General features: G+C 37.4%; 3 protein-coding genes and 1 pseudogene across 6 annotated transcripts; 1 reads left to right on the top strand and 3 right to left on the bottom strand.

Annotated features, from left to right (window-relative positions):
• Window positions 1–28,591: 28,591 nt before the first annotated feature.
• Window positions 28,592–28,710, bottom strand: LOC120587807 (uncharacterized; annotated as a pseudogene).
• A 3,014-nt stretch (window positions 28,711–31,724) lies between these two features.
• Window positions 31,725–39,332, bottom strand: MAIP1 (matrix AAA peptidase interacting protein 1). Of its 3 annotated transcripts, XM_039844353.1 has the most exons (6): window positions 39,194–39,332; window positions 38,547–39,029; window positions 35,500–35,571; window positions 34,952–35,078; window positions 33,599–33,746; window positions 31,725–32,123 (listed from the first exon to the last, which is right to left on the bottom strand). In XM_039844353.1, the coding sequence occupies exons 2-6, from the start codon at window positions 38,994–38,996 to the stop codon at window positions 32,045–32,047; spliced, it is 876 nt and encodes a 291-aa protein (XP_039700287.1). In that variant the 5' UTR covers window positions 38,997–39,029; window positions 39,194–39,332; the 3' UTR covers window positions 31,725–32,044. The 3 variants fall into 3 exon arrangements, with proteins under 3 accessions (XP_039700287.1, XP_039700286.1, XP_039700288.1); XM_039844352.1 differs by lacking the exon at window positions 39,194–39,332 and having other exon boundaries at window positions 38,547–39,143; XM_039844354.1 differs by lacking the exons at window positions 31,725–32,123; window positions 33,599–33,746; window positions 39,194–39,332 and adding an exon at window positions 32,168–33,561 and having other exon boundaries at window positions 38,547–39,143.
• Window positions 39,236–58,161, top strand: TYW5 (tRNA-yW synthesizing protein 5). Of its 2 annotated transcripts, XM_039844350.1 has the most exons (8): window positions 39,236–39,399; window positions 43,772–43,926; window positions 47,623–47,692; window positions 50,061–50,105; window positions 50,932–51,069; window positions 51,934–52,021; window positions 52,388–52,504; window positions 54,589–58,161. In XM_039844350.1, exons 1-8 carry the CDS (start codon window positions 39,322–39,324, stop codon window positions 54,843–54,845), a joined length of 948 nt encoding a protein of 315 aa, XP_039700284.1. In that variant the 5' UTR covers window positions 39,236–39,321; the 3' UTR covers window positions 54,846–58,161. The 2 variants fall into 2 exon arrangements, with proteins under 2 accessions (XP_039700284.1, XP_039700285.1); XM_039844351.1 differs by lacking the exon at window positions 50,932–51,069.
• Window positions 58,162–58,802: 641 nt separating this feature from the next.
• CUNH2orf69 (chromosome unknown C2orf69 homolog) lies at window positions 58,803–70,255 on the bottom strand. The gene is made up of 2 exons (XM_039844349.1): window positions 69,783–70,255; window positions 58,803–61,631 (listed from the first exon to the last, which is right to left on the bottom strand). Exons 1-2 carry the CDS (start codon window positions 70,110–70,112, stop codon window positions 60,804–60,806), a joined length of 1,158 nt encoding a protein of 385 aa, XP_039700283.1. The 5' UTR covers window positions 70,113–70,255; the 3' UTR covers window positions 58,803–60,803.
• Window positions 70,256–72,089: the final 1,834 nt, after the last annotated feature.

Raw genomic sequence — 72,089 nt, 5'->3', positions numbered from 1 at the left:
ATCACAAACCATCAATCTCCTCTGAGGATTCATTCAAGTTCCCCTTTTTGGAAGAGACACCAAAAGGCCCAGAAGGAAGCCGTAACTTGGTGAAGGTTAGCATCAGTGGAGGTGATATGACCAAAACATGGATCAAGGACAGGAAAGAAGAGGTTAGCCAGGATTGGAGGTAAATGCTCAGAGCCAGAGTTGCCTTGTCCAAGCACCAGATTGGCTCATCCTTTCTGAACACTGTAAGACAGGAGTCCCCAACCCCCTGGCCATGGACAAGTACCGGTCCATGGCCTGTTAGGAACCGGGCTGCACAGCAAGAGGTGAGCGGCCTGTGAGCAAGAGAAGCTTCATCTGTATCTGCAACTGCTCTCCAGTGCTAGCATTGCCACCTCAGCTCCACTTCAGATCATCAGACCCTAAATTCTCGCAGGAGCACCGATCCCTGGTGCCGAAAAGGTTGGGGACCGCAGCTGTAAGAGACAAGTGGCTGGCTGGGAATCACAGTTCCTCCTGGTCTGGGGCAAGAGTTGCACCAACCCCCAAAACCAAGCCTGAGTCTGGAGGAGGATGACGAAGCACAGGACAGTTGCTTCTACACATCTGGAACCCAAGGCCATTGACTGAAATATCTAAGAAAGACATAAGACATGGGTAAATTCTGAAACACGTTGAAATGAAAATTAAGAAGAAAAAAATCTTTCTAAACTATCAAAAAGAAAGTCGCATTATTTACTAGTGTGCTAAGAAAACCTGTCAGAGTCTCTTCTAGCTTCTAAGCATTTCCAATGTTAAATCTATCTTTTTGTTTACTGTAACCCTGGGTATGAATTCACAGAATGGGTAGCCTCTCTCATATTTAAACTGTGCCACTTAAGCTTTTGAAAGATATGTTTGCATTAAGGTAGTGCCTCTAAACCTTATCAGACCCAATGTCTCCTTTTAGAGAAAGAATTTTATAACACCTTTTCTATCTTGAGATTAAAATCACAAATAATATATCTTACCTTTACACATAATTTTTTTAAAAAATCAATGTAATGCCATAGCTGCAATTTTAAGGAGAAATAAAAGGAAAGTAATTTATAATAAAATAGTATGTATTTCAATTCATAGAAGCTCAGACATGACTGTATTAGAAGAGAGGATGAAGAAGCCAGATGTTTGCACCTATACGTAGAATTACTATAGTTGAAATAGCTAAAAACGCCAACCAATATAGGTGCCATGTTGGCAACTCCCATGCCCAAGCAGTACTGCTGTCGGTGATACAATTTTCTGAAGTGGCTAACAACTCTTAAGTTCCCAACAAAGCAAAGAATAATCTTCCCTCCACTTGCATGGTAGTTGCAGTCATGGGACGTTCAGTAGATATTTAAACTGTACCCCAAATAATCTGTTTTTATATGAAAACAGAGTTAGGCTTTATGTTTAGGTAATTATAAATAGGTTTTCCACATACATTGATGTCTTCTGAAACATTTAGGAGCCATATAGATCAGGTATCGATTATTCACCATATAAGACTGTCCTGTATGTTGAAGAATGTACAGGGTCTCTGACACTTACCTAATGAATGGCAATTGCACCCCTCAAACATTGAGACAATTAGAAATTCTCCTCCGTATTTCTAAACTGCCATGAGGGAAAGGTATTTCTGAGAGCCACCATATTAGGGCATCTTAGCATAAAATACCATTTATAATATGAGGATTAATTAATTAGCTCTTTTGTGATCTCGTCATACTTTTAATGAGTAAAGATTTCAAGCATATAAGGCTGAAATCTGGGGACAGGGAGAGAGAGGGACAACTTGAGAGTCCCTCAAATAATTTAAGTCAACAGCAAATAAGAATGTTATAAAAATTAGACATTTGATCTAGAGAACTAATAACTATATTGTTGAAAACTAAAATTATAGACTCACCTATACAAGCCAAACCTGCCAGATTTTAATCAAAAGACTAGGATGGAAAGTGTTCACCTATTTTAGGTAGCCACCTGAGGGATCTAACATGGCATCAGATCCTAATCTGTCCTGTGCTTCGGACCTTGTAGAATACTTTGTATCTGCAGGTTAAACCTTTGATATTAACTCTCTGCGACCTTTGTATAATCTAAGTGTTAAGCCCTGTGAGGGCAGAGATCTTTTCTAATGTATCTTGTTTCCTCATAGAAACTGGTATAAGATGACAGATTGGCAAGTACTTCCAGGGAGCGAGACAGAACAGTGGGTGAGAATTACTCCCAGGGAGCAGATCCAGGTCCTGGTCAAGAGCATTCGCTGTTTCCAGAGAAGAGGGATCTGGTAGCATATGTCCAGCTGCACTTCAGAATTGCTGTGGCCGGTGACTGGTCTGTACCTCCCATTCTTCTCCTTCATAAATGAGAGTGTTTAGGGTACCCTTTCTCTGTCCTGCTGTTGATGTAGGGTGTATGAGAGTAGAGAAGGGGACAGAGATAATTGTATTTTTAGTTCATAAGTCTCCATATCAAGAGGAAATACACTGGAGAAGTACGTATGAAGCACCTCATCTGCATATTGATCATGAAATCCTGGACTTCAAGTCTGATGTCATAATGACATTAGACTTTTTAGGGACGTGTGAAGACCACAATAGATTCTCAAAAAAGAGTCCCAATTTCTTCGTATCTTCTCCCATTAACACTTGGTCCTGTGACCAGCTTTTGACAATGAGACATTAGCAAACATGATGCAAAGGGAAACTCGAAATGCGCTTGCACATTGGGGTTCAGAATTGTTGCTTGGAAAGAATGTGAGCAAGTTTGAACTAGCCTCCTAAGGTTCAAGATGTGAAAATAGGCCACAGCCATTCAGCCCATTCACAAGCTGACTGCAAACACGTGGGTGAGACTGATTGTCTGTGTGAGCCCAGCTCAGATGGCCAACTTACAGAATCAGAGCTAATCAGTGATTGTCGTTTTAATCCACCAAGCATTGGAGATGGTTTGTTACATAGCACAGCTTAACTGGTACAGTCACTCTATACGGCACCTGGAGATAGGAACCTCAGCACCATAAACAACAGGTGTGAAGTTCCCTGGTCAGCACTACAGGAGACTTTATTATCTGCCTCACTGGAGACATCAAAGACGCCCGCTTATCAAAAGGAACACTGGACACTCTGATTACTGACTTGTTTTATATATCCAACTTTTACACATAAATTTTTCCATCTTTCTATGTTACCAGATCCTGAAACGTACCAGAAAAAAACTTTATAGTTTACTATACCTGCCCGGCAGTTTTAGGCAGTTTCTCTAACTTTAATTTTATCTTTGGCTTCTGAAACCTTATCTAATGGATCACTTGTGCTCCCTAAAACTTTGGGGTTTTATCATATTACCAGTTCTTAGTTGACCCCTATGAATTTCTTATTATCCCGGCTTACTGCAAGGTATGTGTGGTTAAATATTCACCAAACAGATAAAAAATCTCACAAATAGACCTGCCCAAATACAGTTCACAGGCTCTTTTAGAAACGAAATGCTGGTTTCCTTTTGGCAGTTCTGTTTCTTAATTAAATTGGGACAATGTGAGATGAAAAGATACTAAACTCAGAGTTAAAGGCTTGGCTTCCTGTCTAGAGCCTTCCCTCTATGGGCTATGAGATCTTGGAGTTGCTTAATCTCATCAAGCTCATTTTCCCATCTGATGAAACATGCCCTGCCTACCTGCACAGGGAACAAGGCAACGCTTTTGAAGGGATTTTAAAAACTGTGAAGTGGTCTGCACATGTCAGCGTTATCGGGTGTTGTCTGGCCCACAGAGGCCTTGCTTTTACTTGTTTCCTCTAATGATAAAATTTCACCTATACACAGTAATATCTTAGTGAGGTAGCAACAGCAATGCTTGCCAGGGAAAAGAGGAAGCTGTCTCAAGCACCACGATGCAGAACCCTCCAGGCGGTGCTGTACCGACTGCTGAGAAGACAGGGCTTGGGCCCTCCCTGGGGGCCGTCCCCACCCTCTCTGTTCAGAACTCCCTTCTCACCGCTGTAGATGTGGAGGTCTTTGTAGTGTGTTTTGCATTGATTTGTTAGATTAGATCATTAGACCATTTCTATGCCTGCAGGATGTACTTCTACCAAAAAGGGTTTCTACACTCCTTTTATATAGACTTCTCAATGTTTGTAGGACCTGGGACAAGAGGACAAATGGAAATCCACATGTTCTATGTATAAATATGTTTAAAGTATCAAGGAAGCTAATAAAGTGGTTAAGTAAAATATATCCTCAAATCTTGACAACAAATATACCTTCACACTGTTGACCTTAAAAAACAAAAGAGCCAGTTATTTTACCTGCAAAATGGGTTTATTTAGGAATAGCAGAGGAACTGCAATTCTGCACGAGAGAAGTATGGCAAACTGTAGGCGAGTCTGAGGAACAGAGGACAGAGGCTTGCTCTTATAGGGAAAAAAGAGAAAGTTGAGAGGGGCCGTTTCCAAGAATCAGAGTGATAATGGCTTCTCATTGGCTGGGATGTAACCAAGATACCAAAACCAAAGGCAACCAGCTAAAGAGGTTCCAGTGATGATCAAGGTGTTTTGCTGGATGAGAAGAAATTCTCTGTCTGCCTAGGAGCCCCATTTATGTCTAGGAAAATAGCAGAGAAGGTTTATCTGAGATCTATTTTAAATAGCTGATAGATTTTTTTTTTTTTTTTTTTTTTTTTTTTTTTTTTTTTTTTTTTTTTTTTTTTTTTTTTTTTTTTTTTTTTTTTTTTTTTTTTTTTTTTTTTTTTTTTTTTTTTTTTTTCTTCCCTCCTTCTTTTTCCTTCCTTCCTTCCTTCCTTCCTTTTTCCTTCTTCCTTTTCCTTTTAAATGAGGTATCCTTCATTTATTTTCAGCAAAACTGACCTTGAAGGCTGGTTTCAAATTTTTAATTCCTCAGACTTCTCGGAGTTCCTTCCCAGGACACGGCTGCATCAGGCCCACCCTTTCTCTTCTATCCTGCACTGTGAGGGTCTCAAAATCACACATGTGGGCACCCTGGTCTCCATGCCCAAGCTCCACCCACACTTCCCATGAAAGTCAGCATTTTTGGCCACTGGTCAGGCTGCAGGATGCACTGAGAGTACAGTCCACACTCTGAGAGATCTAAGCAGAGGTTTGCAAGGCCATTTGGGCAGGGACTTCCAGGGTCCTGGACATCTGGAGTGTGGTCTGGAAGGGGAGGCATGCACTCTATGTACCCTTTATTTTTCAGATTCCTCAGCCTTTAGTTGTTTGAATACCTGAGACTTTTAGCTCTCAGATGCACAAATTCCCTCTCTCCATCTTCAAAAGCAAGCCACGGCCAGAGAAGAGATTGTATTGGCAACCAGGGGTGACATTTAATATGTTCTCAAATGAACATGGCATGAATACCATCCAATCATTCACCCATTCTACTGGTAACAGTAGACACGGACAATGAGTGATTGCTATGGCCATAGTTCTGCCTGGAACTAGCATTGCTCAATCTGATATTTTCCTTAGATTCTCTCTTTCTCTGCTATACCGACAAAGTCCATGCAATTGATGTTCTGCTTCAGGCAGCTTGCTGGGACCGGAATCCTTCCCTGACCCCCAGTGTCCTTGACTGGGGCCCTGACACCCTTCCAAGTTCCTCCCAGCTCCTTTTCCCAGGGGCTGGATGCCTCAGTAAATAAAATTACCTAAATACATAGTGCCACTATCTGTCTGACTATAGTAAAACTTGCTGCCTATATCCCCACTGCTCCTCACCATCCACTAGCATGGGTCCCATTGAGCTTGATCTGCAGTTATTCTTCCCTTCAAGCCCTGGACACTGGACAGCTGTAGGGCTAGCTACCTCTTGGTCAGCAAGATGCAAACACAGAGTGATAGAAGCAAGCAGTGTCCTGTGCATCTGGCCTCCCCTTCCTTGTTTCCAGCCTTGATAGTGCCTGGCTTCAGCCTTTGTGACCAAGAGCTTCTTTCCATCCCATCCCTCCAACCCAGAATTTCTGGATCCAGCATTTACTGCTTCACTTTCTTTCTACTCATGGTCGTCAAACTTGGTTTGCTCTTTCTGCTCCCTACTTCTAGCAGAAGCTGTCCCCTGACTCCATTTTGACCTGTGCTCTAGCACTCCCTCTTGCTTATTCAATTGGAGGATCTGACTAGTCACCTCCTACTCCTAGATCAGTTGGTATTCTTGATGCTCTCCCTGGGGCGGCAAGCCCTTATGTCCCAGGCAGTGTCACAGGTGAAAGTACAAATGGAGGTCCATTTATAGCATGTCTAAATATTTTAAAGTTACACATTAAACCAACCAACTGCTAAGTAAAACATGTTCTATTCTCCTACCTTCACAAATATATCTTCATAATGTCCTTGAAGTCCCGATTGAAAATTTAATTTATTGGGCTCCTCAGAGTTTTATGCCAGAACGTGAAGGCAGGTAAGAATTAGGCCCCAATTCTTGGCCCCAACCTGCCACACAACTCCATTTTCTGTTTGACCTGGATTTCCTCCACACTGGGGGTTGGGGTGTGAAGTCCCAGTGACCCTGGACTTCTTGCCCTTTGGGGACTGGCATGGCTGGGAAGGGTGCCACAAGAAGTCCCAGTGACCCTGGACTTCTTGCCCTGTGGGGACTGGCACGGCTGAGAAGGGTGGGAATGGGACCTCTTGGAGCCCGAGGTCCAGCACGGGAGCTCCTCTCTCTCAAGTCTAAGGGCTGATGAAAGAGAGAGAGAATGAAGAAACTTGGTTTTAGATGTGTCCCATTGGAGGAGCTGGTGAGAACCCCACTTGGAGATGTCCTGCAGAACTTTAGAAATGTGGATGTAAAGTTTGATCAAAGAATCGCAAACAGTAGAAACATGAACATCACTGAGCTAAAAGACATGAAACTAAGGGGGATTTCCCACACTAGCTGACAGATGGTAGAAAGTTGTTAAAGAGCTTTGCAGTGCCCCTGAAATCACTATTTCTAGCAATGCAGGGTGGTTGCCCTTCCCACTCTCTTGATAAGGCTATTTTAGTGAGATATGTTATTTTCCAGGGGCCATTAAGGGCATTAGAAGGTATTTTAAAATAAATTAGTTTTGACTACAAGTGCCAAAAAATGTCAGTGGTTCATATAGTGGCAGTCCAGGCAGAAACAATCTTAGGGGCCCAGGCTTCCCCCATCTGTCATTCAGAATAACAGTTTCCACCTCATAGTTCAAGATGTTTGCTCAAGCTCCGGTCATCACAACCATGTTCCAGCCAGCAGGGAAGAAGAAAAATAAAGTATATAAGGTTATTTAATATCCCTTTAAGGCTATATCTTAGAAGTCATACAGGGCAGTTTTTCTTTCATCTCATTGTCCAGAACTTAAACATAGCCACTTCAAACTGCAAGGCTAGGAATACAGAATTTATTCCAGTCAACCAAGATCCTCTGCCCCTTAAAAGTTAGGGGTTCTATTACTAAAGGAAGAAGTTGATAATGGAAACTTAGGAACAATTAGCTGACTCCGTTACAGGTTGGAAGAGAAGAGAGAACAGGAAGAGTTGCCTTAGAAACAGCCTCTCTTTGCTTCTGACACACTGAAAAGTGCTCCGCACTTTTCATCCTGGAGCTTCTGCTTCTGTTTAGGAGGGTGTGACAGAAGCCTCCCCAGCTCCCTAACCCCATTTCTTTTCAAGTGAAGCCGGCAGCAGCAGGCTACTATCTAGATACTGGGTGAGAGTCACGTCTTAATTTGTCCTTGCACTGCTCATCAAAGGCTATTTCTCTCTTTGAATGAGCTAGAGCTGTAGCCGTTATTATGCCCGGAAAGGCTGTGAAGTCTCCACGCATCAGCAGTTTTGGTAGTTGACTCTGCCTGATCAGATGTAGAGCAAATCATAAACTATTCAACATGTAAACACTGAGAATGTGCTCTGCATGGGTAACTCACATGAAGTTTGCTTGGCTTAATGGGTCCTGGGAAGGCTTTAACCTCGGCTGTGAGGGGAGGGGCAGTTCTAAATCCTCTCAACCCAACGCCGCAGAGTTGGGGAAGAAGAAGGTTGTTGAAATAGGGGAGACAGAGAACAAAGTCTGGAGCACAGAATCTGTTTTTCATAGATAAGTCTTCCCTACAAAAGTCTGTCCTCTTCCTTCTCAACCAGCTCCTCGAAGTTAAGGACTTCCTGGGACCCCGCTGAGGAAAGTCCTCTGGACACCGTCACATAGCAGTCTAGGGAAGAAAAGTTGGTGATGCAAATCCCTTGAGCACCAGCAAGGCAGCCACTCAGGCTGAATCCTAGCTCTAACTTGTCTCTCCTAGTAACTCTTTTATCAGGACAACTCTCATCGATCTATCCTTTCCACCAGTTACCACTCACCGAAGGCCCAGGAGAGCAGAGCACTGTTCTGGCAAAATGCATGGGGTTTATAGCCAGGTAGATCCTGGTTAAAATTCCAGGTCTGGTATTACCTAATGATGTAGTCTCGAACATAGTAACTTTCTGAACCTCAATTTGCCTATCTATAAAATGGAGGGAAGGAAGATATACCTCACAGAATTGCTGTAAAGCTTAAGTCAGATAGCATGCATTAGATTTTAGATTAGTTCTGGCCCATGCAAGTACACAAGCTATAATTTCCTCCCACCTTTCCTTCTTCCCTACTGGAAACACTGAAGCATAGGGAGGCCCTGCCTAGGGAGACCTGCTGTATCTAATACTCCTTGCCCATCTCCAGTGCTCTCGGTGACAAATATCCCCTCTGTTGATATTCCAGACTCACTGATTGAGCCTTATCCTCATCCAATTCTTTTCTTACCACCTACAGAATGTCCTTTCTCAAGCAGTTGCCTGGCCTCCAACATATTCTCTCTGCCGCATCAAGTCTTTCTGCCCTACAGAGATATGTGGAGGAAGTCTTTCATTTCTCATACCACAAAAAACTACTTGTTGGCTAAGCAGTACCTCAACCCAGATAACCTGCGTCTGGCCAGTCTAGCGTATCAGCAAATCTACAACTGTGAAAATATGCGGTCCTACTGACTGAATGGCCTCTGATTCCCAGGCCCTCTAAAATACCCCATAGTGACTAAACTCTCCTCTTGGATTAGAGCAGGATGCGGGACTAAATGTAAAGACTGGTGCCCCCAAATCTTCCTTCTTGGCTGTTGAATCTGTTTGCAGTTCAAACCCCCTTATTCTCTCCTCATCTGTCTCTTGGCCGGTAACAATTTGCAGTGGCCAGAGGAGTCTAGCCACACTGAGTTCAGTTAACATTGGAGGCTTTAGAGTGGCAGAAATAAAAGAACTTGCTTCTGACCTTGACTTGCTTCCTCAGTAAGACAAACTTGGTGAGACCTGCATCTGCCTTATCTTTTTCCTCCTCCTGCCACAGTGCAAGGAGCTCTCTAAAGCCAGCCCTGGGCTCAGATCCCAGTCCCTTTGCTGTCTCCTTCAGTGATCCCCTCTCTCCTCTTCATTATCAATGCTTCCCTCTGGCCCGGATCATTCCCAACACCACACAAACATTATCATCACCCATTTAATACACACCCAATACAAAACAGAGACCCTCTCCTCACCCTACATCACCCTCCAACCACTATCTTTCTTAGAACCTCTCAGAAGATCTGTCAGTACTCTGTCTTCTCCACTTCCTTACTCTCATTCCCTCCACAACACAGTCGAATCTGGCTTCCACCCCCTTCTCTCTGTTCTTACCAGGACCTCCATGTTGACAATCTAGGGGAATAATTTCTGTCTTCAACTTATGTGAGTTAACATCAGCTTTCAGTGAGGTTGACCACTGCCTTTCTTTTAACATTTTTCTCTCTTGGTGTCCATAACACCTTTTCCTAGTTTTCATTCCTCCTCACTAATCATCCTCTTTCTGGCTCCTTTGTTAGCACACCTTCTATCTAACCAAGAAGTACCTGACTGGACACTTCTATCCAGTATCTGAATACTGGAGTTGCTTACTGATCAGCCCAGGGCCTTATTTTCTTATTTTTTTGCACCTAGGTATGTCTTATCCATTCTTATGGGTTTAGATCTCTTTCAATACCATTTACGTGTTGATTATTCTTCAATTCATAAATTTTCCTCAGACTTCTGAAATCCAGATTCAGCTCACTCCTAGAATTCTCCATTGGGTGTCTTATAGGTATTTTTAAAGGGCCAAAATGGAACTTTTGATTCCTTTAAACCTTTCCTTTTTCTTCAACCTTCCTCAACCAAGAAAAAGAAATAATAATTCTACCACTTAGTTGCTCAAGCCAGCGACCCTCCACAATGGAATGGATCTTTGTCTGTTTTCATTGCCGATGTATCCCTAACAACTAGAACAGTGAATGACACATAGTAGGCACTCAATATTTATTTGTCGAATGACTAATTTTCTTAATATTTCTCGTACCACCCTATCCGATCCATCAGCAAATCTGATTAATAAAACTTCCAAACCATACCCTGATTTGGTCATACTTATTTACCTCATGGCCACCATTCTGATTGTCTTACCTGGATGTCTGAAATCAACTTTCTTTTTGTCTTATTGTTTCCACTTTGCTCCTTACCAATCTGTTCTCTTTACAACATCAGATGATGTCACTCCTTTGCTTAAAATCCATCAGAGGCTTCCCACTGAGCATAAAAAGAAATAAAAATTCCATTCTTTGGCCTATAAAGCCTTGAATGGCCATTGTCTAACTCATCAACCTAATTTCATAACCCTTTAAAACTTTCTCATTAAGTTTTAATCATTTATCTTCTATGAGTTCCTGGAAATGTCCAATCTCTTTTTCCTCAGAGCTTTTGCACTAACTGTTCCTTTTGCTTAGAGTGTTCTTCCCTTTTCTCTGTGTATGGAAGGTCTTTTCTTAGCCTTCAGGTTTTAGATTAAATGTCACTTTCTCAAGAGATCTCATTGACTATCTTAAGTAAAATAGTCCATCTTAATATTTTCCATTATAGTACTCCCATTATGAATATTGAATAGAAATGATTATTATTTGACCACTTGTTTGGTTAAAGACTTATCATCTCTTCTTACCTTTCCCCCTACTGATATAAACTTTATAAAGTCAGGGGCCTTACTATCCTGTTCACCATCATATGCCACTTGATCTAGTACATAACATTTTCTCTATATTTATTGAATAATGAATGAATTACTCAGGTGTGCTTCAGCTGTCAAGTTCCATGTGCCTTCTTGACATATCTGGTCCTACCGTCACAATCATTTGAATGTTAAGTAACTCAGAAAGCAGCCGAGGTACCCATTCTTTCAGATTTACATATAATAGAGAGGAACTAACTCCCTTTCCTACAAAAGTCCAATGCCTGCCTTAGGGTACTTGTGAATTCCTAGTGTCTTATGTTCTCAAGAGCACTTCTGGTTTTAATTTGCTGCTCCTGTAGATTCTCAATCTCATTTACATCTCCTCTCATGTAGCTGTTTTTAGCTTTCTGCTCCAACATGACTCAGATAAGAAATTGGACTTTTTCTTTATCATTGGCCCCAAACACCATGCAACGAGGCATTTGAAAATGGAGCAGACTTTCTTAAATTATTGGAGCCTTGGTCGAGATGGAGAGAGGCAGCCAGGGAAGCAACAGAGTGTTTACACAACAGCACAAGAAACAAACAGCTTTAAATTTCAACACTAAACATTCCTGTCCTTGTAAGTCCTTTAGTCATACCACTACCACTCTGCCATCGGTGATTTTTTACTGGTTGACCTTTCTTGGCCCCTCTTCTTCTTTCCCTTGCTCTTTCTCTCATTTCTATTGGAGAGCTGCTTTATGCTCACATCCTGGACTTTCAAATGGTGGGGCAGGGGAGGTAGCTGAGAATGGGAGGGGATAAAAGGAACATGTGCCTTTTGAACAAACAGAAGGCAATCTACTTCCAGAGAAACAGTCCAGTCCCTTAGAAACAGAGTGGTTTCAGGTTGTTGCAGTTTTAAAAAGTACTTTTTTTTACTCCACTTTACTTATATGTTCTGTACACTAATTAAGAGAAGTATACTTCCATATGTGCCTACATTAATAGTAATATATGGAGAGAGATAGAGATAGAGATATTTGGGCCAATTGTTTTGATTATTTTCCAAAGAACTCCTGTGGACAGACCAGAATCCAGTAGAGTTGATTCTCGAGGAGTCCTGACTTTGAAGTCTGAGCAAAGATTTCTCTTGATTGAGTCTGTAGCCACCCATCCCTACTCTCTTTGTACTGATACCTATTACACCTTGGCTCAGGTAGACCAAGTAACCAAGCCTGGCAGAGTGAACTGTAGAAAGGATTTAAAGACATTTACACTGTTCCAGGTAACATTGAAGCCAAAGAAGAATAAGAATCTTCATTTGGGCGTAAAGTGTGGAACACCAGTGAGGGAGGTCTGACTTGATTTCCAAAGAACAACTTTGAGCACACAGGAAACCTTACACATCTCGGAAACAATAAAGAAAATAATAAAAGGACTATGTTCCCCTGGTGAAAGAGATTGAAACCATTTCCTCTAGATGAACATGTTTGGAAAGGTCATGTTTCGATTACCCAAGAAACGTAAGAGCTGACTCCCCAGAGCTCAGGGCTCTGCGATTGAAGTAGCTTCTCTTTTGCTCTCAGTACAAGCTGTTGTATTCTAAACCATTGAGGCCAAGAAAATCTGGTCTCTGAATACAGAAAAATTTATACTTTAGAGGGAGCTCTGACTATCTTTTGATAATTATCAAAAGATAATTATCAAAAGAAAGCCATTGATGGCTTTCTTAAATTATGGGGAATGGGATTATAAACAGACTGATCTGCATTAATTTTTCTGTGGCTTAGGACTGAGATACAAGGCAAGTGTTCTAGAAAGAATAGAGCTAGGACTGTCCCACTACCACAGCAAGATGGAGAATCGAGAGGTTGTTGTTCTTCCTGTGGGTTTCCTCTTCAGAACAATGTCAGATAGGACCAATCTTTGCCCCCAGTTTACTGTCTCTCCCAAGATGACTCCTTTGTAAGCTAAGTTTTTGAAGGAAGCTGGGGCCTGTCCACCGGGTGCCAGCCACAATCTCTCTGATGAGAGCTGCATTCTTGTTCTCTGCATGGCTTTTACTACCAACTCTTCTATCACACCCTTCTTTGCTTCTTGCCTTCTTGAGTACTACCTCCTTAGGTTGGGTCAGTGAAGGACGTTTGGTCATAGTAAATGACTAAACGAATTCCTGCTTCTCTTCTTCTCCACCTTCAGGCAAATCTCACTTGGGAGATTCAGAAGTGAGAATTGAGGGGGCTTCTAGACTGACATTTAGTCAGTGACCCAAAGTCCTTTTATCCCCTTCACTGAGTAGTTTTGTAGTAAAAGCAACCTCCTAAATTCAATCTATAAGCAAGATATTTAGTTAGATCTCTCCAAACCGCCTCCTTCTCTCCATCTCCACTGCTACCAGTCTAGCCCAAACCCAGACTACCGCCACAGCCAATTCCAGCCTCTTGCTTATCTTCTCTCTTCTCCCCGCTTTTCACACCAGCCAGAATGATCTTTTAACATATAATCAGATGATATCACTGTCCTGTTAAAGCTCCCAATGCATTGGAAGCTTCGGAGTTTCCTTAAGTTTGGAAGAGGGACTGTTGTGTATCATCTACATAATATCGTGGAAACAGCAACTAAAGAGCGAGGGGAATAAGGGCTGATGGAGATTATGGAGTTAGGAGAGACCCCGAATCACTTTGAATAAAATCCACTGTTTTCCATGGCTTGAAAAGATCTGCATGGGGTAGCCTTTCTCTTTCTCCCTGCCCTTGGATAGTCCCCCTTTTCCTTTGCTCACTGTGAGATGGCTACACCAATCCCTCCTGCACACCGAGCTTCTTCTGGCCTAGGATTCTTCTCCCATGTTCTCCCTTCTATCTCTGCTTATACATTCCTGGATCTTCATTGGCCAGAATGTTACCTCCTCAGAGAAGTCTTCTCTGACCTCCTATCTAAATTAAGAACCAGTTTCCATTTCCCCTTCTCCCCTCCCTCCTATTATTTTGTATCCCCATACTCGGTTTTCTTCATAATATTTTTCTCAATTTCGTCAGTCTCCCTGACTAGACTATAAGTTTAAAGATTGAAAAAAAACCCCACATGTATTGATTTTGTTCATTGCCCCAGCACCTAGCACGGTGCCTGTGCTCAAAAATAGTTGTGAGTGAATGAATGAAATGTATACTAGCTGGCTATAATTTTCTTTTCTGCTCAAAAGAATAATGTGTAACTAAATTAAGAAGGTAGCAAGGATTAATAGCAAATAGCACACATAACTTCAGTCATTCAGATGCATGATCCTAAAAATTGGAGTTGAAAACACAGATAATTATCAAAAGATAGTCTGATGGTGTTTAAACCCAGAAAGCCAGTATCAGGAATCTGAGAAGGTACATGTAGAGATATATTATTACCCTATTTAAGTACATCTAGAATCATATGGTTTAGGGCAGCATTTCTCAGCCTCAATACTATTGATATGTGGGGCTAAATGATTCTTTGTTGTGAGGAGCTGCCATTTGAATTGTAGGCTGCACTAGATGCCAGTTTCACCCCCACAACTAGTTGTAAACAACCAAAAATGTCTCCAGAAATTGCAAAATGTCTCTGGGGAACAAAATCATTCCAGTTAAGAAACCCTGGTCTATAGAAACACTTACCACCTTCAGGTGGATTACAGTGATCTGAAAAACTTTGGATCCCACAAAAGAAAGAAAGGAGAAAACTAGATTGGTAATAGGTTGCTTTTTATTCCTGGCATGAGGACTAGTACAAAGTATTCAAAGGCCAGAATATGTAATCAATCTAGCTCTAGCTTCAGAAATAGACAAAAGATCTCTAGGATGAGGCCCGAAGCTCACTAGAGATTTCCAAAAGAAGAAGGAGGTGAATTAAATATGACTAGATAAAATAATTCATGCAACAGCGACAGGATTTAATTACAGGTGACTGCAGTCTATGAATGTGAATCAAAAAAGTGCCAAAGGCGCATCATGCAATGATGACTGAAATGATGCTCATCGTAAATGACTGGCTTATAAACCAGGGCTTGCTGGATGGAACATACGGAATGAGCTACATCTGGTATTGGCCTTAATCAATAGGCAAGTCCAGTAAGCAGCTCAGAAGCTGCAAAACTGATGGTATCATTTGCCCATGGCACTGGGATGAGAGTGCTTTATAAATCATCTTGACATCAATCCAAGCACCAGAAAAGCAAAACTGAGGTTTTGTGTCTTAGGTCTGGAAGGATGTGGCATGTGCACAGATAAATTGAGTAGAGAGAAATGATATGGATGAGTCAGAAGTGAAATGTGTTATACCCATATGAAATAAGTGCCAAAATTGTATTGTAGAAATGCAAATATAGACACAGAGAAGGCATCCAAACAGTTAAGTAAATCAGCCTAGAAGAAACTTGGAATGGAAAAATAATTACAGCACAGAGCCCTCCCAAGGAAAACATGCACTGGAGGGAAAGCACAAAACCTTTCCCAAACAGACAATCCTACATGCAAGTGGAAACTTGAAAGGAGATATAGAGGCACAAACTTTCACACAAACACTCAGTAACCACATAACAGCTGCCTGATGCAAAGCAGAGTCTGTGAATATGTCTTTGAAATTATCAGTGGCAACAGCTGAATAGGACAGAAGCTGTGAAGGCTTCTTCTCTGTTAAGAGAGGCTTTTAGAAAGGATCTGGGAGGCAATGGACTTCGTGATTTCAACAGCAGGGGAAAAGTGTTCTGAAGCTCTAAGCCACAGCTTGAATGTGAGAATTGCTAAGAAAGTTATGCTTAATTACAAAGAAATCAGCACAAATTTTCAGTGAGGAGACTGTTCTGCACACCTGTGAGGTTAACTGGCAAAGGAAAATGTTAATGGCTGAAACAGCCTCTCCAAATAATTTAAACACCTTTCCAGAAAGAATTTGACACCATTCTTTGTAAAAACCCTAATCTGCAAAAATATATATATATACATATATTCTGGCGTTTACAAGACAAGTGATTTTAACCACAGTGAATAAAAGAACCCTCAAACCAATTTTGAGATAGGCTATCGGATTACAGTCAGTATTCTGGCCTGGCAGGAAGAATACTGAGGCTCATTTGAAATACTGTGTGCGGCTCTGATAAGGACATAAATATGGAGAAGGTGGAGCAGAGAGCAACCAAGTGATAAAGAGACTCAAAGGAGACATACTTTACATTAGCACGTATCTTGCAAAATCAGCAACCGCACAGCACTTGGTCAGCAAAGAAGGGGATTTATGAGAGAATTTCATTGAGATGTTAAGGAAAAATCTAAAGGGATTACGAATGATAATGCAACAAGGCTGCTTGACTTGAATGTAAGACCAGAGTCTACAAATTCAGGTGAATAAGAAAGTAAGTTAAAAAAAAAAAAAATGTTCCTGCTTGTTTGTTTGCTTTTTGGAGGAGAGTTTGGAGTTTTTGAGGTGGGAGAGGGCCCTTGAGTCGTGTTGAATGAAAAAGAGAACAGTGGGATAATTGTCTCGACTGTGGAAAGGATAAAGACAAGAGAAAAAAAATTTAATAACACCTTGGACAAGACAGTATAGAACCATCCCACCCTAGACTGGAAAAATAGACACTGTTCTTCTTGGAGCTACCTTATGACATAGATTATGTACAGCTAGTTCCCTTCTTAGATCCACCTCATGGTAGATTTTGTGTAATCCTGCTCCAGGATGCAGAAAGTAACTTGTTTCACTGTGATAGAGAGTCTAGATCACATAGCTCAGACATCTTAAAGTTCTCGTTGGCTTTTCTTTTCTGATATTTCAAGTCTAAGCCGTCTTCAAGATTCAGCCCCAATTCTGTCTCCTCTGTGAAGTCTTTTTTTTTTTTCACTTCCCAACATATTTTAGTAGACCAGCATAATCCAGATATTCAAACTAGACAAGGAAGCTATTACAAGAAAAGGAAATTGCCAATATTCCTCCTAAAAATAGATGCAAACCTTTTTAAAAAAATGAAAGCAGATGGGAGCCAGTAACATATTAGAAGGATTATACTCATGACTGAATGGGATTTATTTTAGAAATACAAGGTTGGTTTACAATGTGATTTGCCACATTGTCAATATTTAACACTCAATTTTAATAGAAATATGTTCGACAAACTGGGAATAAGAGAAAACTTCCTCAACCAGGTAAAGGGCATCTAAAAAAACACTACTGCTAACAACATACTTAATAGTAAAAGGTTGAATGTTTTCTCTGGAAAGTCAAGTATAGGACAAGGATGTCCATTCTAAACACTTCTCTCTAATGTTGTCTGGAAGTCCAGTGTATTAAGTCCATGTTCGAAGAATAGAGTCAATATTGTTTAGATGTAACTTCCTCCCAAATTGACCTTTGGAGTCAACAAATCTCAATATTCCAGCAGATTTTTACGTAGAAATTTGAAATCCGATTCTAAAGTTTTTATGAAATTGCAAAGGATCTGGAATAACCAAAGCAATCTTTAAATTAAGTCCTCTGTGAAGTCTTTGATGGCTTCTCCAGTTGAAAGTGTTTTCTTCCTGTTCTGAACTCTTAAGCATGTATTACCTTTCATATTCATTTGGTACAGTTTAACTTCAAGGGAGGGGAACCCAACTAGATCATAAGAAATTCAAAGGCAGGAACAATATCTTGTATGTTTTGTGTTTTCCCTAAATACCTCTCACTGCACTTTTTGTTAAAGGAATTATAAATGAGTGTTGGTTTTGTTAGTGAACTATACACAAGCATCTTATAATGAGCTCATTGAACCTTATTATTCTAAGGCAGCCAGGCAGTGAGGTTCTGTTGTGGTAATAATAACAGCTACCACTTATTGTGCATTTACTATGTACCTATCATAAGTTATATCAAGAGCACAGGGGAAAAAAATGAAAGAGTTGAGGGGAGAGTATGGCATTCTGAGTGGTGAGAAGAAGGAGGATCAAATTAAAATTTGAGAACTAGGATCTAATTAAGATTTGAAAATTGAAATCAATTTTCTTAGAAAAGAGAAAAAGGTCTCTAAAATGCTAATTATGGTTATATTTATACTACGTTATTTCATTATGTTTTCATTAGGCGATCATACTCCAAATATCTGTAAATGTATTTTTTTAAAGTTCTGGAGGGACACATACCTGTTAGTAACTATGATTTCCTCTAGGGAATGGAAAGGAGAGTTAATTTATATGACCACAACCAGTATGACAAGGGGGAGGAGATGATTGAGGATCTTGATTTGCCTCTATTTGTAATTTTTTAACTTTTATACATGCATATTCATGCATCAGCCAGAGTCTCCGTCAGAAGATAAAAAACCACTCTAAGTATTTTAACAGTGAGAATTTAACATAAAGAATTTTTAACTAGGTATAAAAGAGTGGAAAAGGCAAAAAAGGGACACTGAAGTATCACAGAGGTAATAACTGCACAAAGCAGCCACCACCTAGGGCTGGGGAACAAAGCGAGGAGGTTGGGATTACTAAATTTTAGGAGCCTGAAAGGGAGTTTGGCTGGTGCTGGTGCGTGAGGATCTCAGAGGACAGATTCAGATCTCTGACAAGGGGGTGTCTGTAAAGGTTGGAGAAACTGCAAACTGGAATCCACTGCCACTGGGGAAGAGTTAGGATGAAGTGCCATCGCTGGGCAACCCCCACTGGAACATGGAGCAAACAGGAAGTGGCTAATTCTTCCTTTTCCTTCCACCATTCTGTCTCCCTCTGGCGCCCCCTAATGGAGACAAATGGCAGAGCTGCTTTTTCAGTTAAGGGACATATGTATAGCTTATTGATGATCCTTATTCCCAGCTTATTGATTAAGCCGTGCTGCAAACTCCATGATCCTGGTGAATGAAATAAATAATTCAGCTCTATCATAATCACAGGAGTCAGAAATGGCCTCAAAGAGGTTAGAAATGGACACTGTGCTTATGTGTATCTAGTTTCCTTAGAAAGGAATATTGGTTTGGTAGAGAGCATGCAAAGTTAGCAGTTAATATTTTTTATTCTATTTCTGGCTCTGCCACTAAATGGGGAATCTCATATAAATCACATACTCACTTTTAAAATAACAATAAGAATTAATTCCTCTATGGTGCTTATCATGAGTCAGGCACTGTTTTATATATATATATATATATATATTAAATAAATTAATCCTTTTAACAGTTCTATGAGGAAAAGGGACTTTAGTTCATTTACCCAATTTCACAAAATAGTAAGGGGAAAACCATTGTATGAACCCAGCTGTCTGATATATACAGATTTCTTCTTCAGTACCAAGGTGTGCTGCCTCTCTAACATTGACATGAGGCTTATCACATGCCAGGCACCCTTCTATGCATTTAAAATATAGAAAAACTGTCTGACATGAGAATCGTCATTTTGCAGATGAGGAAAATGAAGCCTGAAAAGGCTACAACACTCTCTGGCCTCCATTTTCCTGTCAAATGAGGAGGTTAGACCAGCAGACTGAAGGCTCCTTCCACAAGACACTAGGACTCTAATACAAAAGAGCTTCAGGGTCCTGGCTAATACACAACTAGAAAGAAAGACTCCTCTTACATAATTACAGACCCCCTGATCTCACAAGCTTGATAATAGCACAGTCTTGTACATAAGTACAAAAATAGCCAAATTGACACAAGTTATTATTTCCCATCATCTATTCTCCTGCTAAGAATTGGATGGGAAATGAAAAGAAGGGGATCAACAGCTTTTTAAAACATTTATCTAGGATAATCTGTTTTCTGATTTTGGAAAGTAGTTCTGTGGTCATATCCACATCTCACCATTGTAAACCAAAATTAATTTTAGACTGTAAGGCATTTATTTGAGCAAAAAGGAGCTGCAGCCCAGGAAACACAGATTCAGGTAGCAATTTAAATTGTATTCCACCTAGACAAAGGCGAGGCCACCTTCTATAGCGAAAGTTCCCACTCTGGTTCTCAATTAGCTCCATTTTACGTAAATGAAGTATCCGAATTGTGCAGTTCTTATTGGACAGAGCAGGTCTCAGTCCATTGGTAGTAAAAGGTGCTTGACCCAGATGGCTTAAGCAAGCGGGGCATAGTGCAGGAAGCTAAGAGCTCAGTCTGAGGTTCTTCCCAGTATACGGAAGGAGGCCCGTCAGCAAATGGCCACTAGGCTCTATTATTTATAAAATTTGGGCCCTCGGTTGACTATGAGGGAGTCCATGTCAGCAGATAAATTCCTTGTCGTGAGCAAGAAATGTGGCTATGAAGAAAGTCTTGAATGCTTTCGTGTCTTTCCACAATGCCAGCCTTATTGAGTGGAATCTTCTCAGATAAACCGATCAGGTACCCACACAAGTTAACTCACAAGAGACAGAGAGAGGGAAGGAAATACAGAGTCTTACGCGACAGTGAGAAGGGATGAAAGTCCTTAGCATCTCTAAACCAAGTTCTATTGACTGGTGGTCCAGAGAGCTGTGTGTCTGTCCCAAGCCAGTGGCTACAACGGGTCAGACGGTCACTCTTCCACCCTAACGCACCCTCTGTGATGCTATAGGGTCAGGCTTGAGCATCATCTGTCTAAGGTGTTCAGCTTATGAGGTCCTTACAAGGTGGTATCCTCATGCTTATCAGCTCCTGCAGATGGAGGCTGACATTTCTGTAGTTTTGGTTGATCTGCTTACACCCGGTGTAAAGGGCATTCCCCTTACGTGCAAGTTGACATTATTGTCATGGCTCTCATGGAATCCATTTTGTAAAGTCCAAAAGTCCTCATTTCTTTATGCTCTGTATATTCCTTCTCAGGATTCATGAATCTTCTCAGTGTCTACACTATAATCTTTAATATTAAATTGGGACAGAGTTAACACGCATGTTTTATTACTTTGTTTTTTCTCATTTTTATATCCTGTTTGACTTAAAAATTTTCAGTCTACTACAGACCCTTGAGATGGGTTAGTATTTTTTTAACTGAAAGGTTAAGAGCCCTGGGAAGCTTCAGAATTTGCCTGAGGACACCTAACTGAGCTGGGATTTGAACTTGTGATGAGTTTTACCTAAAGTGACAGTATCAGGACTGCTAAGACTAAAATTTACCTTGTCTCAGAAATCCTATTTTTTGAATAAAAACTCTCTTGTCAATGTATAACCTTGTAACTCTTGACAAGCCAGGGATAGGGACATTGATAAACTTCCAGGTCCTCAGCCAAGTGACTTGACACCATTGAATTCCTCGCAGCATCACCATAGCAAGTCACAGGCCATCCACGTACCATGTTGACATCATCTGGGGTCTACAGGTGTCTAACATCCTTGGGAACTTCATACCACACTAGAGGGCCTGGCATGTGCAATATGGCAAAACCTCCAAGAGCCTCAGAATGGAGTGATTTTATAAGGCGAGACACCCATTTTTCCAGAAATTTCCCATGGAAAAAAAAAATGTGCACCTGAACAAAAGCAAGTCTCTGTTCACCAGCAGATGACTTTAGCCAGCACTTTTATAGTGACACTTTGGGCTTATAAAAAAAGTTCCTAATAGACTTTCAGATTCCAATCTTCTGGGAAATAGAGGGTTTACTATAACAATAAAAGGCCTGTCTCAAAGAGAAATCTTGATTCTTCATTTGAACATCTGTAGAACCCCATAAAATAATTTGAATTGGGATGAAAGCGAAGGGAGAACAGCAAACCTTCCCAAGGAATGGGCCTGAAATGCAGCTTCCATGTAATTTACTCCAAGGGTAGTTAAGCAGAAATTGGGTGGAGAACTGCTCATGTTTCTCCCTTTCTCTCCCTCAGCTAGGCTGGAAGTCCTTTGGGAATTCTATGTTCTTCTTTACAATGCACTGACCACAGCTTGTGCCCAATGTCCTCCTCAAACTTGAAAATGAATTACAGTCATGTGCTGCATAACGATGTTTATCAAGACAGACCGCAAATACAATGGTGGTCCCATAAGATTATAATGGAGCCGAAACATTCCTATCACCTGGTGCTGTCGCAGGCATCCTGATGTTGCATAGCACAACACATCACACAAATCCTTACCATTGTGTTACAATTGCCTACGGTATTTGGCATAGTAACACGCTGGACCAACAGGTTTGTAGCCTAAGAGCTGTAGGGGCACAGAATTTGTCACCCCAAATTATGGCTCTTTGGCTTAAGGATTATTTTAGGCTAGTTAATTTTAAGGAGCAGCAGACACAGGAAAAGCTCTGAAAACCAAGTAGAAATGACCTCCTGTGAGAGACGTTTACATTTGCAAGGGTAACCTCCATTTGTAAGAGTGTCTCCTTCACTGTACCAGGAAGAAGGGAATGATCTCACCTCTAGAAACTCTTCTCAACATGAAAGACAAAGACTTAAATCTGCATAACAACCGTACCCTTGTTTACTGTGCTTTTCCTAGGAACTTCCCTTAACTGACTCCCCACCCCCACCCAATATCTTCTTTGTCTTTAGCTGAAGATGTTATTTAATGTGATGGCTTGGGCCATTTGGAAGAGTTACTCAGTTTTCCTGGGTTTCTCTAATGTATACAGAAGGTATATATTATCAAACTTTTGTTCATTTTTCTTCTGTTAATCTGTCTTTTATTACAAGGTTGTTTCAGCCAAGAACCCAGACTAATAGAGGAAAAGCAGTAGGCTAAACCATATAGCCTAGGTGTGTAATAGGCTTATATCATCCAAGTTGGCCTAAATTCATTCTATGATATTCACACAATTACAAAATCATCTAATGATGCCTTTCTCAGAACATATCCCTGTCATTAGGTGGCAGGCACATGACTGTACTTTAATCAACCATCAAAGTCAACAACTAACTGAACCCAATATTGCTGAAGGGAAGTTGGGATTCTATGCCTAGTTCCTCCACCAGCTGTGCAAATCCATGCAGATACTCAGCCGCTGAGCCTGAGTTTCTTCATTTGACAAATGAGGGGTAAAAATCCTCATCTCATTGGCTGGTATATTAATTTTCTATGGCTGTAGTTATAAAGTACCACAAACTGGGTAGTTTAAAATAACAGAGACTTTTTCTCTCATAGTTCTGGAGGATGGAAGACTAGAATCAAGGTATCAACAGGACTATGTTCCATCTGAAGCCTCTAGGGAAGAACACATCCTTGCCTCATTCAGCTTCTGGTGGCCCTCGTTGTTCCTGGCTTGTGGCAGCGTAACTCCAATCTCTGCTTCGTCTTCACATGTCCTTCTTCTGTCTCTGTGTTCTCTCCTTTTCTTCTAAGGACATCGGCCATTAAATTTAGAGCAAACCCTAATCCGAAATGATCTCATCTCACTCCTTAACTTATATATTATATCCGCGAAGACTCTATTTTCAAATTCTAAGGTTCCAGGTGGACATGAATGGTGAAGGGTGCACTATCAACCCATGATAGCTGGTTAGGGGGTTAAATGTGAAGAGCCCCGTACAATACTTATGTATTCTAGGTCTTTAATAAATACAGAGGTGGTTATTGGTTTTTTGTTTTGTTTTGTTTTGTTATTATTGTTGCTGCAGGGGTCATTGTCTTTTTTTATTTTTTTTCAGGGAATAAAGAAAAGGTTTGATTTGAGAATGAAAAGGCAGGCCTGAGGAATAGCTGGGGAAGAGGCTGTGGAGAAAAAGTAGGAGGTTCAGAAAAGGGAGGAGAAAGTGTAAGGTGACCATAGTCTGCTGGGCTCACTTGGTTCCTGTGCCCTCAGGGGTCAATGCCTGGGATAAGCTATTAGCGCTGGTCAGGAAAACTAGACACCTCAGCCTGGGCCATCTGGCCATCTCCCCAGTGTGGCTTTACTTCTCTGAGTGAAAAGAAACAGAAGAATCTGAGGAAAGAAATTTAGAGTGCCCACTTCTTCTTCTCCTTCTGGCATCGATATTACAGGATTTTTCTTATGGAGTAGGAGAAGAATTGATTCTGGAAGCAACACTCCCAGAGTGCTGAGGCCTTCTCACTGAAAATTAAGCAAATCTCAGTGCTGAGTGTAAAGAGAAACTTATGATTTCAGAAGATTCCTGAACCTCGGAAAGGAACCAAGCATAACAAAAATGTGAAGCCAAAGGCCGCTGGAAAAGTTAAGCCCCTTCCCTCCAAGGCCAGGATGACAGGCATCCTGGATGTTCTAAAATTTAGTCAACACAATTCTGAATACACCAAAATTTCATTCTGATGTGAATTGTACACTCCCAAGCATTATAGCTAATTGTTTTAATATGTGTGACACATCTTTATGTCACCAGAAGAGAGAGAAGGGCAAGAGATGAGACATGACTAAAAGTATAAGTATAAAGACTCCCTGAAGACGTAATTTTTTTCTCTCCAGAGACCACCTCAGTAGCCTCTCAGCCAGGTGTTCTTAACTCTTTTTTGTACCTTGAATAAATTTTGACAGTCTGGTCACCTCCATGGGCCTCTTCTCAGAATAATGTTTTAAACCGAATAAAATAAAATACATAAGATGACAAAGCAAACTGATGATATTAAAATACCATCAACAGAAATGATAAATTCGTGCTATGGTCCCTATGTACTTCTTTATTAATGTATTAAATAACAAGATGCAGCAGCAGGTCCTCTAGCTACAGTAATTTTGAAGTTATGAGGGATGTAAGCGATATTTCAAGATCTCTGCAGCAACTGTAGTGAGATCTGCAAATAAATAGCTTTGATTTCTTGCTTACATTCATAATAAAAGACAATGCTAAATTTCAGATGGTAGTGAAAATAAAGGTTTTCCCCCATCGAAGTTCATAGAATTCTGTCTGGAGTTTAGTGGCCCCCAAGTTTAGAACCCCTGTTTTAAGTAAACTTTTCAAAGGTACCTAATTTTGAGGGGAGCTCTGTGGGCTAGCCTGAGCACCAAGTCAGTTATGTTAGCAAAGGAGGCCCCCTGCTGGCCAAAAGACTAATGTTCTTCTTCAACCCAAACCTCATTTAATTGCCCATGTTAAAAAACAACAGGTCAGGCAATTAATTTACTGACACACATCAAGAAATGGAGCGGGAAGGCTGCTTGTCAGCAGGCCCCCGAGTATCTAATCAGTCCAGATTTAAAAGCCAAATTTGGCCTAATGGGAAAGTGCTGAAAGTTTGTGCTATTGGTCATTAGCTGAAGAGGATAAGATGCCAGCCTGACAGGCTGTTTCTAAGGGGGCTGAAGCCTCTACTTCCCCTACTCCTGGTCGACAAAAACAAAAACTGCACAGATTGCTTAACGGTTAGATTCTCTCATGGGCTTCTCTGACCAAAGTTTTTAGGACCTGTTTTCAGTGCTTGGAGCCTAGAGCCACAGAAAAAGGAAGGAGAGGAGAAACGAATTCAGGACTTACTATGAGCTGAAAACCAGGCTAAGCATTTTCACATATGCTATTGAAATTAATTCCTAAAGCAACCCTGCATGCAAATTATTATTATTATTAATTATTATTTACAGAGACAACTGAGGCTTGGAGTAGAAAGTTATCACTTCCCCCTGGTCACTCTGAATGAATGACTAGGGACTGGGAGAATGGGGAGCCCATCTGATGCCCGGTCTCTGCCAGCAGAGTCAGGACAACGAGATTTGCACAGCAGCCCTGAAGCCTGTTGTCCAATTTGATTCCTGGGGCTTACCACTTATTAATAGTGTGAATTTAGACAAGTTTATCAATTTAGACAAGTTTTCTTGTCTGTAAAATGAAGATAACTGGTACCTATTATAAGGATCGTTGTAAAGATTAAATGTAAAGCCCACAGAACAGTGCCCAATACCTACAGGCATACAGATAAATGAAAGTCATTATTACTTTCGGATGATATTTTTTCCTGAATTACCAAAGCAGCAACAAGGTAGCCAATAGCCTAAACCAGTACTCCCCAACTGCTGGTGATTTTTTTCCCTTAGGGGACATTTGGCAATGTCTAGGGACATTTTTATCACAACCAGGAGGAATCTAATGGGTAGAGGCCAAAGATTTTGTTTAACATTCTACAGTGCACAGGATAGCTCTCCACAACAAAAAATTAGGTGGCCCCAAATGAGAAACTGTCCTAACTAAACACTAAACACCAGTGAGACAGAGAATATTTCGTCAGATATGATGATGTGCTAAACTGAAACTGCAAGTCTCCAGCCTGATAGAGGGAAGCCAGATGATAAACAAATAAATACATACGAAGCTATTAGGTGATAATAAATGCTGTGATAAAAATAAAACAGGGTGGCAGGTAGAAGGGGATGGGATCAGGCTGCTTTAGACTAGATGAAGAAAAAGTCTTCTTAGAGGAGCTGGCATTTAAACTGAAACCTGAATGATGAGAGGTGACCAGCCATTCAAGATCTGAGCAAAGAGCATAGCTGGCAAAGGTTAGTTCCTGAAAAGGTGCAAAAGTAGGGACAAAAGGTACGAGGAGACTGAGAAACAGAAGGAATGAGAGGTTAGAGAGTTGCGGCATGGAGGGAGATGGGAGCCAAATGTCTTCCTTTGAACAATGCTACTGCTTGGTTTACTCCCTAGGAAAAAAATGTTGTCTCAAAGTACTAGACGATGACTGAAATATGCAATTTGTTATGTGTTTCAACTTTTAAGTTGGTTTTAAAACTATTTTTTTTTTCCTTTTAAAAAGCAATAATAGGAAGTCTCTTTCCTAGAAATGAATTATTTAATGAAGTAAATTATTGGGTTTGTTTACTTCCGGTTTAAGATAAACCATATTGTGTCTTCCCGATCTGTAGCTATTCAAATGAGGTACCATAAGAAGGAAGTTAAAAGGAAGGGAGACTAGAACACAGTTCCATTTTACTCCATAAGAGCTTTTCAGCTGCTCTGAGTAGGATGCAATATTGCAATGCACATTTTGAGAATCAATAAAGCCAGAATAGGAGGCAGGGTGGAAGGCAGGCAGGGTGCTCTGTTAAACCCATACAGCTTTGCCCATAGATACTATGAGTTCACAATGTCAGAAGTTAAGGACAGGCTCATAAAAAGGAACAGATTATCTAATTCTTTCATGATACTTGTTGGATTTCTTTACATGTAGGCAAAAAGTATCACTGGATACTTATCAGAAAACTGAGCCAGAGTTGTATTTTATTAAGCAAGTAAATGAAGTAAATTTTGATAGAATGTTCAATAGACTGGTTTACAGAGGGGTAGGCAGGCAGGAGGAAGTTTCTATTTTTGAAGATGGGATAAACTGTTTCCAAGGTCCTCCAGGCAGGAATGTGTGTGTGGTGTAAACAGTAGGAAGTGAGCTCTCAGAGGTCTGGACATATTATTTGGAGCATCATTAAATAGCTCTGAAATCAAAAAGACTTTTCTGGGTTCTCTATTACATTTAGGTTTTAAAAATTAGCTGGGCAATGTTTAGGACTATTACCAGACCCCAGAGTCTCTAAAAGCTAAGCTCTCAGTTAATGAAGCCGGCAAAACAAATTTACCAGAGTCTGTACGGGTTCATGACTCAAGTAACACAATTAGGGCAAATTACTAGTTGCCTCCTCCTCTCCTTAGGACCCATAGTTATATTTGGGGCAATAAAATATTCCCAGCTAAAAGATTATATTTATATTTCGCTGGCCCACAAAAATTATGTGTGGTCATATGACTAATTCCTAGCCAACGAAGTTAAGTGAAAATGTTTTGTGAACTCTGGGAAAGCATCTTAAAAGACAGATGATGTATACTCTTTGCCATTTTTTCCTTTCCTCCATTCTGGTGCCTGGAATATGGATATGGTAGCTGGAGCTCTATCAGCCATTTTGTACTATGAGGACAAGGATCATAACTTAGAAAGAATCTGGATCTCCAAAGACTTTGTGGAGCTAGCGTACTAACACAAAGCCTCCTATATCTGGACTTCTGTTATGTGTGAGAGAAATCAACTACTTCTATATTATTTAATTCAGGATTTAAAAGTTTTTGTTTCATGCAGTCAGAACTAATCCTAAATGATACACCAATCATTTGTATACTCTATCCAAATAGTGAGATTAAATGACTAAGATTAAATGCTCTAATAGTCTTATTTTATCTAAGTTCTTTAGTTAATATCTTGAAATGATAAATAATTTATAGTAAGACTGACACTATAGGTCTTAGCTGACGAATTTTTATTTCATAGGTACCCCCTATGGCAGATCTCATAAAATGAAGAGAATGGAATTCAGGTGTTCTATGGCCTTTTTCATTTAAAACTAGTTTAAGACAACTGTAGTCATTGGTATACAGGAAGAGATGCCCTCATCTTCAAGCTCCTATAGCAGAGTAGTCAATAATTCTCAGCTAATAATATGTCACCAAAAGGCCTGGGAAATCTTTCTTTCCCCTGAGCCTCCTGATCTCTGATGGCAATAGTGTGCACTGTGTGGCTCTAAGATTGCCATTTCTAGGGTTTAAACAAGAGAAACCATTAACTGCTGCCTGTGGTAATCATTGCTGCTCACAAAATGTTTCTCACTCTCTGTCTTCCAGCTACATGGTAGAATTATACTTCTTGGATCTATGTGGTTGAGTGGGGCTATGTTTGGGCCAGTGAATTATTTCACTTCCTAGTTTAGCATGTAATTTCTTATGTGAGACCCTTCAGAGTTGTGTTTTATTTTTATTTATTATTATATTTTTAAACACCTACAGCACTTGGTCTTCCTAGGTGGTCTCCCATGCAAGTACTAACCAGGCCCAACGCTGCTTAGCTTCTGAGATTAGACGAGATCGGGCACGTTCAGGGTGGCATGGCCATAGACAGAGTTGTGTTCTTCACTTGCTGTAGTATCAGGTAGTGGCTGCTCATCAGCTGTGTCCAGGAGGGAGGGTGATGCCACCAAGCAGAGTCTCCAAGTGTCTCTTATTGGACATGCAGTGTGAACAAAAAATACACCTTCTTTTTTGCCTTAATCCACTGAGATTTGGAGATTTTTTTGTTACTACAGCATAATCTACATTATATTGACTAGTATACCACACTATTCAGAAAAAGGTTCTGAAGATGAGGGTAATCGCAGAGGAACTGAATGGTACAATCTATGGTTCCAGCAACCAGAGAAGAGATGTGGGGAAAAGTTCCCTCCAATTTGACCCATGAGCTTAACCCTTTCAACATCAACAACTTTTGTTCATAAAACTTTTGTCGAGCAGTTTCTTTTATGTATCTACAAAAATCTGTTCGTAAGCAAAGTAATCTTCCTGTCACTTGGTGACTTCAGATCTACTCAAAATTACTGCTGATTCCAGTGGATTCCATACACAGTTAGCTCCACCGTGTGGTGTTTAGGATAAAAGACATTTATCATAGGACTATGTAAGCCAAGTCTCTATCCAATAATACCATATACCTCTTGAGAGGGGGACTATACCTGATTAAAGAAATAGCATTTAGCTTGCTAAGGCACAAAATCAAAAGCAAGAGGGAAAATGTTCCTGTTATGTGAGTCAGGAAACTCAACAGTAGTGAGGTTCACTAGTTTATTTATTTATTCAACTAATATTTATTGAGCTCTACTATATACCAGATATTGTGCCTGAATCAAGATATAAAAATTCCTGCCTTAGTTGTAATAATAATACTACAATATTAGATGTGATAAGTACTATAATCTAAAATAAATCTGGTTTAAGGCATAGAGCAGTGGTGGAGGAATATTTTACGTAAGGTTGACAGAAATAAGGCAGATAGTCCACATTTAGCATTCTCAACATTCCTTTAGATAAATGATCCAAATCTGAAATATTTATAAATATGAACATTCTCCAGCAGACATAAAATGTCAAAACACTTTGAGATGCCCAATTCTTGGTTTCTGAACGTCATCCCTTAGTTTGTACAGGCTACTATAACAAAAATACCATAGACTGGGGGGCTTAAACAATAAACACATTCTCGCAGTTTTGGTGGCTGGAAAATCCAAGATCAAGGTGCTAGTGGATTTAGTGTGTGGTGAGGGCCCACTTCCTTGTTAGCCATCTTCTCACTTTGTTCTCACATGGCAGAACTGGGTTCTTTTTTATAAGGGCACTAATTCCACTCACAGGGCTCCGTCCTCATGACTTAATCTCTTCCAGAGGTCCCTTCTCTCATCACATTGAGGAGTGGGATTTCAACATATGAATTTTGGGGGGCTGGCTGGGGAGAACATTCAATGTATAGCAATTGCCCTGAGAAGAAATCATAACTCCTTGGAGAAACCACTGAGTTTTCAGGATGAGGTGGGAAATGGACAAAAGATCCGGGGACATAGCTATGCAGAAAGTGCAGAAGCACCCAAAGACTAACAGGGTCATGTTAGTCTTTAACCTGTCACAGCAGATGGATTGTAGGGGCTCCCACTGGCAAAACTAGGGGCTATTTAAGCCTCAAGAAGAATAATTGTAATTGATACTACATCGGAGGATTAAAATTAACGTTTGTAGTGGTTTAAAAAAATAATAAAGGGAAAGGGGACCTGTTTTATAGAAGGATGCCAGTAGAATACATAGAATTAGAGAATCATCATTTTTCCAACTGTAATGTTAACACTGATTCGTGCAAGGACCATGTTGTATATTAATTTCCTGTTGCTGATGTAACAAATTACTTCGAACTTAGTGACTTAAAACAACGGTATGTCTAAAACTTACTTTCAGATGCTTTAGATAGAAACTGTGTGTGTGTGATACTATAATTTATAATATGTATGTGGGCTTTATCCCAGTTTCTGGCCCAGAGCTCCTGAAACCTTTGGCATTTCCCAAGTTATAAGAGAAAAAAAGATGTACTGATATTTAGTCAAACATTATTCAAGATATTCCTATAAATGTATTTTTTAGAAGATTAACGCTTAAGTCAATAAAGCTTAATAAAGCAAAATATCTGCCATCATATGGGTGGGCCTCACCCAATGTGCTGAAGTCTTAATAGAAAGATGATTCTTTCAGAAGGAATCTTGCTGGCAGACTTGCTTCAGACGAACTGCAGCACCAGCTCTTCCCTGGGTCTCCAGGCTGCTGGCCTGTTCTGCCTCTACTACCTTGTGAACCAATTCCTTAAGATAAAAATCAATTGTCCAATATGCATGGTTCCATTTCTAAATCTTATATTCATTCTACTCATTTTGGTTCTTAACATTTCTTATAAAATAGGTACACTAGCAACAAATTCTCTTCTTTTCCTTGTCTGAAAGTCTTTTCTTACCTGTTTTGAAGAACATTTTTGATGAATATAGAATTCTAGGTCAATAGGTTTTAGCATCTTAAAATTTCATGCCAAGGTCTCTAATTTGCACAAGCTGAGGGAAAAAAAAAATGCAGTGATTCTCTATATGGAGCTTTTCCTCCAGCTGACTTTATATTTTTCTCTGGTTTTCAACAAATTTGATTATGATGTACCTCAGTGAAGTTTTATGTTATCCTGCTATTGAATTTCTTGGATATATAGATTTTTAGTTTCTATGAAGAAAATTTTGACATTTCTTCTTATATTGTTTTTATCTCTCCTACCCAGCTACTAGGACTCCAAATACAGGTATTAAAAGGCTTGATATTATCCTACAGCTGGCTGAGGGACTGTTCCTTTTTTTTTTTTCTCTTTGTACTTTAAAAAGTTTCAAGTTCACTGATCTTTACTTTTGCAGTAACCAATCTGATATAATTCGATCCATTCCACCTTCTCATCTACCTGGTGACCAGAGACTGTCAAATAGCAGCATTGATTTTTAAAAATAAGCCTTATACATTCTCGAATTGATATAAACATATTAATCAAAAATAAAATATTTAAAAACTATTTAGAAACATTTAGATATCTTTATTATCTATCAAATTAGTTTGTGTATATACACATATATATGTAACATTAGAAGTGATACTGAATATAACATCAGCGATAGGCTTTGTAGTTTATTTTGACCTCTTTTACAGAAGGTGACAGCAATCTGTGGAAAATGCTTTATTGTATTATGCTAATATACTACAGAGTATTCTGAAATAATACAAAAGTAATCCACAGACTTGACTAAGTGAAGATCAGTTGATCCAAAACTTTTCTTCCTCAGTGTTTCACAGCAATTGCTAAAAGTCCAATAAAGCTGATTTTTCCAAGAAAGCTTAATCTAATAACTTTGAGTGATCAATCCGTGCAATGGTCCAGGCAGGCTTAACTCCTTGTGTAAACTCCCTCTGAAATCTAGGAAAAAAATTACAAATAATGTGAATCTTACATTAGTCCAAATACTTCTTAGTAGCTATATAATTTGCAAGTGTACATTAGAGGCAGCTTTTGGAAATAAGCTAATGGTCAATGGTAAATAAAAATCAAAATTAAAAAAGTTTAATCAGTTCAATAACAAAAAAATATCTCACAAAATCAAAGTACATTTTCAATGGACTGATCTATACTCCACAATCTGTCAGTCCTTGAGAGAAACTGGGGTATTATTCTGTGGTTAAATACTAGCTATAACATATATATAATATGAGGAGAAATAAACTGGACTACAGTGATGAAAACAGCACTTTAGTGGAATTTAGTTTATCCACGTTAGGTCAGTCTTGAAAATAACAGTGTTTATGAGCAGCCCATGGTCTTAGTAGGAACTATATTTTCAGAACCACCAAAAGTTAGTATTATAGTGTGTGTTCTTTAATTATAAATGATGTCTAAAAAGGGAAAAGTCAGTAAATTCAAATTAAATAAGTATTTAAATAGGTAATTATGTCTCTATTGACTTAACTTGTTCGCCACTCCAAATTTTATTAGCATAAAAATATACCATAGTGTCTTGTTAATAATTTGCTAACCCCCTACTAGATGGTACCTCCTTAAGGGCAAGAACCTTTCAATTGTGTATCTGAACCCTTACCAGAGTACTAGGTAAGTGGGAGATGGTCAAAAAATGTCCAGTGAGTGGAGAGTCCATGTGCCAATTATGGAAGATTTTATTTTCCCAAAATGGCCATAACCATATCTCCCATCCAATGTTACCTAGCTGTTGCTCCATAAAGAGGTGGAGTTGGTCTAGGCTTGTTTAATTGTGCAGGTTCTGTGACTGCTTTGATCAGAGGACTACGGCGGAAATGAATTTGTTCCAATCCTGAGCATAGCCCTTTGCTGGTCTATCATCTTATATCTTCTGCCTCTTAGAAGCCAACCACCATAAAACATGGACTAGCTTGAGACTACCACAAGCTCAAGCCACAAAGAGAGGCCTTGGAGAATGAGAAATTATGTGGAGAAGCCAAAGAGCACCAAGGTGCCGCACGTGTGAGTGAAGAAGCCACTGTGGAAATGAATCCTCTAGCCCCTGTCACCTAGCTGATGCCAGGTGAAGCAGAGAAAATCCCACAGCTGAAATTCCAAAATTCCTGAGCAGTAGAACAGCAGGCAAAATAAATGGGCTGTCTGAAGCTACTGAGTTTTAGAGTGGTTTGAAATGCAGCAATATGACAGCTGAAACACCGTTTAATTGCATTCAGAAATATTACCTCCTTCTATTTCTGAACACTCCTGCTTCATGGCCAGTATGTCATTATGACTTTTTTCTTCATAAATAACTTCTCAAATTTCAATCCTTTTTTCCTAAAGCTCCCTTTAGTTTTCATACCTTCATACTACCTTCCATTTTCTAGAGAAAGAAAACAATGAAATGTGATTAGACTTACTCATAGCTTGCATTAAGAAGCTGTTTAGTTTCCACGTTCTGATCCCCCAACTTAACCTGGAATACACCGGCTCCACTTAAAGTTTCATTGGGGATATTGGCACTGGTTAGATACCAAAAGCACATCAGGATGTTAACAAACTTCCTTCCTTAGGGAAAAAAACACACATACACATGCAAATCACAATAATCTATCATCCATATATCCAAAATGAAATCAGAAATTGACAGCAGTTACACAGTTGTTACAGATCAAATTTTGTGTTTATTCTAGCCTAATAAATACCTGCATTGATACTTTTCTATTTTTAGAAAATTCTCTTAGTGTTTATGATATATTTGCCCTCTTTGCATTGCAGTAATAGCTCTTTACTGAGCACGTACTATTTACTAAGTATACTACATAGATTATTTTCAATTTGTGTCATTTTCTAAAGTTATAACATATATCTGTTGTCAAACCAAAAATGAGGGGGAAAAAAACATTTCTTGTCGCTAATTAACCCCAATCACCAGAAAGACTTCTATTCAATCCTAATTCACTTTGCTATGCCTAGCGATTATGACAATTTCTGTGTAAAAATCAGGCAGTGACTATGATGCAAAGATGCAATTTGAAATATTAGGAGAGAAAAAATATTTAAAAGTACCTTTACAAATGTTTCGAATTAACATGTGAATGAAAAAATTTTAACTATTAAGAGTCCATATCAGAACTGCCTTGAAAAGTGTGTAAGCAAAGGCCAGATTTCCTGTGTGCCTGACGCATAATACATATGTAAATATTTGTAGCAGGAACAAATAAGTCAATACATTTTCAAGAATGTCATAGGGAAAATGTATGCATTGGGCAAGCAGATAACCACTAATGTTCCTTTGAACTTTTTTCATTGTCTCCAAATCTAATTTGGGAGTTCTGCAGTTAATCTTACTTTCAAAACAGTCTTTAGCTGATATCATTTGCTTTTTATTTTACTCCTTACTCCTTCTATTTAACATTCAACTGGGCATTTAAAATGCTCAATTGTTTCCTTCAAGTTAGGATATTTGAAACACAAATATTTTTAATTTGATATATGGAAGCAGCTTGTCTTAGACAATTTTATCAACTTAAGTGACAATCCTCTCTCCTGTGAATTAAATAGTAGTGTTCCAGATAGAAGGGCATAAGAAATTGTTACCATATCTCAACTGTTCCAGAGCTAGATCTTTAAGGAATGAATGTAGTATTTTCTCTGAAGTTCTACAAATATTCACTTGTACCAACGAACATCCACTATTTCATGATTATCCAGTAGTTTAGCTTATCTGGATAATTATGTATCATTTAAAGTTAACTGTGATCCAGCATTACCTTTCTCATCATAGTAAATGGAGATGTCTCCTGTTGAAGTGTATACAATTTCATCTATGTCAGCAGCAAGGGCATTTTTATGGTTGTCAGGTAGTGAAGTAACCTTTTCTTTCAATACATGTAGCACCTAAGTTTGGCAAAAAGCAAACTATAATTCGCGTATTGAATTTCAAAAGCTTTTCAAAATGCATAATGAAGTCTTAATGGAATGAATTTTTCTAAATCTATTTTTAAATTTACTACTATATTTACTCATCTTCAAAAGAAAGGCTGAAAACCATCTAGTTATTCAACCAGATAACTCCTAACAAAACATTCTATATGAGAACCAGCAAAAAACATCATATTTACTTACTTATGCCTTAAAGAGCAAGTCATTCTATGCTTTTATATGACCCAAAGTACTCAAAAGAAATGATACAGGGACTCTATTTTAGCTGATGGCACACATTATTTTTACACATAAATAGACATAATGTACTGTATACCATTCTACTGGAAGAGAAAAATACATTTATTTTTAAAGGAAAATTAAAAGTATACTTTACCTCTTTGGCCACAAGTTCTTCCAATAGATCAAATTTACACTGTGACAGCAACTTGGACACATGAGCAAAAGCCTTAAAAAAAACAGTAGAAGGAAGGTGGTGATTATTTCAAAACATCATGCAAAATACCACATAATATACAATGCTCAAACTTAAATAGCTAAGTGTAAAAAAGACTATTTGATGAGAAAGGCAATAAACAATGTCAAACACTAAGATATCAGTGTTAGGCATGACTCAGATTTGGTTGGTGACTGTATTTGGAGATAGGGCCTGTAAAATGGTGATTATATGAGGGTGGGCCCTAATCCAATCTGACTGGTATTCATAAAAGGAGAAACTTGGACACACAAAGATATACCAGGGGCACATGTGACACGCGGAGGTGTGGGAAGAGTGTTGTGCCTGGACGGGGCATGGAAACTCCATATCCCTTTCCACATACCTAACCAGCTGCATCTCTTCCATTTGGCTGTGCCTTTATAATAAACTGTAAACAGCAAGTAAAGTGCTTTCTTGAGTTCCCCGAACCATTCTAGCAAATTACTGAACCCGAGGAAGAGGGATGTGGGAACTTCCGGTTTATAGCTGGTGGGTCAAAAGTATGGAGGACAGGATTTGAGATTGGTATCTGAAGTACAGCTAATCTTGTAGGACTGAGACCTTAACCTGTGGGATCTGAATTCAATCTGGGGAGTTAGTGTCAGAACTGTAGTAAGCAGCCCTGATAAGGCCTTGATGGCATAGGAGTGTCTAACCTAAACCGTTTTCTAGGAAATAGTCCTCTTTTTCATAGAAAAGGCTAAAATGTACAAGAAAGATATAGGAAAACAAACAGGATCTGATTAATGTGGTTTGATGATCGTAATAGGGAAGATATGTCATATATACACACTGATGGAAAGCCAGGCCTGTGGAGCTAATAAAGTCATTTATAGCGTTGGATTACCTACTCCCCTGGCTCATGTGATGACTAAAAGCTTGCCTAGATTGTACTTAACCATCTCAATTTTAGTGATTCTAGAGGACCAAGACTGCTTGTAGAGTGGGTCACAGGATAGTGCATCCTTAAGCCAATTATTTTACCTTTCTGGAGCTTGGATTTACCATCTGCAAAGGAGGATAAAACTAGAATGATTAATCATAAGGTGACTGTTCGTTTTCAATTTCTATGATTAAGAAAAATCTTAATGAACATGATCTAATTGATAAATTGATATTCACAACCCAAGATAACATCTTATTGATGGAAGGTTAGCCTAAGGAGAAAGGGCAAGGGGAGTCTGTGAGAGTAGATATACTAGCTAATGTTTTTGCACCAGATTATTACGAAGCCTCTGAATTATATCATGCAAACATACAGTTTGCACTATGAGATCTGACAGGGAGGTTTTTAGCCATGTCCTTTTAAATCTTAGGTACTGAAGAACTGATTTGTTTGATCTGAAATATATGTTAAGTAACCACTAATTTAAGAGATTCACCAAACATTTGCTATGGGTGACCCAAAATCCTTTCTGGATATCAGAATAGCTAAATGCACAAAAATTGACTTAGATGACGCAAAACTGCATACGAATTGGCTTAAGGGGTGGAGATTCTACTTAACAGCAAAAAGGGGTGCTAAAATAGCTAATAGCTGGAGGACCTCTAAGATTGGAGAGTGACTAAAAAGTTTCCCATGCTCCTCTGTGTTCAGAGGAAATAGGGACTAAAGCCTGATTTCTGCCCATGGTGGGGAGATGATTTCCATTCCCTAACACGTAAGGGAACTGGTACAGTCATGTATGTGTTATGAAGTACAAAAGCTCACGTCATCAGCAGGCATTGTGGAGAATAGTAGGATCATGCCAATTTCTCTCTGCATGGACTAAAGATTTTGAGAACTGACATGAGTAGATGCTATTAATCAAGTTGCTCTTTGCCTTTTAATTTATTAATAACCACCTAAAGCAGTCAAGAGTTGATTCGGGAAAGCGGGAAACAGGAGTTAATATTGACACTGAATCTAATATTTAATTTATAACTGACAGGTCACATAAATAAATATAAATGGCTGTGTTTATAGAAACAACTGAAATAAATTAGGAGTAAACATATCAATACCAGTATACACTCAATATTGTAAAATGATAAGATGGATGGCATAATTTTAAGGTACAGGAGGCATGAACTGGGAAATAAACTATGACTTCTATCGTTTATCAATAGTTCTGAAATATTTGGTAATGAAAAACTGAGTCAAAAGAAAGTTATAAATGGCTTTTTATCCTAGAAAAATTCATGTATACAAAATCTGCAAGTAATCTCAAAACTCAAAGTGATGGGCACCGTGGCAAGGGTAAGGTGGAATATTATCAGCCATTCAGAAAGAGGGACAGAAGCATCAGCACTATGAATCACCAAAAGCTGCTACTCAGTGTGCAGAGTGCTGTGCACTTATCAGCGGCCAGGCTGTCTCAGCAAATCCTTTGAAAGGGGAAAACTGATCACCTCTGCGTAATTCTTTAGGAGTATGATGGGGAGGGTCGGGAATGGGGTACAGACGGAAAAAGGGCAACGGATCTCTGGCGGGAAGTTTTACCTTTCTACCCAAAAATGACCTTATAGCACTTTTAAAATGTTATCTCATTTACTCTTCAAAACAATCTTATCCACTTGTTCATTTATTCAAAAACCATTTATGGAGTGCCAAGCAGTCTTTTTCGTTTTGCAGAAAATCATGTTCAGAAAAGATAAAGCCATATAGCTTGTATGCGGCAGAAATGGGCTTTGAATACTTTCTGATTCAAACTCTGTAAAGTGGAAAAGGTAATTAGGGGACTTCACCCTGGTGTCTCAATTGAACCTCTCCTTCTAGGCGACCATGCAAACAGAAGCAGAAGCTTAATTCAAGTCAAGAAGTGGCTGGAGGGCTCTGTGCCGGGGTCACTACACACTTTTGGTAATTTGGGACCCAGTGAGGACAGCTCCCGGCTAAACACTTTTACGTGTAATAGTTGAATGCATGAGAAGCGTACAGGTCAACCCCAGGAGAATAAACAAACCTGCTTCGCTCCCTCTGAGAATTCTGCGATGCTGAACTCTTGGTCGAAATAGGCCCAGATAAGGAAGGAGTAAATTCGAGTCCGAATCCAGTTGATGGGGTTGGAGAACCCCAGAATGATCATCTTGGTTTTCTGGCGCTGCTGGGGCTGCTCCTCGGTGCTGTAGCTGCGCCGAGGGCAGGCAGGGAAAGCGGGGAGAACTGCGGAGAGGCCCGGAGGGCTGAGCAGGGGACGACAGGGCCCCCGAGCAGGCAGCGCTGAAGCTGCCGAACACAAAGTGACTCGAGGAAATGGGGTCATTCCCGAGCCGAGGTGGCGGCGGCAGAAACAGCAAAGTCCAGCCAAGGACGGCCTCACCTCGGCTGCACTCGGAGTCCGGAGCCGGGCAGCCCCACCAAGCCACGGCCGAGAGAGCAGCAAGCGGGGAAATAGTTGAGCGGCCAGCGCCATTTTTGTGACCTTTCACCTCTGTGCTTGCTTGTGCTGTACTGAAAAAAAGTCGGTAGGAAACCACCTTAGCGGGGTTAGGAGAAAGAGACTGGAGAGAAAAGCTAGCCTGTTGCTGCCACCTCTGGTGAGTCCGCCCCACCCTGGCTCTCCAACACACGATCCGTACAGAGACTCCCAGCCCAGCGCCCGGGACCGACCTGTCTCGCGAGTCCATCCGCCACGCGGACCTATACTCTTCGGGTTGTGTTTCCGGACGGATCACAAATTGAAGAACGTGTTAGGGCCGAGGTTCCCGGGACTTGGAAGAGGACGAGCGTGAACAACCATGGCGGGGCAGCGCATTTCGGTACTTCGGCTCGAGGGCGTTTCGCAGGAGCATTTCATGCAACACCTCTATCCGCAGGTGAGACCCTTGCGCAGGGATGAACGGCGAGAAGCCAGGGGATGAATACCCATCCCTACCATTTGGGTGGCTCCGAATTGTTATCTTGTGACCCAGGGTGTGGGGAGGCGGCCGCGGGCGGCCGAAAATAGCTACTTAGCTCTGCTGCCAAGACGAGGGCGCATGGGGGATAGCGAATGGTTCATCTATTAAAGTTTCCGGAGAAAACAGCTCTACGTTTATGGGGAGCAGGGTGACCACGGAGAGCTGAGTGCCTGAAACGTTTTACCTAAGAAGCACTACTCACTGCGAGGAGTACTCCATTATGTAGTCTTCTGTCGTTACCGTGGCAATGAAGGGTTGCCCCGCCTTCCTGTTTTCCTTAGGGTTTCCTAAAGTTTAGAGGTTTTTTCAGCACCCCACTGTAGGCGCGACGGCACCTGTCCGTCCACTCTAGTTATTGGACTTAAAAGAGCAATTTTTCATTATATCGAGCCAAAAGAAGCAGCAATGGGAATCCCCCAGGAAATGTCCAGTGAGTGGTCTTGGTTTTGGATTCTAACTTATGGGGTTCTAGTTCAAACGTTGGAATCTTTTATATATGTAATTCGAACCTTAGTTCTTTAAACGAAAACTCAGAAAAATATTAAGGGAAAAAAAGTATTTTTACTTGTAGTGTTTTGAAAGGGAGTCCAAGCTTCTGAAAAAACTAAGAATAAAGAGCCCAGCAGATATTTAAAGAAAAAAAACAAAAAAACAAAAACCCCACACGATTACAGTTAGCATGCTTATGGCAGAAAACACCCCCAGCAATTTTACTTGATACTTACATCTATAAGGGTGGTCATGGAGCTACAGTTTGAGTATTATAAAAGTCAAGGATGAAGTTTTTTTTTTCTTTTAGGAGTTAGCAACCCACAGATTCTCATTTATTTGCGGGACTAGTGCTGGATGGGTGGTTGTTATTCACCCCACCTCCACCTCAGGATGTGTTAGTGTAAAATACCTGCAGGGCAGTATTGTGAAAATCAAATGGTTTATGTGGAAGTGCTAAGTAGATGCATAGCAAAAACACATTTTGTAATTTAATGTTCCAGGCAAGACATATATCACAAAGAAAGCATCACTAAGTTTCTTTCATAAAGTGAAAAATTACAACACCCTGGTCACAATGTAATAAAACTAGAAATTAATAACAAAATTGCAAAGCAAGACTTTTCTACTTGGAAACACTAAAGAAAAGCTAACATGGAAATTTGCTATGTGATGAAAATGACATTGTAAAAATCACTGGAGCAGACATGAACTTTTAAATCAACAGTGCTGGGACAGCGGGTTATAGTTATTTAGAAAATGATAAAATTCGATTTATATCTGACACCATACACAAGAGTAATCTCCAAATGGATCAGAGCTCTAAAGGTAAAAAAATGAAACTACGCAAGCAGTAGAATAGAACACAGGTAAATTCTTCTAAATTATAGGTCTATAAAAGGATTTTCTAACTGTGACTCAAAATTCAGGTATAATAAAAAGATTAAGTACATGAAATACAAACAGGGAAAAATATTTTCAGCATATATTTCATAAAAGGCAGTAAAAGCTCATAAATGTGAAGAACTTTCAAAAATTAAGTGGGAGAAGTCCAGAAATCTCATAAAAAGTGAACAATTGACAACAAAAAACATGAGAAAAATGCCCTCTAAACATATGAAAAGATGTTCAACTTTGCCTCATAAGCAAAATTAAAGTTACACTAAGATACATTTCTTACCTATCACATGGACAAAAATTAAAAGGCTTTAATAATACACTGTTGGTGAGGCTGTTAAGAAACTGTCACTCACACTTTATGCCAAGTGTTGCAACCCTTATGGAGGGGAATTTGGCATGTCTAACAAAACCGTATGTGTTTACGATCTAGCAGTTTCTCTTTTGGGAATTTACTCGGGGGGTTACACCTCCAACAATATTAAAATATTTAAATAGTGTTTATTGTACACCTGAAACTTACCGGATTTCATTAACCAATGTCACCATAATAAAAATAAATAGTGTTGATTGTACTTGAAAATTATTGGAAATAACCTCAAATCTTTGCATAAGAGAGTGATTAATTAAACTGTCCATTTAGACTGTGGCACACTGAGATATAAAAAAAAGTGAAAGAGATAATCTGAGCTGATAGCAGTGATATCCAGGACATAGTTTTAAATTTTTTTTAAAAAGCAATCTCTAAAATACAGGTATGCCACTTTTTGTGTAAAAAAAGAAGGGAAATAAGGAAGTATATGTTTTTAAACAATTTGCAATAAATGAAATACAGGAACCATAAGCCAGAAATTAATAAGATTGACTGTCTGTAGGGAATGAGTGAGTACAAGGTGGAAGGATGTGGATGGGATGATCTTTTTGTATAGTTTTGACTTTGGGGATCATGTTAATGTTTTATGTTCTAAAGTAATAGTAATAAAGTTAACAAGGATTAAGAATGATTTAAAAAACAAAACTAATATAGAATTTTTTTAAAAAAGTGAATCTCAGGAATGGGGAGGATGAAAAGTAAGCCAAGTCACTTTTGAAAATAATAACTTTGAGTATATATTCTCACTCTAAAATAAAAAGAAAAAAAACTGTAAACAGGTACTGAATTCTGGTTAGTAGACTTGTTAAATATCAAGGATGTTAGGAACCAGGTTTCTCATTATTAGAGAAGGGAGTTACACATACATGAACAATAAAGATTGGAATGAATCTTGTCATATAAGATATGACAGGTATCAGAATCAGAGGTATCATGGTTCATATATATATATCACTTAAGTGTGCGTGTGTATATAGTATATATGGAGAGAGATAAATAAATATACCTATATGCATATATGTGCATATGTATGTGTATATATATTTTTTGAGGGGGTGAGTATATGCACAGCTTAGCATTATTTCTTGGTTCTGTCCACTGAGAAGGCCCAGAAGTAATGATACCCCAATAGCAATGAACACACCTAGCATCCAGGTCATGGTTTCTAAATAGCATTCCCCACTAAAAGAAACCAGAGCTGTTTTATGAAAAGACTGTAGGGCTGAGGCAGAGAAAGTATAAGAGGTTGCTGGATTGTGCTACTTTGTTACAAAGTAAGCAAGTGCTCAGGTAAAACGTCACCAGCCAGTTCGAAGGAGCTCCTGCTGGCCAAATCTGGGATAATTTGAGCATCAAAATTATATTAATAAATTATAACCCAATGACTAAAGTAAATAAATGCAAAAGTTGACATTTTGACATTAGAATGCTAGCTAATAAATGTAGATAATGGAATTTTTAAATATCATGATCGTTGTACTCACAATAGGCATACTTGACTCAGGCAAGAATTACCAATTGATCAACATTAACATCACAGATAGTAGGGCAAATGCCATGTGCCATCTGAGGTGTTGCACTGAGGACACAACATTGCTTCTGCGGTACATTCCTTCCAAAAATGCATAACCTGAATGTAATTATGAAGAAATATCAGATGAATCCAAACTAAAGAGCATTCTACAAAATAACTGGCTTGTGCTCTTCAAAAATGTCAGAGTCATGAGAAAAAAAGGCTGAGGAGCTATTCCAGATAAGAGAGACATTACTAAATGCTATGTGGCTTCTCAAATGGGAAATAAATAACTATAAAGGATATTATTAGGACAATTAGTAAAATTTGGATATGGACTGTGGGTTAGATAATAGTAATATGTCATTATTAACTATAATTTTGATACTTCTGCGATTATGTAAGATAATGTCTTTATTCTCAAGAAATATATTCAAGTTTTTAGAGCTAAAAGAGCATGATATCAGCAACTTACCATGAAATAGTTCAGGAAAAATTAAATTATCTTTAATAATATCTTCCTCTCTATACACACAGCAAGAATGAGAGAAGATGATAAAGAAAATGGGGCATAATGTTAGATAAATGGTTGATTAATCAGAGTAAAGGTATATGGGAATTCTTTGTGATGTTCTCGAGACTGCCATAATCACTGACATAGTATCAAAATAAAAAGTTACAAACAGTATTTGACTATAAATTACAAATTTTAATCATTTATGTTTTGTCCTAAGTAACACTCATGAAAATGCTTTAAAGAATGTTAAGATTTTCCCTCTCTTAGCTATTGATGGTATTGCTGTTTTGTTTTTGTTATCCTAGTGTTAAAAGTTTGTTCTAAGTATATTAATTGAGTCTTCTTCCTGTTTTAATTACAGCATGAATTTTCAAAAGGTTTGAGCTTGAGCATATTGGAATCAAGTGTCTATTTATTTTTGTCCCTCCGTTGCCAAATACAACTTCTGATATATTGTTGGTTTTCCCTATTTTTTTTTGTACTTTTTCCCCCATTTAAGAGAAAACCTCTAGTGTTGGAAGGAATTGATTTGGGAGCCTGTACAAGCAAATGGACAGTGGATTACCTAAGTCAAGTTGGAGGGAAGAAAGAAGTAAAGATTCATGTTGCTGCAGTTGCCCAGATGGACTTCATTAGTAAGAACTTTGTATATAGGTATTTTCTTCTGAGGTTTACTCTGGGAATACAAATAACTTATTGTAAACCTTTAAAATATTTTTGTGTTATTATGGCACTTTATCTTTTGGCTAGTTTAGTATAATCATGAATAGTTTACTAATTTTTAAAGAATGACTTTTAAAACACAAGAATTCTGGGTTAACGTAATAATACAAAGACATTTCCAATGACCATTTTTTAAATACAGTATATACCTGATACCTTCTGGAATCACACAAGGAACAGAGAATTTTCATGAGATTGTATTTGAAATTGGGTGTGCTGTAGTCATTCAATGCTTCATTAATTAATTGATCCTACCATGTTAATAATTGTTATCTAGAGTAATAAATTCTAAAGTTTTCCTTCATAACCTTTTTTGATTTTTAATACCCTTATTTTTGGAAACTTTTCTAAATCCAGATTGTTTTTAGATAAATATAAGCCCTTGTTTTCCTTTCTGCCCTCTCTGGAAATATAGGACATGTAGTTGCTATGTTTGGTATAATCTTTCATTAACTCGGATAACTTTTTAAAAAAATCAGTCCTAATTTTCTCTTTTGAAAAAATAATCTTAAATACTTTTAATTTTCCTCATGGTTGTTCTCTTATGTTTTAGGATCTCTTATAAGTAAATAAGAGATAGTTAAAAGCTGCCAGATATCTAAATCTGAAAGCTTTAAATGCTGTAATGTTATATCTTTAATATACTGTTTATTCCCTTGAGTTTCATTGAAAATGTTTAAAAAATTAACAGCTTTCAAATTCTGAGCATGTGTAGTTCCCAGCAAATTCAATCTATTGAGAAACCATGTAGTTCACAATAGCCTGATTTTTAAAAGGAGTTAGCTCTCACTGTTCCTTCCAGAGTTTAGAGATGAGTTAAACAGAGCTTCTAATGTCCAGGACCATTTCTTTCTCATTAGAGTTTTCCAAGCTCATATAGCAGCTTGCCAAAGCATTTCTCAGTTTCTGATCCTTTGAATATTCACCATTATAGTTTTGGTTTTTTAATAGGCCATGAATTTAATTTAATTGCCATAGTTTTTCCAAGTGTAAGAACTTTTCATTTTTTATTAAATCAAGAAAAAGAAAGAAAGTGCTGGAATGATAAGCGTTTTTCTGATTGCAGTTAATGATGTTTATTTCCCAGAGATTCCAATGCTGTAACAAGTAGTTATTGAAACTTCATCTTAAATTGCCTTGATGTTTTGGCATGTCCTGTAAACTTTTTGAAACTTGATTTTGAAGCACATACATTATGTAATAGTTCTTACCCAAGCTTTCTCCAAACCTTTCATTGGCGCTACTAAAGAGTTGCAAGATTATTTTCTTAGTGTAAGGAGAAAAAAATAGATTTAATCATTATTGGCAGTTAACGGGGAGTAGAAAAGAAGGGAGGCATTTAGGCCAAGACAGAATAGAAAGTAAGAAATCCTACACACATTTATCATTATTATCACTTCAGTTTAATAATAATTGTAATGCAGGTGAACAAACAGAGGCTAAAAAATGTTAAGTAACTTACCTGAGATTATATAGCTTGAAATGATGGAATCAGGACTTAGACCCAAATTTGCCTGACTCCACGGAGCTCATGATCCTAACCCCAATTTCTTACTACCTCCTTTGCTAGTCTATGCAACAGTCCAGACAAATGCAACTTCAGTATCAGATGCCCTTTTAGAAACATGCATGGGATGGATAAGATCTCAAGGCCAAAGAACTTTCTAGTTCATATACTTTATTTCCCTCTCTCTCAGCTTTGCTTCTGCAGAATGTCTGACATGTACCACTACCTAAGGGAGAAGGTTGCTGGGGGTGCCTTCAGCAACCTTCTGAAGTTCTGCTGTTCTGCTTCTCTGGACTGAGCCACTCTGTCTGCTCTGTTCTTATAAGGTCTTGAAACACTTATGGGTTCTCCTGAGTAAAAAAGCTAAGCCTGGGCAACTGGACCAATTATAGAGATAGCTCTGGGCCAGAGAGGCTTCCACATTGTTCCCAAACTCCTAAAGATGCTTTAATGGGAATGAAGGGCATATGGCGAGGTCAGAGATGGAAAACATTGAATAGGAGGATGCCAAGTAAATTTGTTGATATAATTAGCCAGAAACTATAGTAGGAAATTGGTCAAAGTAGATGGCAGATTTCTTTCTTTTCTCTTGCAGTGCTCACTCTACATAACTAACAGCAGTGTCCTCAGGTTCAGATTGACATTCATGCTTACAGGACCCACTAGTCTATAAGCTGGCATCAGATTCACTTGGCTTTGCAGGAAACAGAATTCTAGCAAGATATCATCAGTAGGAGTCCTTATACTAATCCAGGAGCCATTTCTTGGCTCACCAAGTAACAGCTTACTTGTAAAAGAATAGAACTATAGAGGTGGATGCAGAAATACCCTAACTTAGACACCAGTAACATGATAGACTCATGAACTTCCAGGTTCCTCCAAGGGGCTTACTCAGTTGCAAGAGTTACACTGCACACAGGGAAGTCAAATCTTCTGCCTCCTAAAAAGTATTTATAGTCCACTCACCAGCCTTCTAGTCCAGACATAGTTTACCAATCAAAGGTCATTTTTATAATAAACAGTATTACCTGATATCACAGCTGACATTCCATGTTTATCTTAACCCTGTTCATTTCTAGGAAAACATTGCTAGGAGAAAGTAAGCCCAAGGTCATCTTCTTATAGAGGAGGAGAAAGTGTGTTGTTAACTCTTTCTCTCCATCTCTCCCCCAGTACAGATTTCAAGTGGAAAGATATTTGGTAGTAAGAATGATAAGATTACAACCCTTAATCAAAGGTTTGGAGGCTGGAGTGTAGTGGGAGAGAAGAGGAAAGGCTTTTGACCCAGATGCTTTTAAGGACTTCATTGTCTTGATATTATTGATATGGGATCATCTTCATATAGGAGGCAGTACGTTTGATTCTAGAAGGTTCAAGATATAGGATGGGACCTAGAGAAAAGATCGCATTTCAGGCTCAAGAATGCAAGGTAAAGGATATAAACTTTGCTTCTATGATATTTAGCCCTGTTCACCAAGGTGCAAGGAACCAGGCATTTGGGCAGAAATATTGAAGAAGAATAAAACTTGGTTGTTTCACTAAAATTCTCCTTGAGATATTACTCAGAAGCCTTAAAATGACAGAAGGTGGTGTGGAAGGATGAGAACAGTGTTCTGTGTTCTATGGTAGTGCCAGAAGGCAGGAAGATCAGTGAGAGGGAGAGGGACTTTATCTTCATTGGATCCTTTGCCTGCTTTCTCTTCCAAAAGAGCACTAGTAGTTGCCCTATTCATCACAAGACTTGTTTTGCCATGACACTTGGAAATAGGTAGCAAAAAGAGCTTGAAAGTTTGTGTATTTCCAAAAGTCATCAAACACTGTAGAAACATTTTTCTAACAATAACTTGGACTAGGAGGATCTTGACATGAGAAGTATCCATCTCTACCATAGATGTAAAAATCTTTACTTTTTGAAATCACAATTTCAGACAACCTAGGTCAAATAAGCACACCACTAAATGAATTTTGAAAATTTAGAATTCCACATAATAGATTTTAATAAAAATTATGGATATTGTAAAACGGAAGATCATCTCTAACTCTAAGCCCCTATATATAGTGATTAGAGTATTCTTTTTTGATTTATTATTAAATGCAAGGATTCTTTTGTGTGTTTTCAGAACTTTACCTTTTGACAAGTTGATTCAGAGAGCTGCTGAAGAAAAGCATAAAGAATTCTTTATGTCAGAGGTAATTGATTTTAACATTCTTTAGAAAACATTAATATCTGTATACTAAGTGAATTTTCTTATAAGAACATTGGATATTTAACAGCTGTAGCCTTCTTTGATATACTACAGCTGTAGTCACTCTTAAAGTTTGGTTCTGATGCCATAGATATTAATTCTGCTATTAGATCTTAAACCTTGGCCAAATTATTTTTGTGTCTCAGTGTACTCAGCTATAAAATAGGAATAATAACAGTACTTATTTCATAGGATTTTTGTGATGATTAAATAAAATCCATACTTAGCCCAGTGCCTGACTAGAAACTACTCGCTAAATGTTAGCCATTAATATTTAATATTACTTTCTTTGAAAATGCTTTGGTCTGATATGCCAAATTCAAATGCTAATGGAGAACTTTATTTTCATCTTATTGACTATTAGACTATTTCTGTATTTTAGTTGTTATCAGTGTGATTTCTATTGTGCGTATTTGCTATATATAACATTTGTTCAGAAGTATTCTACTTATTTACATGATAGTCCACCTTTAAATAGATCAATTTAAATATCTTGAGATAAGGCATTGAGGCTTATACTATATATAAATACATTTTAAAAATTCACTGTCATCTCAAAAGCACATTTTAAAAATAAACTGTTTTTTAAGCATTGAATAAAGTTGCATTTGAGCTAGCTGGGCTGGTAGTCAGTTTGATTGTAAAAGGTGTTGCATTTTCACAGTTGTCTCATCAGGTACAGGTTATACTAGATTACCACAAGGTCCCTACAAACTCTGGAGGTCTGTGGTTTTATAGTATAACTAGAATGTCTACTAAAACTGATTTCATTAGCCATACCTGAAAAATGGTATTTTAACTTCATGCTTACACTTTAACATGTAGGTTCAGTTGCCCTTTGGTACTTTTCTGTCCAATGGTAATGAGAGGCACAGCTTAAATAGCTATGAAATGTCAAGTGAAATGAAAGAAATAGAAACGAGGTAAAGGATTAAAGTTTAAAAATTGTGGTAAGTGTGTAAATAAGATGAGTATGGACTGTCAGTTTGATCCTCCAGGAAGCAGATGCTGAGATAGAGTTAGGAGTGCAAAAAATTTTATTGGGAAATAATACTTGGGAAAAGAAAGGGGGCGACTGGATACTGGGAAACCATCAGCCAGTGCTATAGGTCTGCCAACTCAGTGTGGAACTCCTGAGCAAAGATTGCCTGTTAGAGGAGTCCTGTGTTGGGCAGCATTGTCTAGGCCTTTTACCATCTTGCTCAGTCATTGGTTGGGGATACCCCAACAAGGGGAGGACCTTGGTTCAAAGGCTGAGGGAGACCTGAAGGAGTTAGCAGCTGGCAGCTGGAAGTTAATCTCACTCATTGCAACTAAATAGTGAATACATTCTCAAAAAGGAGTCCTTGCAGTGTATTTCTGTATCTGCCACATAAATATATTCTATAAATCCTAAATATTAGAATTGGTAGAAAACTTAGAATTTTGAAGAACATACGTGAAACCTAATTAGCCAGTAATTTATAGAATTTACCTGATTCGGTACTAGTTAAAAATACAAAAACAGTTGAAAGCTAGTTAAATTTATGATCATAGATTTATAATGTGTTGTTACAGTAAATAAGATGTATTTTGAAGTTTGTGTTAGTGTAGGGATAAAAGAGGCAGAATTCTTGTGTTGGATTGCGCCTGTGCTTGACCCCAGTATATCTCAGTTGTCTAATTCTTATAGGAAATGCAAGCACCAGTAATGTTTTATAATTTTAACAGTTCCTTATTATAGCTACTCAGTGAAGTATAATTGATCATTTTTTAAAGTATCAACTTCATTTACTAATATAAAATGTCATATTTCTAATTCCTAATGAGCTGACTTAAAGGATTTGGCTTGAGAATTTATATAATCAGGGATAGGCTTAGCTTGATAAAATACAGTGTTTCAGAATTTTTTAAAAAAATTATTAAAAGTATAAAATATTTTATTTATCCCCTATTCAACATTTGCATCATATTAGTTTGTTGTTGGCCCTCAGCAATATCTTGAGATCATGTGCTATACAAATGGAATGAAAATTCTTTTAGGTCTTAAGAAGACATTTTTAGGAATTCATATGATTTAGAGTATAAAGTCTAAGTGGTATGTGTATATTGCCTTTAGAATTTATTTTACTTAATGTTTTGAGGATTCAGTCATTATTATGAGACATTTCTTCATTTGGCCACCAGAGAGCATTAGTAGAAAGGGTAGAAAAATGGAACTTTTTTGAAAATGACTTAAAACTGGGTTAGATTTTAAGACTTGTTTCCTTCTATCTTTACTTTCTAATATTTTTACATGACTACTGATGTTGTTTTTCTTTGTGACATTTAAGAATGAGAAGTACTACTTACGGTCACTTGGGGAAGACCCTAGAAAGGTAAGAATTCTGAATATCAAACAATTGCTTAAAGCTTAAGTGGATGTATATATTTTAATTGGCACTATAATTTTTATACTTACTAGCTGACATATGACCCATTTTATCTTTTTTCTGTTTTTCTCAATGATTCTAGCCCTTGAATAAGAAGTACGACTATTAAAAGTTGATAACTTAGTTTTCAAGTAGGATCATAGAATCTTAGTTGTTTAAAGTCATCTGCTCTAATCTCTACACAATTAAGAAATCCTTTCTACTGTACGTTTTACAGATTGCCATTCAGCTAAGAAAATATAATCTAAAATAACTATAAAAATTCCGAATAATTTATGTAACCTTTGACATGCATTCAGAGTCCAGTTACTATGGCTTCATTGTTAAGGAGTGATCCTTGAAATAATCAAATAAGATTATATTTTTGCCTCTATGTCACCATTTAGTTCTTTACCTTCTTTTATTCTTCTCCTTCAGTAGAACCCACAGGTTTTATGTAGTTGATAACATTCAAGTTGTTGACTCCTAAACTTAAAATACTCGATCTTAGATGACAATTGTATTAATCTTGCTTTAAGTAGGAAGAACCTTTCTACAAAAGGAGCATCGTAAACTTAACAGTAACAATATTGTTGAATCTGCAGTCTTGTTATACAGTCTGTTATTTCCTTATTTGTTGGTTATGGTCACATTCTAGTATTTTAAAGTACTAAACAGAGTTTTGCCCCATTCCTTCTTAATATCATGGACTCTGCTGGCAGCCTTAGATAAAATAAGCATTATGCCAGTATTGTGTTTATTATTTAAAATTTTGTTGTTTCTCTCAATGCAGGATGTTGCAGATATCAGAAAGCAGTTTCCTTTACTGGAAGGAGATATTAAGTTTCCAAAATTTTTCAAAGAGGAGCAATTCTTTTCCAGTGTTTTTCGAATTAGCTCACCAGGATTACAACTTTGGACCCACTATGATGTATGCTACACAAATGAGAAATCTAAAGCTACTGTAGATTTTAGCATCTATAGATATAATAGTCACAGTTTCAACTCTGTAGGCTACCCTAAAGATCTTTGACATGTAACTTGCTGAATGGTGAGGTTTAAAAACAGATGCTCTCTGCAAGATGGTGATATGGGAGTGAATTATTAAATAATGCTAAAGCTTAGTTTCTCAACATGTACATTTCTCTGTCTTGTTCTTAATTCATCGTATATGTATATCAAGTTTTATGCAGTGTTTTTTTTACATGTGAAAAATGGCCACCAGACAAGGGCGAAAATTATGAAAGTGGAAAAAGTGATGAGATAATGTTATGAGGATGTTCTAGTCCTACAGAAGTAATTTAGAAATCAAGATACCTATAACCATATTATAGTTGGCCATATATTAAAAGTTACTAAAAGAGCAGTGGTTGCCACAATACCTTATATTTTCCCAACACTTAATTTTTCTAAGTGCTTTCAATCTGTTGTCCAATGTTGGCCTTATAGCATTGCTTGACAGACAAGTAATATATACTAATCAGAGGGAGCCTCGAGTAGGTGTAAATACCCTCACTGTTTTAATGGTGGGGCAAGAGCACATAGTTTTCACTTCAGATTTCCTAATGGCTTGCCAGCCTTTTCCATTTTAAGGCAGTGCTGCAGAAATATCTTTAATAAAGGCACGGTTGTGTTTGGAATACAAGTATTTTCATTGGAATATTAATATAAGAGTTTTAGATAATGTGAGTCAAGTCTCATTAAAGGATAAGATTTACAATTAACTGCAATATCATTGGTTCTATGTATGTAAGTTTTAGGTATTTCTTATCTATAAGTTCTCATTGGTCTTCAGGTAATGGATAACTTCTTAATACAAGTGACAGGAAAAAAGCGTGTTGTACTGTTCAGTCCTCGAGATGCCCAGTATTTATATTTATCAGGTACTTTTTTATTTTTTAAGTGAATATTTCTAAAGTAGTTTATTCAGTTACTTTTTTTAAGAATTCTCTTTATTCTCATAGAAAAACATTTTAGAGCTTCTTCCTAATTATGATGTATTGTGTTCTCCATTATGTATATATGTCATGATAGCTAATATAAAGAATGAGATTTTCAGGTTTTCTTAATTGTATTATATGGATGTCAGTGGTCATAAATAAAGGGTGGGTCATTGAAAGGAGAATAATAATTCTTCTCACTGTGGGTACTGTAAGTAATTGTACAGAAAATAAATTTTCAAGTTTATGTAATTTTTTTAAAATGCTAACTTTGTTCAATCTATGTTATCCTTTTTTGGAACTTTTCAGGTACTAAATCAGAAGTACTAAATATAGATAACCCAGACTTAGCTAAATATCCACTGTTTTCCAAGGCTAGAAGGTATGAATGTTCCCTTAAAGCTGGAGATGTATTATTCATTCCTGGTAAGATTTCTAAAACTCCGTAGTTTGCTATTTGTAAAATCTGTACTGTCACTTATCCATTATATGATTTTTTAGTACAAAAGTATATTGGTAATATGTATCCTGTCCTGTACAATATGATTTTTATACACAAATGTGTGTCTGTGTGTGTTTAAAGTATGCTTAGGCACATTTTTAGAAAATCAACAGTCTTTTTCAAAGGCAACCTATAAATATATTTTTATATACTCCAAATTATTTTTTTAAATGACGTCAAGCAAGATACCTTTCTATCCGGGAAAATATTATACCTGGTTTTTCTTTTTAATTATTTTATTTCTAATATATTTATATGTTTTAGAACTATGTAATTTAAGTAGTTACTAAGAAATGGTAAATATATTTTAAAGCCAAAACAGATTAGAGATTTTATTAAATATCAAAATGTTATAATTTCCAACACCTGTGATGTCTTTTGTGTGCATTATTTTTCTACAGTCTGAATTAGTGTTAGTTAATTTCTTTGTATAATAAATAAGCGTTAGTTGTTACTAACCAGTAATGTAATTAATATCTGTAATTATGATTCTGAAATGAATACCTGAAAATTATAAAAACCATAATTAAGATTAAAGGGGTGCATTAACAAATTCTATCTCTATAGTTATTTCCCCATATCTTAGTTAATATATTTATAAACATTAATACCTCTTTTCAGTGATGAAATTAAGTTAAACAGTATTAATGAAAATTAAGTTTAAAAATATTAGTAAAAATATCTCATTTGGGGCTAGATTATAAATTCCTTGAGAACAATAAACCATGTGTTGTTAATCTTTACATTCCTCCTGAGGGGCTGGATACAATGTCCTTCATATAATTGATTGTCTATAAAAATTTGATACATTGACTTTCTATATTCATTGAAAACAATCAGCGCACTAGTCTTTAAATCTCTTGCCATTATTTAAATTTCGGAGTTTTTTTTATCTTTAGAATGTGGTTAAGGGCTTTGTAGTTTTCCCTTATTCTGTGCACAATTTTTTTTTTTAAAAAGGAAAAACCAGAAATACTGAACATTTGCATATATTTTGAAATAAAAGCAAAAGCTCCATCTTTGGATTTAAATTTAACAAAAATGTTTAGCTTTTTTTCCTGTTTCACTAAATAAGGAAAAAGATTCTGAAAGAAAGAGTGCTTAAGATTAAAACCATGTTTGAAAACTAGTTTTGCAAGTCAAAATATTTTAAGCTTTTGTTTTTCCTAGAGCACTCTGAGTTTGTTTCTAAAATTTAGTATCTTATAAATCTTCCTTTCATTGTTTGACTAGCTTAAACCTTTTTTTAATGTGATTGTTACTTTATCTTTGTTATATTGTGGTATTGCTTTAGTATTCTTGTAGCACCCATATTTTAAAAATGTTTAAACTCAATTGAAAACAAAGAAGTAAACTTTATGGTGGAAGTAAAAAATAGCTATATAATATGAAAAAGTTTACTCATCCTCTCCTTCACCAAAATGTTTGCTCTAGTTTTATATACTTATTGTAAAGAAGCTGAAAGAAATACAAGCTGATTGTAATTGCATTAGAAATATAAAACTGAGTAGGCTACAATGAATGCAAATTTAAGCAAGTTAGAAAATCAAATACAACTAGAACAGGAAGTCTCTGAGAACAAAAGTACTGTACTGAGCAAGAAAAGGTCATATATACTCCTCAAATAATTAAAATGTTCTGTATACAAAAAAAATAGTTTTGATGTGGTCGTGGGACTCAGGAAGTGTAAACAAGTAACACAAAACACAGCCCCAAATTACAAAACTACAAAACAAATATAACTTTATTATGTCTTTTAAGTTAAAAAGGAAAAATTGCTATTTCCAAAGGTTTTAAATGTAGGGTTGTGCTGTTGACACTTTAAATTGGTTGGCAATTCATAAAAGTTAAGATGATTCTGTTAAAAGCTGGGAGTATGCTAACGAAGGAATCTTCGTTACAAGAATTATTTCTTACATTGGCTACATGCAATTCGTGATATTTCACTGACATTTTATTTTTTTAACTGTAGTTCTTATTTTTAACTTAAAATTTTTTTTTCCTCCAGCTTTATGGTTCCATAATGTAATTTCTGAAGAGTTTGGAGTGGGAGTGAATGTCTTTTGGAAACACCTTCCATCTGAATGCTATGATAAAACAGATACCTATGGAAACAAAGATCCTACAGCAGCATCAAGAGCTGCACAAATTTTGGACAGAGCCATAAAAACATTGGCTGAATTACCAGAGGAATACCAGGACTTTTATGCACGGCGAATGGTCTTACACATTCAAGACAAAGCCTATAGCAAAAACTTTGAGTAAATAACAGAGCGAATGCAATGAATATAAACTTGTAAATAGATCTAGTTCAGCTCAAATATTAGAAAAATATACAAGATATAAATTATTTTTATAGATTTTTTGTTAAAAGAGGAAAGATAAATCAGTCTCAGATTTATAAATTAAATAAGTATCAAGGGATGTTGTGTGGCTTCTACTTAATACAGATTGTTATGGTTCAAAGAATGTTGTGCTGGGACTACTCTTTAGCTTTTAGGTGCAAATAATTAAAAATTCTAAGTGACTTAAGAAAATGTATTGAATAATTATACATATAGTCTCATGATAATTGGGCTTCACTATTTCTGATCCAGTGATTTAGTATTGTCATTAAGAACTTCTGGGTTTTTTCCTCCCTTTTTCAACTGCTGCATTGGCATCATTCTAAGGCTGGTTACCTCGTGGTCATGGAATGATTGCCAGTAGCAGTTGGGGCCGTGTGCACCTTCATTTAAATGCAGTGGAGGAGTCAGGCTGGATTCCAGGGGCCCTCTCAATACAAGAAAGCTTTCCCAGAGTTTGCCACCAAATCCTTGGTCTCACTGATCTAAAGTGGCTTAGACCAGTCCATTCCCTAGCCAGTCACTGGCAAGAGGTATGGAATAACCCCAGGGCCAATCAGGTCTACTAGAGCTAAGGTACATGAGGTACATATGGGGGCAGAATGATTATTTTTAAAATAAGAATTCTGATAAGGAAAAATGGTGGGCAACTAACAAATGTCTACTATATTAATCTTTTGAGCTTTTAAGTACAGATGCCTGGGTCCTAACTTTATAGACTGATTCAGTGTGTTTCAGGTTTTACCAAAACTGTATTTGATAGACATCATAGGTTATTTTGATGTATAATCAGGACTGAGAACAACTGGATTAGATGATAGTAATTTAGATTACTAGTTTTGTGATTCATTTAAAACAAATTAATGATCCTGGTTTTTCTTGGAACCCAGTATAACTTAGGCCTGCCCCTTTTTTCAGGTTTTGAATGTCAGAAAATACTCAAATTAGTTTTAATTTATACCTATGGTTAAACTTCACCCTCATTCAAGTTTTCCCCATGAAATGCTTTTCCACTTATCCCTTAAAGAAAAAATATTTAAAAAAAATAAGTGAGAGAGCCCAAAAATGTCACCATTGAAGACAATGAGCCATTGTATGTGGATCTGTGCCATTCTTTGTTTTGGACCTTAGTAATTATTTGCACTGTAATTGAAGATGAAATATATTTCCTAAACACAAATGTGCCCATCTAAAGGGTTCTGAGTATATCAATTTGGTGTATTTTAATTCAGAATGATTTTTCATTTGGAAATAATTCATTTCATATTCTGTGTTTGGAGTTGGATTAATTTCAGGTATAAAAAGCAAATTATAATCAGAAAGGAAAAGTGTATAAAAAACTATTGTGAACTTCCTAGGTGTCTGAGAAAAGGTATTGAAGTTACTCCGATCAACAAAAGTGAAGAGATTCTATCAGAAAAGAAATTGTTATGTTAGCCAGATCTAATTATTACATTTTGAAATTTGGTTATGTCTTAGGTTAAGCAAAGAACTTTTTTACATGAGTCCTTTGGGAAGAAAAAAAAAGACAATGCCCCTGTTTGAACAGTATTTATAGTCAGTTATTTAATAAACCCTCTGTTTTGCCCTCCTCCCCCCACCCCTTTTTTAACCAGTGAGAGAATCAGTGCAAAGTATATACCCAGAGCCATGTAGAAAACTTGGAAAACAGATTACAGTTGGCTCAGTGAATGTTCATTTTAATTGTTTATTTGGGAAGCAAACTGAATGACCTTAGGCAAGTTAATCTTAATGATGCTTGTTTTCCTCATCTTTAAAATAGAACTAAGTAAGACTTTATAGGGTTGCTACAAAAATACAGAGTTGGTTCAAGGGTAGGCACATAATTGATGACTGGTGCTAGCTTCCACTTAATTATATTTCTTCGCTGAGTGATTTGAGGTTAATTATGATATCTGGAAAGCTTGAGATGAACACCTTGGGAAGTTTTAAAATTATTTCTCTGGTCATAATTTTAATGTTGGTGTTTGTTTTAATCTTTTTTGCCTAACTGGTTGAGACCAAACGATGTTTTGAATGTATAAAATATTACAGTATTTGTTTGCTGCAACTTCTCAGGAATTCCAAATCTTAGAATTTTATTGCTGAAAGGGATCTTAGAAATCACTAATCAGTCCAGATTGCTTAAATGATTATCCAGGCTCACAAAGCTAGGTGATAGAAACTGGAATTAGTTATGGTGACCAGGTTAGTAATTCTCCATTCTTTCTGCCTTAGGTGCAGCTCATCTCAAATACTTCTGAATACATTATATAATTATTTGGCAACAGTTTGGGGGCTTGGCCTGATGCACAAAGGAATAGTTTTCCTCTGCCAGCAAAACTCATTGTACTGCTTGCTGCATAGACAAGGGATACAAAGTTAAGACTAATGATAAACAGGTAGACAGTAGAGTATAATATAAAAATGGAATACCATGCAGTAAAAGAATGAGACAGAGATATATGTAGGTACTGGCAAGGAATTTTTCCAAGGTAATTAAATGAGAAAAAAGGTTTGAAACTGGGTATATGCTGCTATTTTGTAAAACAAAGATACGCTGTAAGTAAACATTTGTACATACATAAAATTATTACTGCAGCAATATACAAGAAACCAGTGATAGACACTGCCTCAGGTTAGACAAATAGGTGGCAGACTGGAATCTAGTTGAAATTTTTGCTCCTGTATTTTAAAATTAATTGAAAAACGTGTATATTGTAATTATTAGCTTTTCATGAACACATTAACAGTATGTCTTGATACATAATTACATTGGAATGCTATTCAGCAATGAATTTCAGACTTATCACTTCCATAAAATATCAAAACAAGGGAAACAAAGTCCAGAAGGCTTATTTTCTATCTTTCCAACCTTTTTAATAGCAGCTATGTGAACATTTGGAAAGAACCTTAGTAACAAGGCTTTTCTCCCACCTATCTAAAGTTGCCAGTAGACATCTAAGCTGAATTTAAGAAGCTGCCAAAAAAAAAAACAGGAAGCTGGTGTGCAGGTCTGGATGGAATTGGAACTGTGCTGCTGTGATTCCTTCCCCCGGCGCTAAAACACAGATGTAGTCAGGAGGAACTAACATGGATTGGCAGTCACCCACATATCTCTGGTGTTACCTTAAAGTCTTATTTTAAGCATACAGGCCATGAGTGTTTGAATGTCTTAAATACACCTAAGTTGTATTCAATTTTTAAAGTTTCATTAAATGGGATACTAAAATGGCCATCTAAGTGACTCTGCTTCTCTACCACTAACAGAGCTAGTAGGCCTCACTGCCTTTGTAAAGAGCAACCTGAATTTACAGACGAAGTATATCTACATGTATATCTTATCCTTTAAAGCATGTTTCTCTTAAAGGCCCTTAAATGAAGCCTAACAGAATAGCTCTTTTAAGACTACTACCTTTTGTTTCCTATTTTACCTCTTAAGCTTTACACATTTCTTTACTAACATGCTGGGACTGTTTTGTTTGTACTATATTCTTAGTGCCTAGACCCTCCTTGCCTTGGTGGGTGCTTAGGTACTACTACTACATGAATAAAATGAAAAACAGATCACACCATATTCTAACCAAGTCTCTTAAGGAGAGCTAAAAGAATACAGATACCTGATGAGATTAGCACAAAAGGAAGAACTCATTTTTGAGAGATTTTGTTCACTTGGAACAGAAGAAGTGGAAATAATGCAGACTTGTGTGGAGCAATATAAAGCAGATATATTTTAAAAGGAAGTTTCAAAGTTGCTCATTTGAAAAAAACATGGGGGTCAATGAAAACATACCCAAATTGGCAGTGGAAATAGCTTCCTTTCAAATAACAGTCTGAAGTTTTAACAAATCTAATAACATAAAGCATATCCAAACACTTCTGTGGATTAGATTTAATACAATTGTACATTCATGCTGTGACAGTAACAACTTTAACATTATTTGTATGACTACTTTTCTCCATTCATGACAAAAGGTATAATCCAAAAAGATACACTAACATTTACAAAAGTTTTAGACAAATGTGGAGAACAAATTTGAAGTATTAAAATATTTGAATATGGGTCACTTTGAATATATTTCATTCAAGAAATACTCTTCAACACTATCTCATTTTGATGCAGTGGCAGTTCCAACTGTCCAGTGAGATTAATATCCATTCAACATAACAATTATAATGAAGTAGTCACATGACTAAAGAACCTAGATTTTTAATAGCTCAGATTTTTTAATGAATCCTGCTGAAAAGTCCTATTTTTCCATTTTAATCCTGTAAAACTAAATACCTTTCCTTCCCCCCATTAGAGCATTCAGTAACAGCAATTTTACATTAGATACACATGAATTTAACCAAGGATTACTAAACATCGAAAAAAGCCATCTAATCAATTATGTTGCTTTAAGACACAGTAATAAGATGCTAGAATCAGGCTGACTTGTTTCCTTGTTGGGAATTTTTGGTCTTGGAAAAAAGTTATTTAAAGAAACCAAAGCAATATATAAAGCTACTTTGTCCTCAAAAAAATATATAACATTTAGAGAGACTACTCTAGTTCGTACAATTAAGGGATATTATCTTTAAGCATTTGGTTAAGAATTCTTTATCCTAAGTCTGAATATTTGGAATGTATAGAGTCATTAAAATATTTTGGGGAAAAAATAAGAAATTAACATTTTAATTATAAATTTAGGTCCTCTGGGTTATTAAGATATTGTCTTTTTTCTTATTCTGAAAGCAGCATGTTACTTGCATGCTTTTTTCATGTCCTGCAAAAACTAATTATAAATATGACCACTCTTTATTGCAATTACACAGCTACATTTCAGTGTTTGTTGATATTACTTTGTCAATGTATTTTATTTAGGTCAAGAAAAATATGCAGAAGGAACCTCACCCAAATCATGTAGCAGTATTAGGCAAACTAAGTTTCTGAGTCAAAATTAAATCATTTGTCTTCAACCTTTTCCTTGTAACTTTTCTATAGCAATATAATTTGCATTTTGGCCAAAGAATGCTACTTTCTTTTGGCAGACAAAAATGCTTCTGGAGAAAAAATGACTTAGACCTGTATATGTTTCTTTGTCAACAGAGCACTAACAGAGGATTATATATTTTACCTAAGTTGATCTCTTTCAAAAGACTGATACAATAAAAAGATTTTAAATCTGTAATATATTTGTATCCAATATACATACTTATGTTCAATTTAAAACAATTTTCCCAAAAGAACTGGTTTTGGGCTGAGATCAAGAAATTCCAAAATGTCCAGAAGTGAAAATTTAGCCAGAGTGCTTAAGTGTAATGTTTTTAAAAAACTTTATACTACTACACATTCTTGGATATTGGGAAACAGATATATTTTGACTCTCAAAACTCTTGGTGGCACATTAAAGAATGATTCCACGAGTTTATAAAACATAAAGGCAGGGTATAATTTTTCCAAAATGATGGAAAACGTAAGGGTGCCTTTGCTTTGTTTGAAGAGAAATAGTGTTTCTACTCAAAAGTTTTCAGTGCCAAAATATCTAATTACTGTTATAGTGCCACCAAAACTAATTTTAAACATTACTCAGAAAATAAACTATTTCTAATAATTACCTTTTATAAGGATTATACTGTAACTTTCATTCTAAAGGGTCATTATTATCAGGATCATCACAAACCATCTTTTAGATTTCAAATGAACTAATTCTAACCCAGTCCAAATTAAAAACTGTTCACATTCACAAGGAATACTATTGCACATTACACTCATTTTAGGAATGTGTGCTCCCCACCCAAAATGGAAAATGCTTTTTTGAATTACATCTCATCTGAATTTATAAAACAAAGTGCTTCTGCTCTTCCAATGAATGAGTACATTAATATTCTTATAGTGTTAAAATACCTCATGAACCCTGAAGTGATTCTCTATGGAAGGAGCTTCCTTTGCAAAATGAATTTGGCTAGTCACCTGCATACCAAAATCTCCAAGTATCTGAACAAATTTCTTGTGCTCCTTTCCAATCCAAGATCTCATTGGATCACGTACTTGGTAAGGTGTTACATGGGTGTGAACAATAATGCCTGTTTGTGCAAATTCTTTCAAGACTTCTGGATAAGTAATCCAAGTATTGCTTCCTCCAGAATGACCACCATCCAGCCAGTACATTGTTCTTATGCTTTTGATAAAAGCATCTATGTTCTTGTCTTTCTTAGCTTCTTTCAGTTCAAAAAGCAACTGATTCAAAACAACACATCCTTTACTGAATCCAATTAAAGTAAAAGCAGCACCATTTAGTGATGGTGGATAAAAATTCATGGCCGACTCATCAAAGTTTTTACAGGTTCTCTCTTTTTCTCCCTGGCAACCATTTGTAGTATGAGAAGAACTGGATCTACAATTAGATGTTTTAGAGTCCTTATTTAAATCATTCACATTCTTCTTTGATAGCAAACTGTTCTGACTTAGGTTAAAAGCATTAACTAATAATGTATAAAGGTGCTTAAAAGCTCCAAAGTCAGTACTGTGTTCTGGAGCACCAAACATATTACTTTTCACGAAATTGTCATAGCAGCTGAATTTGTGCAAATGCATTCGGGAACACTTTATCACCCAAATATAACTATTGGGGAATCGTTGGACTAAAATGTTAGCAACATTTTCTAGACTCCAGTTTTCCCACTGGTAATTCTCAGGATGACGAGTCATAATTTCATGATAATTCTGAAAGGTAAGAAAGATGAAACAAGCATTAAATACACATTTATATAAACCTATTCCTGCAAAATAGTTTCTCATCTTTACTGAGGAAGTTGGGAGGTTATGACCTATGATTAACATACTATAAAAACTAAATGTTATTTCTGGTTATAAGATTTTGAACAAATCTTCAGTTTAAGCCTCAAATCCATCAAAAGACAGGGTTATAAAGTAAAGCTAAACAGCACAGTAGGAATTTAAATAATAAAACACTTATTTCAAGATTATGGATATTTTTAATAAATTTTACTTAGTATACATACAATCTATTATTCATAACACATTAACAACCAAAACAAACATTTGGTTTATTATGCTTTTTAACCAACACAGAATTTAAAAATATTTTCCTATTAAAACTGCCATCCTGCATTCCTCCCTCTTTGGATAACTCTAGCAACGTGAATCCTGTTTGATTTCAATTTTTATTTTACCAAGCTGCAATGAACGTTATAGAAAAATCTTTTGACACATCTGTGATTACATTCTTAAATTCCTAGGTATGGAAAAACTAGATTATAATTTAATACTGTCTTCCAGAGAAGTATATATAACTTTTATCTTCATTAATTTCATAGACACAGGAATGATACTCTAGTTTGTATTTACTGACAATTTGAAGTTGAAATTTGTTCATATATTTATTAGCCATCTGGATTTCTCCTTGTGTAAGTTCATGTCTTTTACCTCTTTTTAATTGCATCTTATATTTATAAGTATTCTATATGTATTAATAACTTTTTGTTTAGGTTCTAAGACATGCACATAGATTTTATTTTCCTTTTAATTTTTATTCATAGTTTTAAAAGAAAGGAAATTCAAATTTATTTATTCTATAAAATCGATTAGATACCTGATTGGTTATGGATCAGAACAGACTAAATTCCTGCCTATGTGGAGCTGACATTGTAAGTACAGAAATACACAACAAACAACTCCATTAGTAAATAGAGCAACATTGTCCAACAGAAATATAAGCTACACAAAATTTCCTAGTAACTAAAAAAGTTAACATGTGAGAATTATTTTTAATACATTTTATTGAGCCCAATATATTCAAAATATTACTTCTTCAACCCATATAAAAAACTACAGAGAAATTATTACATTTCTTTTTCTTACTAAGTCTTTGAAATCCAGTGTGTATTTTACACTTACAGCGCATCTCAAGTTGGATGCTATATTTTCATCAGAAATAACTTAATCTGAATTTAGATTTCATAAAATTTACTGTTGAAAAAGTAGATTCACATACTAAGCTGTTCAAACACACTTAAAACTTTTCCAGGAACTGACTTGAGAATCAATTTTTAGATTTTTTTTTTTAAGTTTTTAGATTTAAAGTTACACACAATTAAAAATTTAGTTCCTTGATTAGACTAACATTTCAAGTGGTCGACAGCTACAAGTGGCTAGTGTCTGGACAGCACAAAACAGTAGATAACAGTAAGTGCGATGGAGTACAATAAAGCAGGGGAAAAGGAGTGCAAGGTTTTAGAGAGGGCAGGGCAGGAGATTATGTAAAACACAGGTGGTCTGCAATATGATGACTGTTGAGAAGGACCTGAAGGAACTGAGGAAATGAATCATGATATTTCAGGCATAAGACACTGCAATTGCAAAAGGCCCTGAAGTGGAAGCATGCTTGGCATAACCAAGGTACAGCGATGAGGCCAGAGGCGTTCCAGCGGAGTGAAGGAGGAGGAAAAGTCATCACTAGGGAAGTCATATTGCTGGGAGGAGGGTCATGCTGATCATGCCTTGTAAAACATTGTGAAGACTTGGGCTTTTGCTATGATATGACAGTCTTCCGCTGTTATAATTTGTGTTTTGAAAGGATTACTACATGTGAAGGGGTAACAGTTGAAGCAGAGGCTACTCAAGTATAACCCTGATGTGAGAGAAGGTGGTTTGAACCAGAGTGGTGGTAGAAGCAAAGGCGGTAAGAAGTGGTCAGATTTTGAATATATTCTGAAAGCAGAATCAACAGCATTTGCTGATGGATTGGACATAGGGTGTGAGAGAAAGAGAAACTGGTAATTTTTCTTTATTCTTAAGTCATATACTCTATAGCAAACAGTTTTAAATGTACCTCCCTTTTGACGTAGTAATTCCACTTCTAGCAATTTATCTCAGTGATATACTTATATATGAATAAATATTTATGATATTTATTTATGCTTCGAAAGAATGAGACAGCTCTATGAGTACTCCTATGGGTTGTAAGATAAGAGCTAAAAAAACCCTTGTATGCTATACTACCATTTGTTTTAAAAAAAGTTTGCATCAGCATAGAATGTCTCCGGAAAGACAGAGAAATTGGTAACAGTGATAGCCTTGGGGAAAAAAAATGGGACTCTAGAGGGAATGGGATTAAAAGAAAACTTACTTTTATTTTTATTTTTTGCTTTTTTTTTTGTATTTAAATGCCTACAGCACCAAGGTGGTCTCCCATCTAAGTACTAACCAGGCCTGACCCTGCTTAGCTTTTGAGATCAGACAAGATCGGGCACGTTCAGGGTGGCGTGGCCATAGACTGAAAACTTACTTTTCAATGTACAATCAAATAAAGTAAACTTTTGGCAAAAATGCACATTTTTTTTCTATTTAAAAATTAAAATAAATGCTACAAAAATTCAGTTTACATCCAAAGCTACAAAAAGATAGAAAAACCCTCCATAAAACCACCAATTAGAAATAATCGTTATTAAATTTTGGTGTCTAGGATTCTAGTTTTCTTTAATATACATACACATATAAATATGTATATAAGAGAGTATTCTTCTCCCCCTACAAGCTTACACATGCAGTTTTCACTTAACTATAGGCATGATTCAATACCAATATAAATTTGCATCATAATTTTTAGACTTCCCATCAAAAAGATTAATATCAATTTACATTCCCACTAGAAGTATATAAGAGTGCTTATTTTCCCACAACCTGGCCTGCACTGGCTATTAGCAGTAATTTTTAAAACACTTTTGCTACTATGATAAAATATCTTACTTTTAATTTAATTTGCATGTTTTAATTCCTAATCAGGTTGAATATTTTTCTATGTTTATTGGCAATTTTCTTTTTTGTGTGTTAGTTATCTTTTTATGTACTTTGTCAGTTTTCCCAATAGGATGCTCGAAGTCCTTCTTAACACTTTGTAGCTTATTACTATTAGTAGTTTATCATCTATATTAAAAGGCTATCAGTTAACTTTTTATGGATTATGCTATTGCCTTCTGCACATCCAGATTTGTGATAAAATTATACTAAAGTGATCATAGGAAGCTTATATCTGAAAGGGCTCATTTAAATCCTTTTTATAGCTAAGGAAACTGAGGTCCTAGAAACTATAGTTATTTATATCATGTAGTTATCTAGTTAATGAGCCAAAATTAACTCGAGACTTTATGAGTCTCAATCTCTACCAGGAGGTAGTAAATCTAAAAACTTGGTATTTTCTTCGATTCCTCCCATGATCAGAGGGAGAAAATGCTTATGCTAAGGAACTGTGCATACTAAAATGTAAAGATGGGATTCTTAACTGTTGTGTTAAAGCCCAGATCTGAGAACAATGGATAAGCACTCCCATATTTAAAAAAAAAAAAAAAGACACCAGACATCCTCATAGGACCTGCTAATAAGTAGCCAAAACTACCCAAGGCCAATCTACAAAAAAGGCTAAAGACTTTGGGAAGAGAGAGTTTCTTTTGAGAGAATTTTCATCCCAGTTGGGAATGCAATGCATTTACTCTCTTTGTAGGAGTTAAGAGGTAGGAGCATGCTTCTCATCATCCCCAGTGAGGCAGATGGCAAGAGAATCTCTTGGAGAGATTAAGGGATGTTTATTCCATAGGCAAATGCCTGCTAACCTGCAAAAACTTACAGGCCCACCCTATACTGCTAATGAAGTAAAGGTACAAAGGATATTTAGGAAAACGTCACACATGTCTCCAAGAGTATATACATTTATGATAAAGATTTAAGCTAGATGGACTACTCTTAAAGCAGTACGAGAACTTTATTGGGCACAAGCTGTACATCCATCAAAAATGGGGCAAGGGGACATAAAGCTTTGTTGAGCATGAAGTGGGCATTTCAAGTAAGCTAGCTAGAAGGATCCAGCCTAAGAAGAAGGCAGCCTGACAGAGCCCTAGGGTACATGGCCAGGTGTGAAAAAATACAGTACACACACACACACACACACACACACACACACACACACACACACACACACGCACGCAGTGTCTCTGTCCCTGATTCCTGGCACAGACCTCCTAAAACCCTTGGAATTTCCTGGGTGATAGGAGCATCTCTTTTCTAATGAGGTGACTCTTGATGGGCTCCTGGAGAGGGGCTAGTCACCAGAAAGAACAAGACATGATCAGAAGTTTAGAACTTTCAGCCCCACTACCCATTCCCCAGAGAGGGGCTGGAAATGATGATAGATCATGACTATCCAATGAACCCTTCATAAAAATCCCCAAAGTACGGGTTTGAATAGCTTCCAGGTTGGTGAACACATGGAGGTGCTAGGAAAGTGATGTGTTCAGAGAGAGCATGGAAGCTCCACACCCATTCCCACATACCTTACCCTATGCATCTCTTCCATCTTGATGTTCCCAATTAATGAAAATCTAGGAAAAGCAAAAACTATAGTGAACAAAAGCAGATCAGTGATTGCCTGGGACTGAGAGAAAAGAGACTGACTGAGGTGGGGCATGAGGGTACTTTTTAGAGTGATAGAGATGTTACATAACATGATTGTGGTGTTGGTTACATTACTATAATATTTGTCAAAATTCACCAAATTGTAAGCTTACAATTAAAAAAAAAGAAAGAAGTATAATTCTATATCCTGAGGCTTTATAAAGCAAGATAACTCAAGAAAATTAGAAAATGCCTACTTAAAAGAATCCTGATCCCCCTCTAAAATCATTACTGATGGATAAGAAAAACATCAAGAGGTACCTAATATGGATTACTACAGCCTCAGCTTTCCTGTAATACAAATGATAAAAGGACAAATATAGAATAAAAAAGGATATACAACAAAAAATGAATGCAAAAGGAACATTAAGAAAGAAATGGTAATTAGGATTTAAAATTACATGGACAGCCAGATCCAATTAATATCAAATAATGAATCTGTGTTAAGATGAGGTGAAGCTTCTAATGATACCAAACAAAATTCTTTTTGGCCCTATTCTGTTCAATACTTATCTAAAATAAGAATAAAGATATAGAAAGAATGCTTAATCTCACATGATACAAACTCAAATAATGGTTCTTAAAGGATCAATACACTAAAAAGATGAGCTGTAATTAACAGGGTAATTTTCCTATGGATAAACATAAAGCGCAAAAGAATCAAGTACAAAAATATGGATGAGAAAATCTGAGCCTAAAAGCATTTCATATAATACTTGCCAAGACTTATCAAACACTTCATGCAATGTTCAAATCAACTTCCATACATTCATTCATTCAACAAGTTATCTGCTGAACACCTACTACATGCCAATCACTAAGCATCATAGATATATCAGTGAAGAAAACAGACATAAATCTTAAATTGTAGAAGACAGACAAAAATCAAAATGAATAACTAATATAGTAAGTTAAATAAATAAAAATTAAAGTTAACAGGGATCCTGTGCATATGTTTGATTATTAAATAGGATGATCAGAAACGGTCTCCCTGTGAAGGCAACTTTGAGCAAAGACTTGACAGGTAAGATAATGAATCCTATAGGTATCTGCAGGAAGACTGTTCCAGGCAGTATGTTCAAAGCTTTTGAGGTGAAGTGTGCCTAACCATGAGCCATTTGAAGAAGGCTGGTGTGGCTGGAACAGAGTAAAACAAACAAAAAAGAAATAGTCAGAAAAGCAACAAGCTGGAAAAAAGTAAAGACAGTGAAGGGCCTTGCAGACCATCAAGAAATCACCTAGCTTTTATTTTCCCTGAGCAATATGGGAAGCTACTGGAGAGTTTTAAGCAGAAAGATGTGTGGCATGATTTGACTTACATTTTAAAATGATGATTCTGATCATTTTTAGATGCATTAAAAGGGTGAAGCCACTTTATTTGTTGATGAATTAAGATATGATATGTGAAAGAAAGGACTAAAAGATAACTTCAAGATTTCTAACTTGACCAACTAAAAAGGAAGTTTCCATTAACTGAGATGAGGAATACTGCAGAAAGAACAGGTCTAGGGGCAAAGATCCAGAGATTTTAAGTTTGAGACATCTATTAAATATTCAAAATAAAATATTGTGTATGCAATTGGTAAGACTAAAGTTTGGGGAATATGTCTAGGCTAGATAAACAAATGTTGAAGGTCGTGAGAGTACAGGTAGTAAGTACAGCCACAGACTGAAAGAGATCACTCAAGGAGTAAAGGTAGAAGAAAAGTCCAAGAACTGAGCACTAGGGTACCCCCAATAATTAAAAAGGTCATCCGGAAGATGAGAAGGAATTATAATTCAGTGGGTATTCACACATTTAATCCTCACTGATATCCCATAAATTATTATTCTTATTTTATAGTTGAAGATGCAACTGACCAGAGATTTAATAGCTAAAAAGTGCAGAATCGGGGTTCGAACCTAGGCAATCTGGTCTCAAAGCCTTTTGATGCATTATCCTCTACTCCTTCTCTAAAAGATCTGGATTTTCAGATCTTTCATACTCTTCATCAATCAACAGTATATCACTGTCCAAAAAAACTAATGGAATCTCAGGCTACATAAAGAAATGGATGATGTCAAAATGGAAGGAGGTATTACCCTAACTGTACTTAACATTTTTTAGACCTCATCTAAAGATCTGTACTTATACTCTGGCTGGCACACTTTAAAAGCACTTAGTAAGTGCTAAATGAAGGTTAGTTATCATACTATCATCATCATCATTATTATAAATGCACACAATAGTAGCTGGTTCACAATCTGGAAGTCACTATCAACAATGTCATGCTGTTTTCCCAAACTAAAGAAAAGGGTATTGATTGAGTAAATTAAGTTTCTTCTCTTAAATCTGAATGCTAGTTTTTTCATAGTATTTATTAGCAGTTAACTAAATCAATTATTTTGAAGATGAGAAAAAAACTACAGATATTTTAATCATCATTTGACTTGGGGCAAAAAGTTTTTAAGTATATCATTTTAAAGCATCAATTTCGAAAACAATACATTAATACTGTTCCATAGTATAAGAAGCACATCTAGCCATATTGTAGCTTTACCTGGCTACAGAGTTCTACCCGATAGAACTCTGAGTGATGGAAACGTTCTCTGGAACCTTCTTCTGTATTTGTGCTGTCCATTACAGCACACACAAACCTTAGCTGCTACTGAGCACCGGAAATGCAGCTAGTAAGAAGAACCAGATTTTTAATTCTATTTAATTTAAACTGCCATAGAGAGCTAATGGCTACCCTATTAGACAACACAGTTCTAGATTAAGATCTTGACTGAGGCCCAGCTTTCCAAGACAACATAGCTACAGTTATATGCCTGCAGCTATAAAACTGATAATAAAGAGAAAAATCACACAAAAAACAAAAGTACACAATTTAGGTGAACATCAAAACACTGACATGCTTAGCAATTACTGCCCATTTCTTCCGCCCACGCTCCCTTTCTTGGGGTTACTGAGTGGCATACCTTTGTAATGTTTTTGTTGTTGTTGTTTGTTTGCCTGCTTTATAATTACTGCCAGTGTAACACAATGTGCCAAATTATTTTAAAAGCCATGTCTCCTGCCCTACCCCACCTCACATACACCCCTAAGAGAAACCAAGTTATAGAATGAGTAGCCATTATGTGTCTCATTCCTTCTGTGTTTCAAATTCTACTCTCCTGGGAACCTAAACTGACAGCTAGCTCTTCGGAGGTCTTAACTCTGCAAGGATACCGTCCCTCCGGGGCTTCAAGAGGACGGGGTCAGGGGTGTGGAAGCGGCGGTTTGGATTTCGGGGAGTAACCGAAAAGCCACCTCCGTGACTGCATGTGTGGTTGTGTTCTGGCGAGGCAAGAAACCCGGCACCAGCTCTGAGGAGAGACTCTAGGGAGTTCGCATACGCACAGGTGCCCAGGCAGGCCCCAGGTTACCTGTACATCCCCGGGGAAATAGAGAACGTGATGCTGGGGCTGCGGCTGAGGCCCCTCCTTCGCCCGGTCCCCAGAGAGACCCCGCCGTTCCGGTCCCTCCGCTGCTGCCACGAGCAGGAGCAACTCGTTGCTGCGCTGCGGGTCGGCTCCTGGCACCGTGGACAGATGCAGGCACTGGCGGTCCTCGTCGGAAGGGGAGCATCGCGCACTGCTGCTGCCGCCGCCCAAGTTCATGGTTCCGGCCTGAAAGCGTGAGGCGGCGATTCCGAGTCCGAGCTGCGGCAACAGGAGCAGCAGCCGCGGCGACCGCAGGAGCCCGAACTCCCACATGGGTTGCAGCCGCAAGAACGGTTGGCGGAGAGGGGAAGTCCTAAAGGAGGGACTTCTACAGGACACCCAACGGTCGGAGGGAGCGGCCCTAGGGGGAGTCCGCGCAGGGGTGACGACGGCGTCAGAGGCCGACGTCTGCGCGCAGCGTGCGTAGGGAAGGAGGGGTGTGCGCGAAATCAATCTCGGGTTCCCGGACTGGGCAATGGAAGGGCGTGGCCCGATGAAGGACGTTTGTGATTGGTGGATTCTGCCATAGCCGGGAAATTCGAACGGAAGTTTGGGAACGAGCCGAAAGAGAGCAAAAAAACACAGAATGAGCTAAAGACACCCAGCAAGAAGGCTGGCAGTTGTGGCGCATGCGCTGCAGCTGGAGCGGCCCGACGGTCGCTGTCCAGAAATGCGGTATAGAGTTTTGACTACCCCATGCGCCCGTTTCGTTAGGCTCACCTTTCAGGGGAGGGTTTTCTAGTCCTTTGAGCCTTAAAAGGGACACAGCCCCAAATATATAAGTGGACAAATTTTGCCCTGTTTGAAACCGTGTGGGAAGTCTTCTACATGCCCTGGGTAAAGGGAATCTCCCTTTTCTCATGCCCTCGCATTTTCTTTGTAAAGAAATACGAAGATTTCTAGGTCCATAAGAATTTATGATTAGATATGAAGTCTTATGCATCTCTAGTTGGTAGCAGGGAGCAGGACACATAGACTGAGACAGGAAAAATGGGGGCAAGACATATACTTGCTGTTGGGTGTTTGCAGCCAATGGAATTTTCTATTTTAGGGTTTCGAAAACAAGTTTGAACAATGGGAAAAATTGTAGAGGTCCAACAACCATCTATGGCCAGTTGTGTAAGACTAAGATTTGGCTAAGTGTATGCTAAAGACAGAAAATGAAGTCGAGAGGATCCAGTATTCTAAAATTGTGAGGTGAGGCACTTTAAAGAACATTGTGAGAGAGAATATTAGTAAGAATTATAAAAATTATGGCCGACATTTATGGAGGCCTTACTATAGGCCAAGAATAAAACTAAGAACTTCATATATTAACTGATCTGAGTCTATATATGTTAAAGCACACGTACTGTTTTCTTTGCTCCACATATCAAATATTAACAATAGCCTTGAAGTAAGAACACAATGAACAAATGATAAAATATAATTTTTCCTATATATTTATATATACTTAGTGACTTCAGAGAGGTGTAATATGCTGTCCTACTCTGGTCTAAGTTATTGGGTTCCATCTGACATCATGGTGGTGTAACCAATCAAAAATTATTTGTATTTAAGTAGATCTGCTTTCTAAAAATAACTGGTTAAAAAGAAGCAGAGACTAATTATACGATAATGGATATATAACGATATTGAAGCAACCAGCCTTCATTCTATTTTGCAAACCACATACATTTTTTTACTTTCTCTTGTTAGGTAGAGGATTACTGAAATATGATCCGAAAGCCCACACATGTGTATGTTCTCCAAACATAGGTTTTGATTTTCGTGTCTTGTTTTAAGATTGACCTTTTAATTGAATCTATCGCTATCGAAGGGAATGGGGAAATGTTTGTATTTTAGAAAGAAAATTAATTGTAGTAAAGATAAATACTAAAAGTTGTCTCAGTATCTCTAATATAATTGATGTCTTTGAGAAATACAATTAAAGATTTAAGGGGCAGAGTAAAGAAACAGTGAAGTAAGCACAAGTTCCCATCCCCCTCACCCCATGGTCAAGGATTTATACAACCTTACAAGAACCACTTCCAGAGAAAGTAACAACTCTCAGTCTAGCAGTTGATTTATAGTAAGTCGTAGATATTGTAATTCCTTCTTCTAGGTCCCATCAATATTACTGTAATACCTGCTTTTCTCTTTTCATCTTTCCTGTTTCTAGGAAGACCAGTTTTATAAATGACTACTTTTCCAACAGCCATAGGCACAGACAGCCCAGAACTTTCCTCCTTTATTCTCAGTTAGAGCTTG

Source organism: Pteropus medius, unplaced genomic scaffold, assembly GCF_902729225.1.
Source record: "Pteropus medius unplaced genomic scaffold, Ma_sr-lr_union100, whole genome shotgun sequence".
Classification (NCBI taxonomy): domain Eukaryota; kingdom Metazoa; phylum Chordata; class Mammalia; order Chiroptera; family Pteropodidae; genus Pteropus; species Pteropus medius.
The sequence above is the reverse complement of the archived record's forward strand: the minus strand, read 5'-3'. Positions and strand labels throughout refer to the sequence as shown.

Bases quoted from the DNA above. Each gene is read 5' to 3' on its own strand.
- MAIP1 (XM_039844353.1), bottom strand. From the start codon at position 38,996: ATGGCGCTGGCCGCTCAACTATTTCCCCGCTTGCTGCTCTCTCGGCCG. The intron at 35,572-38,546 runs GTTTGTTTATTC...GTTTTTTTTAAG, and splicing joins TCTCAGAGGGAGCGAAGCAG to GCTTTTGCTCATGTGTCCAA. The intron at 35,079-35,499 runs GTAAAGTATACT...TGCCAAACTTAG, and splicing joins AAGAACTTGTGGCCAAAGAG to GTGCTACATGTATTGAAAGA.
- TYW5 (XM_039844350.1), top strand. From the start codon at position 39,322: ATGGCGGGGCAGCGCATTTCGGTACTTCGGCTCGAGGGCGTTTCGCAG. The intron at 43,927-47,622 runs GTATTTTCTTCT...GTGTGTTTTCAG, and splicing joins AGTAAGAACTTTGTATATAG to AACTTTACCTTTTGACAAGT. The intron at 50,106-50,931 runs GTAAGAATTCTG...CTCTCAATGCAG, and splicing joins TTGGGGAAGACCCTAGAAAG to GATGTTGCAGATATCAGAAA.
- CUNH2orf69 (XM_039844349.1), bottom strand. From the start codon at position 70,112: ATGTGGGAGTTCGGGCTCCTGCGGTCGCCGCGGCTGCTGCTCCTGTTG. The intron at 61,632-69,782 runs GTAACCTGGGGC...CTTACCTTTCAG, and splicing joins ATTTCCCCGGGGATGTACAG to AATTATCATGAAATTATGAC.